Below are 72,089 nucleotides of genomic sequence, written 5' to 3'. Positions count from 1 at the left end.
ACAAAACCACTCCCAGTTTTTCTGAGTGCCTTTCTTTCTAGGTGCTTTTCCTTAAGTGCAGATAAACTTTTACGTTGTAATCAGAGTTTAAATATCTCTTTTGTCTGTTATTTACTTCCCTCTATATCATAAACATGTTTTATATTCTAGTCTGCATATTATTTCTTTAAGGAAATATGCTGTAATTTACCTAACTATTTCTCTATTTGGGGATATTTAATTTTTTCCTGTTTTTTCAGTTTTATAAATAATACTGCAGTGAACAACCTGGGGCGTGCAAGTATTTTAGGTTAATTTTTTAAGCCAGATTCCTGTAAGTGCAACTCCTGGCACAAAGTTCTTGATATATATGCTGCCAAATTATTTTTCTTTGAAAGGGTTCCATCCGTGTATAATGTCCGGAGCAATATATAGAATACCAACCTTGTTTCACTTCGGTTGACATTTTGTTATTATAAAAACTTCTTTTTATTGAAATATAAAGAACATACAGTGTTATATTAGTTTCAGGTGTACAATATAATGATTCAACAATTCTATCTGTACTCAGTGCTCATCACAGTAAGTACACCCTTGATCCCCATCACCTAGCTCATCCATCCCCCACCCCACTCCCCTCTGGCGACCACCAGTTTGTTCCCCATATTCAAGGGTCAGTTTTTGTGTTTGTCTGTTCTTTTTCTTTGTTTCTTAAATTCCACATATGAGTGAAATCACATGGTATTTGTCTTGTTATTATAACTTAAAAAAAACTGATTTATTAATTTATTGGCGAAAAGGTTTTACATCGACATTTACGTCTTTGCTCAGTTGTGAGGGTCTGTATGTTTCCTGTGTGACTTACTGGTTCTAGCTCTGCCTCCTTGAATTATCTATTCATTTAGCTGTATGTTTCCAGATGTCTTTTACTCATCACCTCTCTTCCCATTTCAATGATTAATTTTCAACTGTCATCCACGGACATACCGGCTTATTCCTATTCCTTGAAACATTTTCTTCATTTGGCCTCTCGTGTGCCCCCTTCTCCTGTTTGCTTCTCTCGTTGGCACCTTGTTTTCTCCTTCTTTTTTGGGCACCCCTTCCTCTATTGCACCTCAAATATTCGGGGCTTCTTTGTTCTGCACACTCTTCTCACTTGCCACCCTCTTGCTGGATGATTTCATCCATCCCCATGGCTATAAATACAATTCCTGTATGGATGACTTACGTATTCAGCCCGATAGTTCCTCTGACTCATATTTCTAATGATCTACAGTACGTCTCTAACTACATATCTCAAAGTTAACATATCTGAGGCTGAACTCCTAATTCTCCCCCAAATCTGTTTGTCTCCATCTTCCTCATCTCAGTGATGGCGCCCCACCCACTAGGTTGCTAGGCTGAGCAACTCTGGCGGCCTCCTTCCCTTCTGCTCGGCCGGGCCGCCCCGCACCCCTACCTCTGCATGTTTCCTTACTTCCACCGCCATTGTCACTGGCCTGGACAATTGCAATAATTTTTAACAAGTTTCCTCTCTGCTCCACATTTCATTTGTCACTATGCAGCCAGAAATTGGTTTCAAAAACAAAATTAGATTGTGTCTCCCTTGCTTAATATGCTTCAAAAGCTTTCCATTGTGCTTATAATAAATCCACATTCCTTGGGGCGCCCGGGTGGCTCAGTCGGTTAAGCCGCTGCCTTCGGCTCAGGTTATGATCCCAGGGTCCTGGGATGGAGCCCCGCATCGGGCTCCCTGCTCAGCGGGGAGCCTGCTTCTCCCTCTCCCTCTGCCTGCCTCTCTGCCTACTTGTTCTCTCTCTCTCTCTGTCAAATAAATAAATAAAATCTTAAAAAAAAAAAAAACCCACATTCCTTGATCTGGCCTGTAAGACCAGGCAGGGTTTGCCCTTGCTTACTTCAACAACCTTCTTTCTTGCCTCTTTTCTTCTTGCTGTCCAGCCAGCTTGACCTTCTTGCCCTTCTCTTTATCATTTTATTTTTAAAAAAATTTTGAGAGAGAGAGAGAGAGTGAGTGAGCAGCAGTGGGGCAGGGCAGAGGGAGAAAGAGAGAGAAATCCCAAGCAGGCTCCATGCTTGGCACAGAGCCCTTTGAGGGGCTCCTTCTCAGGACCCTGAGATCATGACCTGAGCCAAAAACAAGAGTTGGATGCTTAACCGACTGAGCCACCCAGGCGCCTCAACCCTCTTGCCCTTTTTTAGGCATGCCAAGCACTGTCCTGAATCAGGGCCTTAGATGCTCCTGGATCATGTGCTCCCCGAATCCTCAGCTGGATCTTAATTCTGCTTTGCCTTAACGCTACCTTTTCCACGCCTCCCTATCCAAAATATTTTCCCCATCCTTTTAATTTCTATAGTAGGATTTGTTTCCTTGGTAACCCTCATGGCAGTTTGAAACCATACCATTCGTCACTTTACTTGCTCTTTCATTGTCTCTCATTCTGACTGTAAGCTCCACAGGACAGGATTATGTCTGTTTATTCCCTTGTGCCCTGGCACCAACACAATACCTGGCCCAGTGCAGAGGCGCCCGGGGGGCTCAGCTGGTTAAGCTTCTGCCTTCGGCTCAGGTCATGATCCCAGGATCCTGGGATCGAGTTCCGCATTGGGCTCCCTGCTCAGTGGGGAGTCAGCTTCTCCCTCTCCCTCTACCCCTCTCCCCCACTCATGCTCTCTCTCTCTCTCAAATAAATAAAATCTTAAAAAAAAAAAAATACCTGGCACAATGCGGCACTCACTGCATTGAGTAGATGTGCACCACCAACATTTTTTTTAAAGATTTTATTTATTTATTTATTTATTTATTTATTTATTTTGGGGGTTGGGGAAGGGCAGAGGAAGAAGGAGAGAGAGAATCCCAAGCAGACTCTGCACTGAGCATGGAGGCCGATGCGGGGCTTGATCCCAGGACCCCAAGCTTATGACCTGAGCCGAAACCATGAGTCAGATGCTCAACCGGCTGAGCCACCCAGGTGCCCCAGGCGTGCGCCAACAACATTTTATGTTATCTTTTGACAGTGAGGACTCACTGAAAGATTTTGATGACTGGGTTGGGGTTTGGGAAGATCATTCGGCAGAAGCCTGGAGAACGGATTACGGAAGTATGAACTTGGAAACCAAGTGACCCAGTTAGGTAGCTCTCGTGGCCTCGCGGCTAGAGATGAGAGCCTACACTGAGGACATACGACATCTCATTTACTAAGTACAGGGCTGAGGGCAGACATTAGAGTCCGTTCAGGTGACAGCCAGCAGGCTGCCTTGCGAGAGCCGATGTGGCCGACTGGTAGGGACAGATTAATTGCTTAAGGTTGCAGACAGAGTTCGAGAGCTGAAGCAGGCAGGGCTCGAGTATTCTGTCGGGGGCTTGGCTGCGAAGGAAAGGGGAGGTAGGGTGGGAAAAAGAAGGGTTGTGGGCCTGAAGGAAAGATCTTAACTGTGAAGGAAGCAGCTTGAGCACGTGCTCTGATTCCACAGGCAGCCCAGAAGGTATAGAGAGGGAGAGGCTGGGTGTACGCAAAAGTCGAGCCCGAGAGCGAGCAAACCCAGCTGGGCTGGATGGTGTGTGGAGTGCAGGTGGGGGTGGGGCCAGGCTCAAGGAGGAGAAGCAGAGTCCTGCTTTTCCTTTGAGTCTGAAGTAAACAAGGCTCCTTGAGGGTGGGACATGATTTTATCTTTCGTTGGCCTCTTCCCAAATGCAGACCCCATTTCTGAGCACAGAGAAACCCATGCATCACAGGTTACTGTATGAAGTGGGGATTTGATCCCGCAAGGCATGTTTCCACCAGTTTATGCTCAACCCTGAAGGCCACTTACAAGCCGCACCCATCACATCTTTTTTTTTTTATGTTAATCACCATACATTACATCATTAGTTTTTGATGTAGTGTTCCGTGATTCATTGTTTGTGTGTAACACCCAGTGCTCCATGCAGTGCACGCCCTCCTTAATACCCATCACCAGGCTAACCCAACCCCCCACCCCCTCCCCTCTAGAACCCTCAGTTTGTTTCTCAGAGTCCATAGTCTCTCATGGTTCGTCTCCCTCCGATTTTCCCCCCTTCATTCTTCCCCTCTTGCTATCTTCTTTTTTTTTTTTAACATATAATGTATTATTTGTTTCAGAGGTACAGGTCTGTGATTCAACAGTCTTGCACAATTCACAGTGCTCACCATAGCACATACCCTCCCCAATGTCTATCACCCAGCCACCCCATCCCTCCCACCCCCCAGCACTCCAGCAACCCTCAGTTTGTTTCCTGAGATTAAGAATTCCTCATATCAGTGAGGTCATATGATACATGTCTTTCTCTGATTGACTTATTTTGCTCAGCATAATACCCTCCAGTTCCATCCACATCGTTGCAAATGGCAAGATTTCATTCCTTTTGATGGCTGCATAATATTCCATTGTGTGTGTGTGTGTGTATGTGTAAATATATGCCACATCTTCTTTATCCATTCATTACCCCAAATATACAAATGTAGGGATCCGAAGGGGTACATGCACCCCGATGTTTATAGCCAAGATGTCCATCCACATCAAATCTTTAACAAAGAGCCAGCTTCCAGATGCGCTTTGTCAGGCTTCTCCTCTGCTGTCGTTCTGGGCATCCCACAGCTGGGCAGCATTATGAGCTTCTCTGTATCAAAACACGTCTACAACCTGTTGCCCCCACTGCTCAGGAGGGACGGGCTCACCCTCCTTTTTTGCTCATTTCCTCAAATAGGAAAAGCAAGGACCTCCAGTGAGGACCGGGGGCTTTATTTCTCTTATACCCTCAGATCTGCTGCCCACTGAGATATTTCTACACTGTTTTGTGGGTCCTTTCAGCTTTGTGGGCACCGAATAACGTGCAGGGGAGCAGGATAGAGCCAAGACACAGCCAAAGCGTCAAAGCTTCCCATGTCCTCACAGCGAGCTGTACAAATGAACCCCAGTTCTGAAAAGGTGGTCAGGCCAGTGGGCAGGATGGCGTGGAAGCATGCTACCTCCGGGCTCTTAATCCTGATGGCTGTTAGCTGCCTCTCATTGTGGCACTTGTTTACGTGGGAGAAACACAAAAAATAGAGTCTCCGTCGAACTCTTACTCTGTGCTTCCTTTGCTCTAGCTTCCTGCTGAAGAGAGGATGATTTTGTTTCCTCTGTGAAAGTCCTTTGATCTAGATCCCATGTACTGAATTGTGTATTGGTGTCTAGTTAATCCTGATGGGGTATTATTACTGACAGGCTCGGGGAGGAAATGGCACTTTAGGAAGAAAGGGTCTTTAAATGATGGATTTCAGCAAAAAAATATGAGAATTCTACATATACATAAATGTATATATATATATATACACACACACACACACACATACATACTATTTCCTTATATCTCTTAAACTCAGAACAATTCTCCTTCTCTTTGCTTGTTTACAGTTGGGCTTTTCTGGAAGTTGACACAGGGGGACACTGAAACACTCAGCGTGCAGAGGTTATGAGTGTCAGCTGATCCCCACACACAGGAGTCTTCTGGAGGGGCAACATGCCTCCGAAGATTTGATGTATCATGAAATCTTAGAATTTACACTTTCACCTACAAATGGAATTAATATGCAGCTTGGGAATGCAGCGTTGATTCACGTATGCTAATTGGCTTACATTTATAACTTGCATAAGGTTAAAAGTTGTTTAATGTGGTCCAATAACAGATTCTGCTTCTAGACTTCGGAAAATACCTGCATAGGTTTGCTTACCCTTTAGCGCTAATGTGACACCAGGAAACAGGTGGCTGCAAGTGGCCCATAATCCTAAAGCACAGCAGGTGAATATTTCACCAAGAGTCTTGGCATGGTGAACACCACCTCTGCATGTCTGCATCCTATGTCAGGTCCTTAGATTTGGGACCAGTACTCCATGGGTCTCAGAATTGCGCAAGATCTCTCAGCGGAATGATGCGATCAGTGTCTGAATGATTTTGTTGCCTTCCCACCCTTGTGGTCACCCATTGTAATTTACAGGGATCACAAGAAACAATGTTAACCTGGGGCGCCTGGGTGGCTCAGTGATTAAGCGTCTGCCTTCAGCTCAGGTCGTGATCCCAGGATCCTGGGATCGAGCCCTGCATCGGGCTCCCTGCTCAGCGGAAAGCCTGCTTCTCCCTCTCTCACTCCCCGTTTGTGTTCCCTGTCTCGCTGTGTCTCTCTGTCAAATAAATAAATGAAATCTTAAAAAAAAAAAAAGAAACAACGTTAACCTGGGGATAACCATGGTGTGTGTTTCACTTAAGGTCTTCTAGTAACTTACTTAGGCACATACAGCTTGGGAAATCTACAGGGTCTAGTTTTATCTCTCCTTTTTTTTTTTCTTCACATAATATCCCACCGTAGGCATGTCTCCTGTACACGAAGAGGGCTTTGAAATGCTTCAGTGCTGTAGTCCACAGTACCAATGTACCAATAACGTATTTATCCACCCTCCTGATGTTTGCCATGAACAATGTTTCCATTGTTGCCACTATAAATAATAATGTTACAGACATGCTGTCATGACTGAATGTGCCCATCTCTTATTTCCTCAAGATAGATTCTGAGAAGTGGAATCAATTTTAGTGTTTTAATCCATATTCATTACCTACTTGTAGGAAGCATGTTATAGACCTAATATGCTTCTTTTGCTAAAAAAGGATATTATCATCACCATTATCATTGTCAAAAATTTTTTAAAAACCTTTTGTTAATTTGATAGGAATGAAATGATGTCCCATTGTTTGAAACCATATATCTCTGCTTACCAGGGATGAGAGTAATCATTTGCCATCATCCACTTGAAATTTTTCTGTGATTCATTTACTGATGCTCATTGTTCTTCTTTATTTTTTTTTAAGTTAAAATGATGATATAAATTTCCCCTTATCTCTCAGTCATCCTAACCTTGGCTGCACATTAGAATCATCTGTGGTGCTTTGATAAATGTACTAATGTCAGGCTCCTCCCCAGTGATTCCACTTTAATTGGCTGGGTTGGGGTACTAGCTTTGGCATTTTTTAAGCTTCCCCGGTGATTCTGTTGCCAGAGTTAAGGTTCGCTGATCCAGACCCTCCGGATATTAACTGGCTCTCTTATTTTTTTGTTTACTTTTTAAAAATTTTTTCTAGATGTTTACATTTTTTTATTTATTTTTTAAACCTTTTATTTATTTATTTGAGAGAGAGAGCACGAGCGGGATGGAGAGGTAGAAGGAGAAGCAAGCTCCCTGCTGAGCAAGGAGCCCAACGCAGGACTCGATCCCAGGACCCTGGGATCATGACCTGAGCCGAAGGCAGACGTGCAACTGACTGAGCCACCCAGGCGCCCTGATGTTTACATTTTTAAATAAAGTCCAGGCATGGGTTCCAGAGAGTCTACAGTATATACTCAAAAGTCAGACGACCTGGGTTGGATCCCGCCTTCGTCCTTCACACGCGATGGCATCTTGAGCAAGTCGTGTCCTCTGCCATGGCCCCCGTTTTCTCTGCTGCAAAGCGGGGTTCATTTAGAGTATATCTCCTACATTTGTTAGAGAGATTAGGTCAGTTGGTATTTGTGAAGCACATGCAACACCTTCTAGTACACCGCAAGCAGCAGAGAAAGTATAAACAGTTTTTTTTTTCTTTTATCGTTTCTTTCATGGTTTTATCCTAAGAAAGTCTTTTCCTACTCTGAGATCAGGTGAATATTAATGTTTATTAAATCCTAAGTGTTTGGGAGTTGACTTTTCTATTTGTCATTGGCTCTTAAAACTAAAACACTGAGTCCTGGGATGAATTTGGTGGAAGAAGAAAGAGACAACTCTATCTGAGCCCTCCGGGGCTGATGTACAATTTCCCCAAATCCCAGTTCCACTAAACCACTTATTTCTGATTTTAGGATACCAGTAAAATTTGTTTTCTGACATTATCTCTCGACTTTCAACACCCACGTAAAATGACCTTAATGTGTACTTTGATGTATTTTGGAAGCATGTCCTCTGCTTGCCGTGGGCCTCATCAGCCCGTGTTCCTCTGTGCACCCCTCTAGAGCTCAAAGACAGACCAACTGTCAAGAGGCTGCAGATTGCTTTCCAAATGCCTAACGATGACAGGTTCCACATACCTCTGCAAAAATCAAAGGGAAATAAAATTATCCCAGGCCCATGAGATGAGTGGATGCAAAACGACCTAGGGCCATTATTGTAAAGTATTTTACTTCTGTGGTATCTGGGAAAGGTGATTAATGATACGAAGATTGGAAATTTGATTACGGGATTTTGAAATGAGCCGTAATAACATTATGAAAAAGCACATCTTGGTAGCTTTTAGCCTCTCACTTATCACCACCTTCTGCACACACGTTCATTCCTTTCTTCAAATCCCCCATATGTTGGATGCCGACCTCATTGTTGCATCATAAATTATATCGCACAATAAGTTCAATGAAAGTTGAATTGTTGCAAAAACAACAGTAAAAGTTTCACGATTTTCACTTTGGGGAAGAGTGTACACACCGTTGTCCTCCACTTATCAACTTGCCATCAGCTCTTTGGGAGCGGCTTGCCACGCCCAAGTTGCTTTCAGGAGTGATAGCATCAGCAAACACGGGAAAAGGGCACCGGGATGTGCTCAGCCGCGGCGCCACCGGGATATGGGGAGCCTCGGGTGGCATGTCTGAGTCAACCCCAGACCTGGTGTCCTGTCTCTATGTCCCAAGACGCTACAGCAGTGAGAGAGGCTATTGAGGCGTATGATCCAGTTGAGCAAGGCTGTGGATATTTGCATTCTTTCTATCTTGTAAAACCTACGCAAGAAAGGCTTCCAGGGTGGGTCCATTTTCCTGCTCTGGATCTTTGAGAGAAAGAAACAGTGCACACTTTTTAACTTCCACGGCTATGCTGGCTTATTTTTTATTTATTATTTTTTTTATTATATATTTACTTATTTATTTATTATATATTTTATTTATTATTATTTTAAGATATGGGTTCTTAAAATCAGAGGTACTCATATTGGCAAAGGCGCTGAGAGATCTGACGGGAGCGTCCCAGCCCACCGCTGAGCTAGAAACCGGGCGGAGAGCACCGTTTGTGGCCGGAAAGTGATTTGCTGTATTAAACGACAGTAAACGCATCCTCTGGGTCATTGACTTGCGTGCCATTGATTTAGTAAGTCTAATATCCCCCATAAACGGAAAATCTTGGACTGCGCTGTCCTCTCTTCTATGCGGAGTCCGTCCCCCCCAGTCATAATGGAACTGCTGCAAGCTGTGTTAACTCGGGGCCACGGGGGGACCCTTTAGTGCGAGGAGGCTGTTGATTAAATTTCCGCTCGCGCAGCGCCTGGACGTCTCTAACCCGCTCCCGGGGCCTGAGCCTGAGCGAAAGCCCGCTCTCGGGATTCTGCTCTTCGCGGCCGGGCGCTCGGGGAAGAGCCGTCCTTCCGCCGCGATCGCCAGCGCCGCCCCCGCCCCCGCCCCCGCCCCCCAGGAAGGCGCGCGGCCCGCGGGTCACGTTCCCCCTGTTTACGCGCCGGGCCCGCGGCGGTGGCGCACGTCTTTTGTTCTCGCGGGTGTAATCTCTGCGGCACATGGAGCTGGGACAATGCCGATGACCCCGTCTCCGACCATCAGAGCGCTCTGTCAAGATATTGTTGTCCCTCACTGGGCCCGAGTCCCATTTTTAGTAGGAGAGAGGAAAAAAAAAAAAAGAAGAAACAATGGAGACAAATTTAGACCCTGATGGGAAAAGAAAAGCAGTGGCCGGTCCGCGGCAGCCCACCAGCCCCTTTCCTGGAACCTTCTCGGGGATTCCTGGCCGCCCAGAGGAGCCCTGGAAGCCGGGGCAGGCACGGATGATTAACTTTCGGCTCCCCCGGTGCACACTCACACGCACACACACACCCCCCCCAAGAAAAGAAAAACCAGCAACCCCTCCCCCTAACTCTGTGTATTCCAAACAGAAGCAAGATTAACCTCTCTGTTCAGATCTGGACTTGATCCTTATCAACTTTCTTTTCCCAGCCATTCATGGCCAGCATTAAACCTTGCGGCGGATGTGCCTCCGGCCTTTGCACGGCCGCTGGCCCGCCTCTTGTGACCGCGGGGCCTCCCTAGGCCCATCCTACGCGCCCTTTTCGGGCTCTGAACAGCCTTCGCTCCTCTATTTTCGTGCTCTCCGCTCCCCCTACCTCTAGACAATGTAAATTTACCCAGCGATGTGGAGAGACATTTATCAGCGTGTAAGATGCATGGCTGATTCGGAAGGTACCCGAACTGAGTGCTATTTGTGCAGGGATGTATGTGTTCGTGCAGCGGCGTAGACGTACCTGCAGGAAGCAATACCTGTGGTCTGCTCTTGGACCGTCTTGTTAACGAGCTGTGAAACGAGGCAGATGCACCCATAAATACGTAATACTAGGTTCCCCGGGAGTGATGTTCGCCCTATGGTCACCTATCCCGTTTTGGGGTGTGGGGGGGTCTCATTGCGGTGGGTCACAGTGTCTTCTACTTTTTAATGTCTTCACAAATTAGATACATACTTTGGTGGGAAATACAGCACATCATCCCCAGTATTACCACAATGATCATAAATATCCAAATTTTCAGGCAGATTAAAAAAATGTCCGAGATTTTATACGTTTGTGCTAGACCGTAGGTATGGGAGCATCTTTCCGTGCCAGTCAGTATAGATTTTACCTAACTGGCAGGCCTGCAGCTTATTGAGGAGAACTCTATAGGCCCACAGGCTTTTCTCCCAGTTTCCCTCCTGAGGTCTCCACTTCTTAAACAGAGAAGAAAGAGGTGAGGGTGGGGAGGAAAGGCATGGCAATCAGAAGCCATGGATGAATGAGGAGATTGTAAGACCAGGGCTGAGAAAAGGACACCCAGTGTTTTCTTGTTTCTCTTTAATCCTGAAGAAGAATACAACCCGCTGATTGTCAGGGAGCACACACTTGGGACATGTGAAGTGGTTTACCACAGGGAAGGTGCAGGGAGGTCAGGAACGTGCAGACGCACACTCTTTTGCATGAATCTTCTATAATTTTGCCCAAAATACAAACTGCTTTCTCATGTCCCCCAAAACTTTATGCCACCAAATCCTAGACATCTTGGTAGCAGAAATGAACACGTTTCACTTGAAAGGTACTGGGAAAACTGTATTAAGGAAGACTAGAAATTGTACCCTTTGACTTTCTCTACTTCTGTCTCCTTCCTTATTCTCCGTGCAGCGTCCAACACTGTCTTTGCTGGCAGTCGCCGGCCCCCCGCCCCTCAAAAGCCCAGCCCACTGACTCCTATCTCCTTTCTAGTCCCTGTGGCTGCATCTTTTCTCCCTGTCTTTCACCTTGTGACTTTTACTCTTCCTGCTGCTGCTCATGGTAACTGCACCATTTGCTGCCAGATTTTTAGGGGACGAATTGGAAATGAAGAGTGTCTGCTGCCTCGTATGAGACAAAGCTATGTCCTGGCGCTAAGGTATGAGAGGCAATGTGGGGAGGGTTCAGAATGGAAAAGGAGGGGCGCCTGGGTGGTTCAGTCGGTTGGGCGGCTGCCTTCGGCTCAGGTCATGATCCCAGGGTCCTGGGATCGAGCCCCACATGGGGCTCCCTGCTCAGCGGGAAGCCTGCTTATCCCTCTCCTTCTGCCTGCCGCTCTGCCTACCTGTGCTCTCTATCTCTGTTACATAAATAAATAAAAATCTTAAAAAAAAAAAAGAATGGAAAAGGAATTGAGACTGGATCTTGTTTATATTCCCTAATATTGCAGCTAGAGGTTTTATAAAGGTAACAGTGATTCTATATGAAACTTTTCATTGTATGTTTCTTCAGTAGGGTGCACCTTCTTATTCATTTAGTACAGTGAATATATGGTCAGTTCAACCGTCCTTCTTCCTCCTGAGGGGGTGTATACAGTGTGGGACAAAAGCTTGTTTTGGTTTGTTGTCTAAATTCTCTGCTCATTTCAGTCCTCCTTCATCACAGGGAAGACAGGGCAGTCTGGGAAAGACTGAAGAGGAGAATTTAGAACAGGGTTTCTAAACTGTGGGCACTACTGATACCCTGGGTTGGCTGATTCTTTGTTTGGGGCTGACCTGTGTTGTAGGGTGATGAGCAGCCTCCCCGGCCTCTACCCACTAGATGCCTGGAACACTCACCTCGCACCGCCGTCTCAGATAGGACAGTCGGAAGCGTCTCCAGGCATCTGGGGACTGGCAGCCCTGCTCCTGTCTGAGACCCACCCACAGGGTTGAGATCGTGTGGGTCATTGCCTTCTCACTCCCTGTGACCCCATAAGCCAGTTCTGCCTTGGAGCATCCGAACTGTAGCTCCCACATCCGGGACCTCTCTTCTCATGACCTTTCCACAGCTCATTTCCTCAAATCTGTCATCTTTCCCTTCTTAACTTGCCTCATTTCATGTCATAGCATGACCCCTACCTGAATTTATCTCACACTTTTATTTGTTCGTTTCTTGTTGGCTTCACCCCCTAGAACAAAAACTCTTAAGGGAACTGAAATTTTAGCTGGTTCACAAATGTATTCCAGGCAATACCTGACATCTCAGAATGCGGTTACATGTCTTTGTTGAATGAATGAATGAATGAATGAATGGGCAACTGAGTGACCAAGCCACCATCCCGGCTCCAAGCAAGTCCAGGAGTGGCGACTTCTGGTTGGAGAGAAGCACGTGAGGGCATTTGTTTTGTTGCTCATGCCCAAGGTTGGCGTCCTCACACATCTTTCCAATTCGATTCATCAGTAATTGGTTAAGATTATGAATTCTTCCCAGCGTGGAGGATTTGTCAGAAAATGAAAGGTTCTCACATTCAAGTTGAATAGGTCTTTGGTACTCAATATATATATATTTTTTTTCCCATGGAAAAGAGCATTGTGAGACTATTGTTGTTTCCCTTTCCTTTTCTAAATTGTTATCAAGATGCTGAAGGAAGTGATGCTAGTGATTCAACCAGTGATTCCCTCCCTAAGTCAAATTTTGGTTCTTTAGAAAACAGATTACACACACACACACACACACAAAACCATGTATATACTTTTTGTTGTTGTTGTTTCTACCCTGGAAGGGAATGAACTATGGACGCAAGCTGGTGTACAAGGTGCTGGAACTCTCCGTGTTTCCTTTGCACCAAGAGCCTCCTTCTCATTCGTGGAAGAACAATGATTTTGCAAACGGTCTCATCTTTTGTGTGGACACTGGGGCACCTGCCCTTCTGGTCTTGAGCCGTGCAGTTGCTAGGGAGGAATGTGCCCTGGCTTGTGAGCAAGTCTATTTCATGGGTCCTGGAAGTGTTTGGTCAGCTCTGTGCTGTCTTTGTGCTCTCTCTAAAGAAAGGCCACTTTATGTCTGTGGACAGACTGCCTGGGCTCAACCAGCCTCTACCAACTGGGTAAAGACACCTCAACTCGAGGCCTCAGTTTCCTCGTCCGTGACTGGAAGTACATAATCGAGTTTACATGTTGGATTATTAAAGGGATCATATACACTGTTGGATCATATACCAACAGGGCCTGGCATTTAGAAAGTTCCTAAAACTGATGACTCTGTTATTTAATGCACTGTAGTCCCACTTCTGGGTTAGAGAAATCCTATAAATGCTGGCAGGAGATATTGTCTGGTTCAGTTGTTTTCAATGCTGGTTTATCCTAGATAGGATGTGGGAGAAAACAATAGGCAGTTTTTTTTTTTTCATTGAGAAACGACATTTATCATATTCTTCACTTATAAAACTACTATTTGGTCATTACAGAAAATCTAAGAAATTTTTAAAATTAGAGGAAAAAAATGAATTGTAAATCCTCAGCATGTATGTGTATTTCTTCCCACGTGTACTCTGTGTGTGTGCGTGTGACAGAGAAATAAAGTTAGCTAACCTATACTTCCTTTTTAACAAATAAACTCATTGTTCTTCTTTCCATTATGAGTTCATTAATAGCCATTTTGCAAACACATAAAATAATAAAAAATAAACCACTCTGTCCCACCCTCTAGGGGTTACCACGCAAAGGTAATGCATTATATTTCTTTTGGGGACTTTTCCCTTACATAAGTTTTTGATTTGTTTTGAAATCTAATTTCTGTATATATATATATATATTTTTTTTTTAATCTGCCCAAACAAGAAAAAGAAATGGTAAAACTCAGAGAATTGCCCTAAAATGACTTTTGAAAGGACCCGTAAATGGAGTCCCCATTTTGTGCCATGAGAAGAGCTTGGGCTCGAGAAGGAGATCCCTGGGATCGAGCAGCCCACCTGTGCCGACAAGCCTAAGTCTCCTGTGAGTCCAACAGAGATAATAATAATCAACTGTGTGGGTTACAGGTTAAGCCGGGGCATAATATAACCTTGGCTTTTATGAATTCATTCACATCTTACCCCATTCAGGGACAGCTGAGGGCGGACCAGGAAGCAAATCCCAATCTTTTTGTACTTTGTCAGCAGAGAGACTTCGACTCCCCTATCCTCCTGCTTTTTGTTTAAGTTGGGAGGGATGCTTAGGAGGACATTTCCAAATATTATGGTTGAAATCCTCAATCTGGCCGTTCCCCAGAAATCCATACTGCCTATCAAAGGTGGGAAGGAGTAGGGAGGTTGGTAATTTCTAATCTCCTGGAAATAACAGTGCCAAGTTGAGCTCACGATTACAGCTACTGATCTGAACCCAAGCCTGAACTTTTCCTTGACCACTGGTGGTTGACCAGCTCCAAGCCTGCCCTTTATCGAATTTTCTGTAGCGGGATCCCTTGTATGAAAAATAAGAATCTTTTGCTAAAAAAGTTCAAAAGCAACAACTGTAAACAATATGACTGTTCGGAAGAATTTCAAAAACTTGAAAGCCTTTCTTACGGGTTCTGTTTAATAATGTTCAGAGATACTGTTTTCTCCTGAGTCTTTAGGTGATATTCCAATATGCCATCTGCCTGGTGTTTTTTTGTAGACTCCATTCGAGTTCACTCACCTTTCTATTTTAATATTGTTTGTGTGTGTTTTTGAGTACATTTCTTTCTTAAATAAGAATGGTTTTAACTATAGCTGGTGCTTTCCAATATGATATGTGGTTTGCTCTTGATTTTCTCCCATTATCTGCTTAGGGAATGCTAACAGACAATATGGGCAAAAATATGAGACAGTGTTTCTGAAAAAGTTATACGGCATGGGGGGAAGTTTATAATTTAGTGATAAATGAAAAGAAGCATGACAGCATCCTATGTAATATCACTCAATTCTCTAAAACGTAATGCCCTCTCATACACATATGTAAATACCCAGTAAATTTGCTATTTGACTGGAAAGAATTCATCACGTCACTGGAGGATGGGACTTCTACTCTTTGACATGTTGTTCCATGAACCACTCCATATTTTCCAAATTTTCTGCAATGTACATGCAGAATTGCTGGAAAAGAATATAATTTTACAGAGATCTTTGCTAACTTTCCAAATGACTAAGTCATTCCTACATTTCTCAGAAACTCTATCTTCTTTATTCATCAGAACATATTTTGTATGCCACATACGTTGTTTTTCATATGTATGCTTAATTTCCTAGCTTGATTAGAAACAGCCTGCGGTCAGGAAGCACATCTTGTATCATTGTTGAATTACCCCTATCTAAGAGACGTTCAAAAATGCTGTTGAGTGACCTGCTCAGTGTGTCAGAATGAGGACAAAGACGTTCAAGTGTTAATAGATCGCTCCTCCTTCTCCCCATCAAATTTATGGTACCTCTTGAAATGGACCTTCTTCTGTTAAACAAAAAAAAAGAAAAAAGAATTATAAAATCCACTCAGGCCAAGCTGTTATTGGATTGTTAGTGGTGAAATTGATGTCATGGAAGTTTTTTGTTTTTTTTTTAAGATTTTATTTATTTATTTGAGAGAGAGAGAGAGAGAGAGAGAGCACGGGGTGGGAGGGAGGGGAGAGGGAGAAGCAGACTCCCCACTGAGCAGGGAGCCCAATGCAGGGCTTGATCCCAGGACCCCGGGATCATGAACTGAGCCGAAGGAAGACACTTAACTTGCTGAACCACCCAGGCACCCTAATGTCACAGAAGTTTTAAGTATGAAAAAAGTGATGGCCTGATTTTTCCATCAGGGTGCCCAAATATGGATAATTCTGGTGTTTCACACACTTGACTCAGGTCATTTTATTTCTGTGCCGTGGTTAGCAAATAATTAAACCAACTTTGACATATGCCTATATGATATAATTAATTAAATGCTAAAGTCCCATTTGCCTCAAAATGTGTTTTTCCCTCTGAGGTTCTGTTTTGATGCCTGAAACTCCTGCCAAATTAAGCCAAGATTTGTGGGATTAAATTCATTGTCTGTAATGTGCTTCTGTTAAAATGCAAATACAACACCTGAGGATCTGCTAGTACATGCTAGGCATTATGGATTCAATATAGATGTGTAGATGGGCTCACGTACTGTCTTGTGAAGAGAGCAGGCTGATTCAAAATCCCATGTGGATACTAGGCGCTTTCTCCTTTGGAATAGTACTGGTCCAAAGTGGAAAGTACTGGGGATAGGATATGTGGTCAGTGCTCTCTTCCAGTGTGAGAAATGGAAAGGGAACCCAGGGTGTCTGAGTCCTCGTACTTCTCTCTGTGCCCAGTATGAGAGCAGGAATGCTCCTGGCTCCTCCCCATACACACACACAAGGAAAATCCTTCCTGGTAGAATGGGAGGTAAGCCAACTTGCTAATACGAGGCTAGCAATACTATTAACAATACTCCCCAGGTAATCAAGCATGATTCCATGCACAGGCTGAAACCTCAGAGGAACTCCCAAGGAAAGACGTTCACATTGTTGAGAGAAGCTGAAAGCTCTTGTGAGAGCAACTTGTCAAGGTGTGAAGTTAGGCGGAGGCTAGGTGGTTCTCCAGGAGATCGAAGCCACACAGCTTTAAACTTCAAGTGACTCTGAGAAACATCAGGGAAAGAAAGAGCATTTCGAATAGAACATAATATTTTAAAACATGCTAACAAAAATGCACAGCCTAGGGACCAGTGAAAGGCATAGCATTCACTCCCAAATGTGACCTCATAGCAAGGATGCACCTGAGAAACCAATGGTGACGTTGGTCATGAACCAGCCAGCGCGCCAACATGCGCACGTCAGGGAGCCACAGACTTTCTGTGGTTCCCACCCCGCGCCCTGTGTTGCTCTTAAATCAGACTCGGTGTTTCGGCTTTTGCTGAGAGGGTGGACATGTTGTCTGGCGAATGAACAGGTCCTTTGCCAAGTAACTAGATCTCACTCTTGCTAAAGGAAGAACATTGTTCACTAAAATAGTTTGCCTTTTGATGCCAAAGGAAATCAAATTGTAATCAAGGGCTGAGAACGTACTGAAGTCATCAAGGCTTCTTGCTTCACATTTGGCAATCTCGCATGTTCCCAGGCTTGTGAAATATAATTTACGTTTACAAAAGGGAGCGGCTTTATTGGACTGGGAATTTGTTTTAATAATGCCTAAGTGAACCGCTGATGGAACAGCCAGCATGGTAACCCATGCTGCCCATGTATCCCAAGGACATAGAGAAAAGCACAGAGAAGGAGGACTTTGGAATCTGTTGAAGCAAGGCAATAAGCAGAGAATGTGTCAAAGTGCACTGTGAAGACTTATTCTAACCGATTTGAAATATCTCATACACACTAACATGATTTTTCTGTTTTTCTGTTTTGGTTTTGGTTTGGGTGGGTGGGGGGTTATAAGAGTAAGGATCTTTATAGGATCTTGGATTTCTTCATACTGCCCTAAGGATCCAGTCCAAATTAAACCAAAATAATGATTATTGCATGTATACTCTCCCAAACTGTTCATTAACTACGTTGTCTCATTTAACCCTTACAGCATGGATTTGAAGTTACATTTGGCTCATTTTAGCAATCTGGAATCGAGGCTCCTATTAGCTAAGTAATGTACTCAGTCTCATAGCTAGTTCAGTTACATGAGACAAGATGCAAGTTTAGATCCCAAAGTGAGACCCCAAAGCTCAAGGTCTTCCTGTGTTGTGCTTGATAGACAAGTCAAGGAAGGGAAAAATGGAGGGAAGATGTTTATATCCACGGCCAAGCTTTCCTTAAGAGATGATGTGTCACTTCTGTGCTTCTAAAACGAAGTGAAGAACTCAGGCAATTTATTCAATGCGCCCAGGAATTTTCCTTGGGCGTCTCTTGAGGAGCATGGGGCATGATCTTGGCCTGGGTCATCTGTATAATTGTCCCCACCCCACCCCACCCCCCTTTTTATTTTTTGCCTTGAAAGACCTGGTCACAAGCAATAGTGGCAAACAATGCTTTGAACAAAGCAACACAGTGTGATTTAGGGCAATTTGTCGTGGCTAAGCAAGGCTTTGGAATATGCAAAGTTAGAGACCTCCCTCCCTTAGAGACTTTGCAGTAAGTCCCCATGCCTGGTGGGACCAGAGGCTGTAAAAAACAGGGGGGAAAGGAATTTGTTTTCACCTTCCATATATAGAGGGGAAAGCATCTTCCAGATTGTAGGGAATAATCCAGTGATATCTGGCTTATTTAAACTACTTATTTTTGTGATCGTCTCATAATATATACACATGTTGAACGATTGTGTTGTACACCTGAACCTAATATGCTATATATCAATTACCCATCAATTCAAAAAAGGCAAAAATAAATAAATAAAAGCACATTGTATGTCAACCATGCTCGAAAAATCTAAAAAATAAATAAAAATAATAAACGATACTGTATTTTTGTAGAAAACCTCTTTTTATCAAAATGCAAAATGATGAAGGAGATTGTTTTCCTTTATAATTTTAGGGTGCTATCCAGTTGGCGTCCAAGTTATTTAAACTAGTGTTTATAGTCATCAAAGTTTACTCATCCTTCACAAATGATGAAAAAGAAGAGGAAGAAAAGTTACCCGATATAATAATTAGATTATACGGAAACCACAGGGTAATCTGTGAGCCTTGTGCTCATCAACTCCATTTTTATTTGTTTGTTTTAATTTGATTTGATTTGATTTCATTTAGCAGCACACCACACTGAGCTGAGCAACCCGCTAAGCTGGCAAGAGACAACAAAAAGCCTAATGCTTTGAGGACTAATGGACCAGGATGCTTCATGGTAAGCTCCTAAAAAGCTTTATATACGGAGCCCATTTTCCTCGTTGGCACAGAGTCACGCATGTTAGAAGCAGCGACTAGAAAACGAGAGCCTTTACATAAGCATCTGATTGCCAAGCTGTCCCCCTCTCTCCACTCAGCGGCTCTGTAGTATTTGGTTAATGGAGCCAATGTACTTTCTTCCGCATAAAGAGAATTATGATTCCACTGGAGGCTCAAAGGGGAAAATTAAAGTCATCAAAAATCTGATTTGAGGAGGCATTTTCTTTGAAAATGTGAAGCATGCTTTGATTCATCCCAATCCTTTGCCGGGGGTGCTCCGGGGAGGGCTAGATTGACTCTCGATTCCAAAGGGATAATTTACATCATCTCATCCCCCTCCCCGAAAAAGAAGGGGCAGAGAGGAAAGGAGGAGGGACGTGTCAAGGAGGGTAACGAATCTCAACAGGAATTCTCTGCAGCGGCTCTAAAATGGAATAAAAAGCCATGCCAAATGCAAGGCGACCGAGGATGCAAAGGTCAGCTGTGTAGGAGCAGAGGGGTGTTGGTCCGAGGCACATTTGTGGAACCAAAGCCGCTCGATTTCCGTCGGAGGGACACCTCTGACCCATCCTGCTGGAGGAGGCGGGACCAGGGCAGTTGGCCTTTGATCACCCGACAACATCCTCTGGGTGTGCACCCTTGTGCCGAAGCTGACAGCCACTTGGGGACATGAAGATGAATAATTTTCCCTAGTGATTGGAATGATCCCTGCATGTCTTCTATGCAAGTTTATGGGTGATGATTGTATTTTATGATAATGAAAACAAAGTGCATCATGGCTAATGTCAGGAGTATTTTCCCCTCTGGCAAAAGAATTTTTTTTTTTTTTTTTTTACATCTTTCCTTGTGTTGCATCCTCAGGAAAGACAATTTGGCATAGATTTCCCCAAAGAAATTCTTTCTTCAGATAAACTTTAATAATAGAAGAGTATACCTGAAAAAAAACAAAACAAAACACAGTGTTTATAGAAGCCCTTTAATAGCTTTAATGTCCAACAAAGAAAGAGCCAGGAATTTCTACCATGAGAAGCAGACATTAGCTCGGACTTTTTCCTGGAGATTATTAAATAAGGAATAGCCCTGTGATCCCGGGTCACGTCCCCAAGGTTAAGCTGGTGGTTGCTTCCCATTATTGGGTGGTGGTGTAATAGTGGTTTTACTGGATAATGCCATGACTTGTATGTTTAAAATCAATGTATGTATGTTTTAGATAAGTCATTATTGTTGGTGTTCACATTACCATCTTGAGGCGTAACTTGCATCTTGTAATGGTTAGAATTCAAACGGTCACAACAGCACTTCCTGGGAATCATGATCTAATGCAAGGAACAATACCGTGCAAATAAATAGATTTCCTCCCCTCTGGCCGCTGGAGTTTTCCCTATTGTGTACGTCTTCCCTGGGCATTGAAAACTAGGAAATGTCTTCACAAAAGATTTCTCTCACTTCCAGGTTAGAAGGCTCTTTCTTTCACCAGTCTTTGTTTCTCAGATAAGTTCATATGCTTTTTCTCCCCATTCAACCAAGACCATGACTAAGTTCAGAGACACTCACCCCCAAAGACTGTACCAATTGTTGGGGTGTTGAATGAAGGTCAGGCAGGACTGGTGGGTACTCCTTGGAAATGTCCGCCTGTTGTATTTATAGAATGGACCTGTTTCATTTTTGCCTCTGGCTGATCAAAAAGATGAAAGTTGAGGACCAAAGTGTGGACTTCATATATGGTTACTGGGCCATTAAGAAATAAGTAGGTAGAGGGGCCCCTGGATGGCTTAGTCAGTTAAGCATCTGCCTTCAGCTCAGGTCGTGATCTCAGGGTCCTGGGATCAAGCCCCATGTCGGGCTCTCTCCTCAGCGGCAAGTCTGCTTCTCCCTCTCCCTCTGTGATCTCTCTCTCTCTCTCTCAAATAAATAAAATCTTTAAAAAAAAAAAAGAAAGAAGAGGGTACAATGTACCCTGTTTTCTGTTTTGCATGCAAGGGAAATTTGTGCCCTCCTTCTCAAGCTTGGAGGAGGGAGAAACTTTCTGGAATCCCTCCCCTAGGATTTCTCCTGTGTTCCGGTGCATGTGGGAGTAGAAAAGAGTATCTTATTTCCCTGCTGAGGGCCACTTCTGACCATCCTGCAGATAGATAGCAGATGCCACCCCAGAGGCTGCCCTTGAACAAACCCAAGGAGAACACTGATTCATTCATTGAATCAATAAACATTTATTGTAGGCAGAGCATTGTGAAAGAGACAGATGTGTTTAAGACGTACTCCCACACAACAGGGGTTACATCACTGCCTAATTTAAACTCACGCCAGGTCTGCATGACTTCATCACAGAAATGCAATTGTCTTGGCTCTCTCCACACTGCACTATTCTTTTCCTGAACATTCCTGAATATTCTCTGCACATTATCTCTGCCTTTGTCGTTTCCCCCAAAGCCTGGACACATTTTGCCAAGAACGAATTGTGTGTTCTTATGATGGCAACTCAACCTTCGTCTTTCAGTGTCTTCATCTCTAAAACGAGAGTATAGGCCATATCAGGTGATGTTGCCATCACTTCCCTCAGTGGGCATCTGGGGGGGTGGGGCCGAGGTGCAAGGTCCACGTGTTTGGCTCATGGAGCCACTTCTCTTTATCTGCTCTATGTATTGCTAATATTGCTTCTAATGCATGGAACTCGATAGTATCATAGACTCCCATGGCTATAAAGTCATATTCATAATTACTATCTAATTCCAGAACGCTTTAATCACCCCCAAAGAAATCCTGGACCCATTAGCAATCACTTCCCATTCTCACCCCCACCCTGTCCCTGGAGAACACTAATCTAATTTCTGTCCCTATGGATTTGCCTGTTCTGGGCATTTCATATAAATGGAATCATACAGTGGGTGATCATTTGTGACTGTACTCTATTATTTATCATGACGTGCACTTTGAGAAGGTTTCATACATGTTGCAGCGTGTACTGATACTTGATTCCTTTTAATTGATGAATAATCATCCATTGTATGGATATACCACATTTTGTTTATTCATTCAACAGATATTTGGATTGTTTTCACTTTTTGGCCATTATGACTAATGCTGCTATGAATACTCATGCATACTTTTTGTGTGTGTGAACGTATATATTCAGTTCTCTTGGATACATACCCAAGGTGAAATTGTTGGGTTATATGGTGTGATGTTTAACTTCTTGAGGAAATGCCAAACCCTTTTCCATGGTTGCTGAGCCATTTTACATTCCCACCAGCAACGTATGAGCTTTCTCCACATCCTCACCAACAGTCTCTATTGTACGTCTTTTCAATTACAGCCATCATAGTGGGTGTGAAGTGACATCTCACTGTGGTTTTTATTTGCATTTCCCTAATGACTAATGATGTTGAGCATCTTTTCATGAATTTGTAAGCCAGTTGCATATCTTCTTTGGAACAATGTCCATTCACATCTTTTTACTATTTTAAAATTGGATGATTTATATTTTTATTGTTGAGTTGTGTTCTTTATGTATTCTGGATACAAGAACCTTTTCAGATATGTGATTTGTTCATATTTTTTACCACTCTGTGGCTTATATTTTCACTTTCTTGATGGAGTCCTTTAAAACATAAAAGCATTTCATTTTGAAGAAGGTCAATTTATCTTTTCTCCTTTCATTACTTATGTTTTGGTGTCACATCTGAGAACTATTGCCTCATTCAAGTTCATGAAGATTTAAGTGTGCATTTTCTTACAAGATTTTTCTTTCTTAATTTAGGTGTTTGTTCTATTTTGAGTTACATTTTGCATATGGTCTAGGTAGAGATGGAACTTCATTATTTGGAATATGGATGTCCAGTTGTCCAGCATCATTTATTGAAAAGATGATTCTTTCCATATTGAATTTTCTTGGCCCCTTGCTGAAAATCAAGTGACCACAAATGTAAGAGTTTATTTCTGGATGCTCAGTTATTTTCTATTGATCTATATGTCTATCCTTAGGCCCATACCTCACTGTCTTGATTACTGCAGTTTTGTAGTAAATTATGAACTCCAGAAGTGTGAGTCCTCCAACTTTTCTCTTCTTTTCCAAGATTGTTTTGGTTGTCAGGTTTCTCTTGCATTTTCATAAGAACTTTAGGATTGGTTTGTCAATTTCTGCAACAACAACAAAAAAGCTAGCTAGAGTTTTGATAGGCACTGTGTTAAATCTGTAAATCAAATTGGGAATATTTGCCATATTAACAATATTAAGTCTTCTGATTCATGAGCATGATTCCATTTACTTTTTCCATTTCATGCTTTTTCCATTTACTTGGATCTCCTTTAATTTCTTTAACAGTGTTTTGTAGTTTTCAGTGTTTGTCTTACACTTATTTTGTTAAGTTTACTTGTAGGTATTTTATTCCTTTTGACACTATTGTTAATGGAATCATTAATTTTATGTTCAAATTGGTTTTTTAGTGTACAGAAATACCATTTATATTTGTATAATTGATTTGTATCTTGTAATCTTACAGATCTTGTTCATTAGTTCTTACAGTATTTTTCCCTGTGTGTGTGTGTTCTTTAGCATTTTCTATATCCAAGGCCATGTCATCTGAGAATAGAAATAGTTTACTTATTTCTTTCTTCTTTGGGTGTCTTTTTATTATTTTTCTTGCCTAATCTTCCTGGCTAGAACTTCCAGCACAATGTTGCCTAAATGTGTCAGGAGTGAGCATCCTGTCTTGTTTCCTATCTAAGGGATAAAGCTTTCATTTGTTCACCATTAAGTATGATATTTTTTGTGGGGTTATTTTGGTAGATTCCTTCCTCAGGTTGTGGAAGTCCCTTTTTATTCATGTTTATTAACTTTTCTTACATGAAAGGATTTTGTATTTTGTCAAATGCTTTTTCCTCAATGGACATGCTCACATGCTTTTTTTGTTTCTTTATTCTATTACTGTAATGTACTACATTGATCGATTGCCATATGGTGAAATAACCTTGCCTTCCTGGAATAGATCTTACTTGGTAATAGTATATAATCCCCATAGGATGTTGCTGGATTGCTTTTGTTAGTGCACTATTGAGAATTTTTATGTCTATTTCGTAATGGGTATTGGATTGTAGTTTTTGTTTCTTGTGATGTCTTTGTTTTTATTATCAGAGTAATATTGGTCTCAGAGAATGAGTTGGGATGTCTTCCTTCCTAGTGTAGGTTTGGAAGACTTTGTGAAGGATTGGTATTAATCTTTAAATGTTTTAGAATTTACCAGTGAAGATATATGAGCCTGAACTTTTATTTGTGGGGAGTTTTCTTTGGTTGTTTTTTTTTTTTAACTTGTTATAGCTTTATTCATACTTTCGAATTTTTTTTTAGTCAGTTTTGGTAGTTTATGTCTTTCTAGGAATTTGTCCATTTCAATGAAGTTGTCTAATCTGTTTGGCATGTACTAGTTCATAGTATTCTATATAATCCCTTTTATTTCTGTGAAGATGGTAGTAATGTTCCTTGTTTCATTTTTTATTTTAATTAGTCTTCTCTCTTTTTCTCTTTGTCAGACCAGTTAAAAGTTGTCAATTTTGTTGATCTTTTCAAAAAACCAATTTTTTATTTTCTATATTGTTTTTTCTATTCTCTATTCCATTTATTTCTGCTCCAATTATTATTATTTCCTTCCTTTGGCTAGCTCTTCTTTTTCCGACATTTTAAGGTGGAAAGTTAGGATAATTATTTGAGATCTTCCTTCTGTTTTCTATAGGCCCTTACAGCCTCAAATTTCTTTCTAAGCTTTGGACGCACCACATACATTTTGGTATGTGATTTTTATTTTCATTCATCTAAAAGTATTTTATAATTTTACTTGTGATTTCTTACTTAACCTATTGATTATATGGAAATGCATAATTTAATTTTAATGTATTTGTGAATTCTCCAACTTTCCTTCTGTTATTGATTACTAATTTCATTATGTTTGGAGAACATACTTTTTATGATTTCAGCCCTTTTTAATTTATGGAGACTTGTTTTATGGCCTAACATATGGTCTATCCTAGAAAATATATTTTTTTAAGATTTATTTATTTATTTTGGCGGGGGAGGGACAGAGAGAGAGAGAGAATCCCAAACAGACTCCCCACTGAGCACAGAGCCTGATGCAGGGCTAGATCCCACAACCCTAAGACCATGACCTGAGCCAAGATCAGGAGTCAGATGCTTAACTGACTGAGCCTCCCAGGTCCCCAATCCTAAAGAATATTTCATGTGTCTTTGTAAATATGTGTATTCTGTCGTTATTGAATGAACTGTTCTATGTAAGTTTTTTAGGTCTTGTTGGTCTATGGTGTTCAAGAATTGTAATTCCTTGTTACCTGCTGTCTAGCTCTTCTCTCCATTATTGAGAATGGAGTGTTGAAGTCTCCAAGTACTATTATTATAATGTTTACTTGTCCCTTGAATTCTGTCAGGCTCTTGTTAGATGCATACATATTTAGAATTTTTCTTTTGATGGATGGATTCTTTTATCATGACAGAATGTTCTTTTTGTCTCCAGCATCATTTTTTTTAAGGCTTTTTCTCTGATACAGCAATTCCACTTCTCTTTTGGTTACTGTTTACATGGTATATATTTTTCCATCCTTTTATTTTCAACATATTTGTGTTTTTTTTTTTTTTTTTAAAGATTTTATTTATTTATTTGAGAGAGAGAGAATGAGAGACAGAGCACATGAGAGGGAGGAGGGTCAGAGGGAGAAGCAGACTCCCTGCCGAGCAGGGAGCCCGATGCGGGACTCGATCCCGGGACTCCAGGATCATGACCTGAGCTGAAGGCAGTCGCTTAACCAACTGAGCCACCCAGGCGCCCCAACATATTTGTGTTTTAATCTAATGTGTGTTACTTGGAGAGAATATATAGTTAGGTCATGCTTGTTATTTTTTGTTTTTTTTTTCTTTTCCCAATTCATTCTGCTTTTTAATGGGAGTGTTTAATCCATTTGCATTTAGTGTATTTACTAATAAGGTAGAAGTAATGTCTACTTGTATTAGTTCTCTAGGGCAGCTGTAACAAAGAACCACAGACTACGTGGCCTAAATAATAAAAAATAATTTCCTTAGTTCTCAGAAGCTAGAAGGCCAAGATTAAGGGTTAGCAGGTTGGATGTCTTCTGAGGCTTCTCTTTTTGGCTTGCAGATGGCTGCTTTCGCATTGTGTCCTCATATGGTCTTTTTCTGTGTATGTACATCCCTCCTGTTTCTTTTGCATGTCCAAATTTCCTTTTTTATAGACACCAGTCAGATTGGATTAAGTCCCATCCCAATGGACTAATTTAAATTAATCAGCTCTTTTAAGAACATATCTTCTAATACAGTCACATTCTGAGATACTAGAGGTTACGACTTGCACACATGAATTTGGGGGAGGACAGAATTCAGCCCAAGACATTATCATTTTGCTATGTTTTTTTAAATGTCTGATGTCAATTTTCTTCAACTGTTCCTCCATTACTGCATTTTTTTGTGTGTGTTAAATAGATGTTTCTTTGTATACTATTTTAATTCCCTTTTTGTTTCTTTTATTATATTTTTTGAGTTATTTTCTTAGTGACTTCCTGAGGATTAGAATTAACATCCTAGTTAATAGCAATCAAGTTCATATTAGTAACAATTTAAATTCAATAGTATACAAAAATGTTGCCTCTACATAGCTCCATTGCATCTTCCATCCTTTGTGTTATTGTTGTCATACAAATGACATCTTTACACATTATAAACCCATGGAAACAACTTTATAATTATTATTTTATTCAATTATCTTTTAAATCAGAAGAGAAAAGAGCTATAAACCAAAAATGTACATTTATATTGCCTTTTATATTTAGCGATGAGTTACCTTCACTGATGCTCTTTCTTCTTCATGTGGTTTTGAGTACTGTATAATGTCCTTTCATTTCAGTCCAGTAGACTCCCTTTAGTATTCCTTATAGGACAGTTATGTTAGTGAGCGACTCTTTCAGCTTGTTTTTCTGGAAATGTCTTAGTTTCTCCTTCATTTTTGAAGAAGAGTTTTTCTGGATACAGAATTCTTGGTTGACAATCTTTTTCTCTCAGCACTTTAAATATGGCATCCCACTGTATCTGGCTTCCATGGTTTCTGATGAAACACCAACTGTTAATCTTTTTTTTTTTTTTTCTCCAACTGTTGATCTTACTGAGGATTCTGTACATGCAAGGAGTCACACTTCTCCCATGTTGCTTTTAAGATTCTCTTTTTGTCTTTGGCTTTCCACAGTTTGATTATTTAAATGAAGTGTCTAGGTATGGATGTTTTTGAACTTATTCTACTTGGAGTTTGTTGAGCTTCTTGGATGTGTATATTAATGTTTTTCATCAAATATTGGAAGTTTTCAGCCATTATTTATTCAAATATTCTTTCTTTCCCTTTCTCTCTCTCCTTCCAGCATTCACATTATGCCTCTGTTGATAGGTTGGATTGTGTTGCACAGGTCTCCAAGGATCTGTTCATGTTTTATTGTTATTATTTCTCTCTCCTCTTCAGACTGGATAATTTCAATTGACCTATCTCAAAATTACTGGTTCTTTCTTCTGCCAGTTCAAATCTGCTGTTGAGACCTCTAGTGAATTTTTCATTTTAGTTATTGTATATTTCAGCTCCAGAATTTCTCCTTGGTTCCTTTTTATAATTTGTATCTTTTTATTCACAATCTTTATTTTGTGAAACACCATTTTCATACTTTTCTTTAGTTCTTTAGATGTGTTTTCATTTAGTACTTTGGTTATATGTATAAGAGCTGATTTGAAGTATTGTCTAGTAAGTCCAGTATCTAGGCTTCTTCAGGGAAGGTTTCTACGGACTGTTTTTTACAAGATGTGTATTGGCCATCCTTTCCTTTTATAGAGTTGTTGTTGTTTAATGATTTTATTGAACTATTTCTGTAAAGTCTCTGTTCTTTGTTTATGACCACAGAGGTCTCTGCTCAGTTAGCTTAGTGGCCAGCTAATGATTACACCAAGATTTCCTGAAATGCCTTGAATGAATAACTATCCCAGCCCTGTCAACAGGCTCTGAGCCTCCTGGAGGGTCTAGCTTCAACACTCCAGGAGACAGGTTACTACTCTTTGATAGCTTTTACTTTCTGTTTGTGCAGAAGCTCAAGGTCCACCAGAGGGGAGATATTAAGGCTTACTCTATTCTTTCCTAAACGTGTCCACAGTACTGCCTATGCAGGTGGACCTCTTGATTTTCAGGAATATGTCAGAGTTCTTCAAAGATTCTACATACATCTCAGGGCGCCTGGGTGGCTCAGTCAGTAGGCGGCTGCCTTCGGCTCAGGTCATTGTCCCAGGGTCCTGGGATCGAGCCCCACATCAGGCTCCCTGCTCGGCAGGAAGCCTGCTTCTCCCTTTCCCACTCCCCCTGCTTGTGTTCCCTCTCTCACTGTGTCCTTCTCTGTCAAATAAATAAAATCTTAAAAAAAAAAAAAGATTCTACGTACATCTCATTCCCTAGATTTTCCCATAAGTTTCTTGATCAGCTTCTCATTTGCCTCAACTGTATCACTTCCTCAGGCAGCCACAATGTTAAGCAATTGTGAGTAATTGTTTTTGAAAAATGTTCTGGGAAGAGATTGTTTTTGGTGAGTTTATTTTGACTGTCAAATGAAGAGAAGCTTTACAATTTAGGGTTCCCATGGAACTTCTAGACAGGTCAAACAATGATAATTTTCTGTGAAGGGGGATTTTGGGGTAATTCCAAATTCTTTCTGCACCCACCAGTGGCGTCCAGGCTACTGGTTTTCATGGCTATCATGATTGCAAGGCTGTTGGTTTTCAAGGTTCCTGCAGAGATAAAGAGTAAAGGACGGAAATAGAGCAAGTTAAAATGCCCAAAGCTCACTGTTCTTACCGAGATTCAGCTGTTTTTATTGAACAAACATTCTTCATATTGTTGCAAATCTTTGGATAATTTCCACAGTTCTGACAAAATTGATTTTGATAATTTTGCCAATGTTGTCATTGCTTTTATGGAGAGGCAGATTTTCAGAGGCTCTTGCCATTCCAGAAGTGACTCTCTGACATTGTATTCTAATGTGTAAATATTATCTTGTTTCCACTAATTCATTCTACACATTAGTCCAGTGCTTCTTTAAATCTTTTCAGTTGTTGTTGTTAATGTCAAGGTAACTATAAAATCCAATGGATCTTGTATGTTTTGAGTTCAGGAGTATTGGGATTTTGCATTAAGAGCTCATTGGTAGAGTGTCTTTGGCAAAGAGTTACATTGCAATGAAGGCATATTTTGGCATTGGCTTCCAGCCCTGGGACTCACATTTTTGGTATCTGATCAATTATTAACTTTTTGAGCAGAAGCATTGGTGGATGACATGGTAGAGAGACCATATTTTTCTTGACACAGCTGTGAGCTCTATTTATTTTTCAGGTACTGTTTCATCAGACTCCAGCAGGTTCTTAGTAAAACTATGTCAGCATACACAGGGGAGAATGGAGCTCATTTCTTCTTAAATTATAATATTGCTGTTATAATAATTAAATTAAAAGACAAATGAAAGCAAAAGCTATTTAGTAATGATTTTAAGATTGTAAAAGAAATTTTCAAAGAATACTGCTCTATTATTTTACATTTTAGCAAATAATATGCAAACACATATAACATTATGAGTGGGAATTCAATCTAATTAAACCACAAATAGTAATCCTCATACCATGAATTATGTCAGCCATAAGTGACAGTCAGGGATGCCAGGGAAATCATTCTCTATCCCTTTTGCACAAGTTAAAGCATATAATGAGGGAAAACAAAGGGTCGAACTGGGTGTCTATTTCCAAATTGCTTTACTAATGTATGATTTTATCAAGGAGTTGAGTACTATCCCTTTATATCTTGAAGAATGGCCACAGTGGGAGAAATTAACTCTTTGTGTGTATGTGTGAGGAAAACGTTCTGTGTGCTTCTAAAGATATGCCAATTTTAACTCAAATTATTGGGGTAAAAATATTAAGAACTAAGTTATATTTATTGCCATTTATGGATTTGATAACTCCTGGTCTGTGGTTCTTTAAAAAACTGGAAAGTTTCCTAAAGAAATTTAGGTGACTTTCTACTTGAAGGTGAATTGTCATATTAAAAAGAACAACAACTTGGTACGTTCAGGTGCTAAATGTAGACTCTTCTCGGGAACACATACACTTTCTATTTTATACATACCCGTGTGAGCACCTGCTCCGTGTGTGCCATTGTGCTATGCCAAGGACTGAGGGTGTAATAGCAAACCAGGTTGTTCTTTTCCCCATGGAATTCTCACATGCTGGGAGAAACAACAGAGCAAGCAAATGCATTGCGACCAGCTGCTTTTGGTGGAAGGCTAAGCAGGGCACAAAGGACTGAAGATAAGTACAGTTGGGTTTTCTATGGGGAAAAACCTAGACAGGTTGCATGGAACATGGGACATTAGCTAGAGGTGAGGCAGGTGTATTACATGGGATCATCTATTTTGGAGTTCTAGACCTGCACTATCCAATAAAAATATAACGTAAGCTGCATCTGAGCTACGGCAGCCACATTAAAAAATGTGAAATAGAAACCAGTGAGATAATTTTTAAAATATGTTTTAATTAAGCCAGCATATCCAAGATATTACCACTTAAACATATAATCAATATAAAAATTATTAATGGGTATTTTGTACTCCTATTTTTACTAGCTTTCAAAATGTGTGCTCTTTATAACACTCCCCAACTTGGGCATGGAATTTTCATTGGGAATAATCAATCTGCATTAAGATTTCATAAAATTAACAGCTAAAAATTAAATTTAACTGCGCAAGTTGTTCCAAACATACTTAAAGTTTTCTCATGACCAAATAAAATATCTGCTTTTCAATTTAAATTTAAATTAATGAAAATTAAAATGTGAAATTCAGTTTCTCAGTCTCACCAGCCACATTTCAAGTGTTTATTTTTGTTTTTTGTTCTTTGGTTTTTCTTAGAGAGCTGGCTCCCTCTTGAGCAGGGGGAGGGGCAGAGGAAGAGGGAGAGGGAGAATCTTAAGCAGGCTCCACACCCAGCATGGAGCCGACAGGAGGCTCGATCTCATGACCCCGAAATCATGACCCCAGCCCAAATCAAGAATTGGACACTTAACTGCCACCCAGGTGCCCCCAACCCCCGCAACTGTTTAATAGCCACACTATTGAGCATGTGAAAGGTTCAGCTCAGGTAACTGGCATAGGTCCTCTCCTTGAACTGGCAAGGTGCTTAGTTGATAGTGGATACTGGGTAAGTATTTGTTGAAAATGAAGCAGTTGGGACCCAATCAAGTTAAATGACATGCTCAGCATTCCCCAGATAATAAAAGATGGTGAGGATGAACTAGCACCCAAGCCTCTTGCTAACTAGTAAAATCCTAGAATCCTATCAGTGTTTAGGTTTCAGAAAACGAATCCCTGAAATAGTTGCCAAATCCACTCAGTTCTTGAGTTTGGAGAGAGAACTTCAACAGGAAGAGTTCAGTTAGCAAGTACCTGCATTTACACTATTAAAAGCTAGGAAATGCAGTAATAATAGAACAAAGGAGCAATGCACTTCACTTAGCCTCTTTTACCTACAAAGCATTACTATGGCTCTGGGGAGAATCTAATATGAGTCTGAATTGCATCTTCCTCTTTAACAATGAAAGTCAGCAGAAGTGTGCAAAAATGTGTGAAAGGGGTTTAGATTCAAGGTTGGAGCAGAAGCAAATGATCTGGGAGAGGGGGCGGGGTATTGGCTTGTGCAACTGCCTTCAAGAGAGGTGGTTACAGTTCAGCTTGTTGGCTTCCTGGAGGAGCGAGTAGGAACCAATCGCTTAGCCATACTTAGTTATGGAACTTTAAGAGCTGGAGAAAGCCGCCGTCAGTCTGTCCAGGCTGCTGTGACAGAAAAACCATACACTGGTGGCTTATAAACAACGTAAATTTATTTCTCACAGTTCCAGAGGCTGGGAAGTACAAGATCAAGGCCCTGGCAGATTGGGAGTCTGCTGAAGATCCACTTCCTGGATGGCTGGTCTTTTTGCCGTGTCTTCCTTCACAGGATGGAAGGAGCTGCGGAGCTCTCTGGGGTCTTTTTAATCAAAGCACTAATCCCATTCAATAGGGCTCCACCTCATGACCTAATCACCTTCCAAAGGCCTCACCTCCTAATACCATCACCTTGGGGGTTAGAATTTCTACATATGAATTTATGGGGGACATAAGCATTCAGTCCATTTGACATAAGCCTGCAGCTTACATTTGGATTGAGAGTTTTTCCTGGGAGAAATATATGATATGATGAATGGAAGAACTAAGTCAGGAGGCTTCCTTTATTTGTCGTTCCTACATTGAAAAATTGATTCCACTCAACTTATCAAGAACTCTTCCTTTTAATTTTTCATTTAGAGGGAGGACAGTTACGCAAGTACAATATCATTAGCTAGAAATAATTTTTTTTGGTTTATCAAACTTTATTTGGTATGATTAGAATATTAGTTTTCATCAGAATTGGGACGAAAACAGTCAATAACAAGACATTGCATTTAAACAAATAGGGCCTTTTTCAAATGAACTACCTTATAGAAAGCCTGTCGAAATGTTTAAAAAGGACTGCAGGGTTTTTGCACCACGCATATTTATTTATTCAGCTTTTGGAATGTTTGTAATTAGAGAGAAAACATTACCACTCCATAGATGGATACATCTCTAACAAACACACCCAAGACAAATGACCACTACCATTTGGGGTCATATAGTCTCCTGCTCTCCTCTGGGGCATCCATGACTCCATATGAATGATCCCCTTATGGTTGTCCCTGTTGATGTCATCGAGAGGGACCCATCTGTGTCAACTCATATTCTTTCCAAACTTTACTTACTTCTCTACAATGTCACGCTTAATTTCAGCTTTGTAATGAATTATTTTGACAAAGAGATGGCAATGAGCTTTTTTTTTTTTTTAAAGATTTTTATTTATTTTTTGACAGAGAGAGAGACAGCGAGAGAGGGAACACAAGGAGGGGGAGCCGGAGAGGAAGAAGCAGGCTTCCTGCCGAGCAGGGAGCCTGACGCGGGGCTTGATCCCAGGACCCTGGGATCATGACCTGAGCCGAAGGCAGTCGCTTAACGACTGAGCCACCCAGGCACCCCTGGCAATGAGCTTTTAAGAGATTAATGGGGGGCGCCTGAGTGGTGCAGTCAGTTGAGCAACCGACTCTTGGTTTCAAGTCAGGTTACAATCTCATGATCGTGAAATTGAGCCCGGCATCTGGGTCCACACTCAGTGCGGAGTCTGCTTGAGATTCTCTCTCCCTCTCCCCCTGCCCCTCCCACTCATGCTCTCTCTCCCTCTCTCTCCCATAAATAAATCTTAAAAAAAAGAGAGAGAGAGAGAGAGAGAGACTAATGGAGGCTAAACCATGGTACTATTATTTTCAGCATTATGACGGCTTCAGCTAGTTGACATTGAGTTTTTTGCCTGGGAGCAGAATGGTATACCCCCCGAATGTCTAAATCATCCTGACCTCTGATGTGTTAAAAATCCACTGTATTGGTCATTAAACAACTGTCTACAAGAATGGGAGCGATGTTTAATGGAAACTTGAGGCATATTTGGATGCTGACATGAGTACGTTTTGCGAGTAGCCAAAGTCTTGAAAGTTTCCTGAGCTTGCTCATTTAACTTCTCCCAATTTAACAAGCATGGGTTTCTTCAACTTTTCAAGTGCATATTTTGATATCTACCATGAACTAAAAATAACTCTGAATGGCATGCACTTAAAATAAATGGTTGTCTCCTTAGTATAATTAAGGAGATCAGTGTCATCCAAAATCCTCATTTATTTCAGGGAAACCTAGACAAAATCATCTACTTAAGTAAGGTATAGTCTATAAATTAGATTAATTTGCTAATATGCATTTAGAGTGATAAAAATTCTGAAATTTAAAATTGACATGGAAATCAGTCTTGATAATGCTTACTGAAGTAAAACTATTCTACGGAGGAACTTTTTGAAGTTATGAATGCTTGGATTTTGAGTAGAAATCTGCTATAATTGCAATTATGGCATGTGTATTGATGGAAGTCTGCAGTTTGCTGTGTAGAATTTTCTTCCCTTATACTTGAACTGTGTGTGGAGGGGGTTTGACGAATGTTCTATCCTGACCTGAAGTGACTCCCCAGATGATGCCAGGAGCCTGAGTATAAGAAGTGCTGGGCTTGCATTTGGCCCATGTGGACATGTTCAGGAGAGCCAGCCCGTCGAGTTGGTGAGAAAAGCACTGGGCTTTGTGAGCCAGAATGCAACTTGAAAATATATGGACATCAAATACTGCTATCACTGGTATTAAACACGAATTTTTAAAAATCTTTGCTTTCATGAGGTACAGGGAATAAATAAGAAAACCTGCCAAGAGAAAAAAAAGTCTAAAGTTAGACCCTGCATTTCTTATCATTTTAAGCGTGTAACCTCTCACTATCTCCTTTTTATTTAGAAGCAGACAGATTTACTTGATTATGGGTAGAGAGAATCTCTCCATAGCTTAGAAAATTTGGGAACTTTCAACTCTATTTTGAAGCAAATATCTTATTTTTGTGATACAACAGGAATATTATACCTCAGCAGACATTGATATAGTAACATCTTCTTTAACTAACATCTTTAAGGAATCAAGTCTTCCACATACACGAATTTTCCTGATAACGAAAGCTTCTCTCTTTGAAATAAAATGAACTTCGAAATTTCTTCATTTTTTGTCAGACATCAATTTACGAGGGCATTTGCCCTTCTCAGCTAACTACACAGAACTAGTAAACATTGTTTAACTTTTCCTTGACGGCTTAGGGACATTTATAGAGAATTATAACTATAATAATATTTTCAGTCCAGTGTGCCTTTAAGTTTAGTGCACATTAAGAACAAACTTGGAGCCTGTCAGAAATATATATTCTCAGGACCCTTTACAGAATTTCTTATTCAGTAGTGTGGAATCTTCATCTGTGATAAGCTTTCCTCCTGGTTCCTCCTGATTCTGGCCCAAGCAGTCAGGAGACTCACACGGGGAGAAACCTTCGCTTCGAGAGCATCATTCAGAAAACGGCAATAATCGGGGTGCCTCGGTGGCTCAGTCGTTAAGCGTCTGCCTTTGGCTCAAGTTATGATCCTGGGGTCCTGGGATCGAGCCCCACATTGGGTTCCCTGCTCCGCGGGGAGCCTGCTTCTCCCTCTCCCACTCCCCCTGCTTGTGTTCCCTCTCTCGCTGTGTCTCTCTCTGTCAAATAAATAAATAAAACCTTAAAAAAGAAAAAAAGAAAACGGCAATAATCATAACAACCAAACCTCATTGTCAAGTGCTGTTCTATATTCTTCCACGAATTAGCTCATTCAGTGCTCATAGCAACACTATGGAGTAGGCATTATGTTCGTCCCATTTTTCTGATCTGCAACCGAGCACCAGAAGGTGGAAATGTCTTACTAGATCTCCTCACCACCAAGGCAAAATTGAGGTTCCAAGCCAGCCCTCCTGACTCTGGGGCTTGACCATTGTGTCACATGCTCAATTCAGATATGCAGAGATAAGTCTTTTTCAACATTTTATGGAGGTATTGGCTTCCATGCTCCATTTCTGGTTCTTGGAGGGTCTGCTAAAGGATCAGACTTAGCAGCCGGAAGACCTGATGTCCGCCAGGTGAGAGGGACCCCCGCTGGGTGGGGCTTGCTGAGAAGCATTGCTGCAATTAGCTTACCGCCCTCCCCTTTTTCATGGACAGATCTTAATCACGGACACAGCAGGAAACCACATGGCCATCTGCAAAGGAAGTGGGCCCATAACATACAGGAACTAGGCTCTGAGCGGCATTTTAAATTAATTATATTTAATGAGTCATTTTTCTAAGTATATTGTATAATACTGATTATATAATAATAATATGGACTCACTGTGGAAACTGAAAAAAAAAAAACAGAAAAGGATCATGGAAAATGTAACATGCAAACTAGTCAGAGATGATACTCCTACCTTTGGAGTCTCTTTAAGGTGGTTTCCATACATATTTACTCATAAACCTGCAAATACATTTTGTGTGTTTATATGTAAATATGCAGGCATTATTTACACATATAACGCTGTCATCTGTATTATACCATTTACACGATTGAGATAAAGCTGCACATAATATTTTGCATTATTCATTCTTCATTTTAACATTGTTCTATGAGCATTTTCCCAGGATGTTAATAATTTTTTAGAACTTTTTCTTTTCCATTAAAATTGCAGGCATAATTTTCAATCATGGCTGTAGTTTAATTTGCATAAATCTGAACCTATTTTTGAATTTATCTTGTTTCCATTTTTAGCTATTATAAATAGGGCTGGAAGAATCATCTTTGTACACCAGTTTTGTCTGCAGCTTGAATTGCTTCTTTAAAATGGCATGTTAGAAGGGGAGTTACCTTGTTACAGAGGATAACTCTTCTTAAGGAACTTAACAAATATTTCCCACATTACTTTTCAGAATGTCTCTACGGCTTTATGTGTCCATACCCAGGACGGGAGAGACAGACTTCACCTTGCCCCGAACTACTGCATGCGCTCAATACAATCATTACAAATAAATATTCCCTTGTTTAACAATTAAAATAATATGTCTTCTATTTCAATTTGCAGTTCTTTGATTACTCCTGAAATTGAAACTTTTTCCCACATATTTCTTAGCAACTTGTTTTTCTTCTTGTGTGGCTACTCTATAGTTGTTTCCTCGTGTCTTTTTCATTTATCTATAGTCGCATCTTACATATAAATTGTGGCCATGTTTTCTATAAATATTGTAAGGGAACTCTTTTAGGATTGAGAGGGAGCTTAAGGCCCCTGATTTCATGATAGCGTTTTTGGGTGGCTAGAAGTGTTCTGATTTATTTCTGAGCTCTTGGCTCTGTTAGAAACAGTTGACGCTAGTAGCCTAATAAAAGAATAACTTAATGTAAAGCATGATATATATATATATATTTTTTTTTTTTTTTTTTGAGAGAGAGAGAGAGAGAGAGCACGACCACAAGCAGGGGGAGGCAGAGGGAGAAGCAGACTCTCCACTGAGCAAGGAGGCCAATGTGGGGCTCGATCCCAGGACCCGGGGATCATGACCTGAGCCAAAGGCAGATGCTTAACCGACTGAGCCACCCAGGCACCCCTAGCATGTTATATTTTGTACTGAATGACAATTGAAGGTCAGATTGATTTTTACTAAAACCATTGCTTTTCCAGGAAGTTTTGCAGAGATATAAGATAAATCAAGTTTTTAACTTTCTCTTTTATTTCAGCTGCATGGTTTCAGTCTCTACTTATTTTGTACCCCAAACCCCATCTCTGTTTACAATACAGAATATCAAACTCAGAGAAGATCAATGGCTTGGCCAGGGTATCATCAAGTATCCATCTTCAAAGTTTTTACTTTTGCTATTTCATCAATTTCTTTAATATTACAAATAAGATCCCATAGTATGTGCTTCGGCATTTTCTGACAATTTAAATATATGTTTTAATAGTATGACTCAATCTTTTATAGAAACATTTTACAGAATTACTTTTAAATAACCATAGAAGAAATAAATAGTCCCAGGCTTACAGTTGCTGTGGAGTAAGTAAGAACAGTGGTTGGTTCAGACTGACTTCCAGAGAATTAAAATCATACACCATGAAACCCCACACTTAACTCTGTAATTAAAAATTCATTTCTTACTTCGGTAAAATAAAATAAAATAAAATATTTTATTTCAAAAGGAGAAAAGGAAGAAGAAGAAGAAGTAGAGGAAGCTATAGCAGCGAATTAACTAACTTCCATAAAAGATAGTAAAATTCTCACTGGTTCCAGTTTTACAAATTTATCTCAAAGTCTTATATGACTAGTTTTTCTACTTAAGGCGAAAAAAAAGAAAGAAAGAAAACACAAACTAAAGGAAACTACAAAAAAAATAGTGGGGGAGAGACATCAAGGTCTTAGTAAAGACCCTAATGGCTTAAACAATTCCTAAATTAGGGATAGGAAAAAATAGGAAAATTAAACAGCTTTTTCTGAAGAGAGTACATTCTTAAAAACTCCACACCCAAAAGAATGGGTTGTATGCAGAGATTTTTTAATAGATCTTATTAAGGTGAACGCTACCCTGTATCTATAAACCTAGTGACCGAGGTAAATAGCCAGGGCTGCGGGTTAGCTCAGATGGCCAGAGAGCACATGACCGTCCGCAGTGATGGAGCTGTTCCCCGCCTAAGTTCATTACTCACACTCTGCTGGGGCCCCGGAGAATGTGGACCGGCCAGGCCGCATCTTGTCGATCTCACAAAAAAACATCTTGTGATGGTTTCAACATGTTTCATTGGGTGATTCAGCCCAGGTCAGGCCATTCCCCACTCCCCAAGCCCACCCTTTCCCGGGGCACCAGGCTTAGCACCACCAGCTGCCTCTTTGCCAAAGAAGAGGTGCTTTGGAAGGAGAGGGTGCAGGAAGATTTGAGTGAGCAGTTACTGTTATTCTTTCCCCTCTGAAAGCTGGGCCCCCTTCTCCCCAGTGGGTACAGAACTCAGGGACTCCACCACCCCGTGGGTCTCTCACTGTCTTTCCCGGACGCCTGGTGGCCTGTGTCCAGCCAATGCGTCCCCTCCAGGGAGAAGAGACACCCCTCTGTTTCTTACCTGGTGGCGCTCTCCTCCCCTCCGCACCCCCACCTCGGGCGAGTTCCCTTTTCTTATCTATTCAGAGGACCAGAAAGTGCTCTCGAGAAGATACCAGGGCTCTTGCTCTTCACTCTCACATCACAGTACTTGTTGGAAGGATTCTTTTTGAAAAGGTGCTTCTTATCTTGTTTTACTTTGAAACTCCTTCAAAGGAGAGTTCGGACCCAGGCGGCAGCCAGGCAGATGTGAGATAAGTTCTGCGTTGGGAACCGAGTTCTGAGCTGCGGGAGGCGAGCGGGAGGGGGCGGTGTGCGGAGGACACGGTTTCCCACTGACAGGAGGAAGGACAGGACGGCCACCTCCGTGTCACCTTTGCGAGACCCTTCTGGATTTTTGAGGAGGAATTGCTGGTCAGAAGCTTTTGACAATTTTTCTTTTTCTTCCTCAAATCAGGCTCTTTTACTAAGATTCACGTCTCTTTTTAATTCTTTAGGAACTTTGGTTTATCTAAAAGTCTCTGTGGTGTCCTTGCACAAAGTTTTATAAATTAAGGTTTTTTTCTTTTTTATTTTTTTTTATAATTATGTGCCAGTGTGAGTAAATAGGGTATTACCCTGGCAATGATGTTTTCCTAAAGATTAAAGTATATATGAAGTGAATATATTTTAATAAGATCCTGATAATTGTCAGCATCGACACACAGCTATACCATAGCGTGGCTAAGGGACAGTGAGAAAAATTAGTTTTATCAGCCCTCAGTAAGATATGATCCTTTTAGCTTATATTGCAAGTTATCAGAGCTCTGCTAGATCTTGGAAATGCAATTCGTCCAGGAAATAGTTACACAATGTTATTTCAAGGTCGAATCTATTAGTTTGGGGTTTTTACATTTTTTTCCCCTCAAACAATAATGAGGGATTTTCTTTTCAATTCTTACCACAGAAAAGACTTCTGCAAGAAATGAGTTCTAAAAAATGGCCAACTTACTTCATTCCTATTAGTGGTTAAAGTTAAAAAAAAAAAAAAAGCCAGTGTGACTAAATCTTGTTACTTGTTAACTGAAAGTAGACACATTTGAGTAGGAAAGGAAAATTTGCCAAAGGGACGCATTTTGGTGCGCTGACTCGCTTGCTTGACCCACCGAACCTTAGGTTAGTGTGTTGGATTCTGTCTTTGCTTTGAATTTAAGCATCTGCGGGGAGATGTGTGCTGATGATCTCCAGTTGGGAAGAGCTCTTTGCCAAGTACCGGGATGACACTGCTCACTCACAGTGTGGCCCGTGGGGGTTGCCGAGGGTTGACAGAGGAAAGTTGCTTGTGCCATGAGCTCAGCCTTCTCTGGAGTCATAGCAAGGAGTCCAGCCAGGACCCAGATATGATTGCTTACACTTCCCCTCTCATGGCCAAAAAAAAAAAAAAAAAAAAATGAGAACCCCAGGATCTTGTGGGGGCATTAAGATGAGTAAAGCAACAAAGTCTAATTCTCACTGCGATTTTAAGTTGTTTTGCACGGTTTAGAAATTTTGGCAGCACATTCCTAAATGGGACTAAATACGAGAGAGGCAATGCTAAATTGGTCCTCACAGAACATCCCAGCAATCTTTCCCCAGAAAGTCCCTTGTTTAAGTAGAATTTGGAAGCACCGTTTTTGCTGTTTCTGCAATATTAAAATAATGTGAGACAAGCAGGCTGGGGGAATTTTGGAGTTCGGGGTCAGGGGTGCTACCATTGTACGTGTAGCTTAAAATCCATCACGGTAAAAGTGTGGATTGAACAGGAATTAATTCAGAAAGGAATTAGAAAGCCTGGCATGTTTTTACAAGGTGTTTCAAATTGATTGGTTAATCCTCATAACATCTGGAGTGAGGAATCACAGAGAGTAGCCCATGGAAGCTGCAGCAAAAACTGGGATGAGAACCTAGCCAGTAATTAGCCCATTACACCCAAGAAAGTGGTGAGGGGGTTTCTTACACTGTACTTGGTTGATAGACTGTGAGTGATACTTCATTTTGGGGGAAAATGAACTTGAAATATGTTCGGCACAATTAAGGGAGATCTTAAAGCCTTTGCATTCTGAGCAAGATAAGCAGAATGACTTCTGAGACTGTTTCATCATACTCTTTACATGGAAACATTTTCCACTTCTCTTTATTTACCCAACTTCTCTCATCCTTGAAAGATGTCCTCAAATTGTCTCCTCCATGAAGTCCTTTCAGCTTATAGAAATAGCTATGATTTGCTGTGAAATGCTTTATTTCTCCTTTTCATGAAAACTTCGTGAACATGTGGAAAATAAAAAGAGTTGGGATTTAGAGCATTTCTTTACTAATGAAAGTCAGAGTCAGAATTCAACCTCATGAGTGCTCTGAGCTAATGCAGGTGTCTTCAGAAAAGACGATGCCCGCCCCCCTCCCCCGCCATAGTGTATAATTAATCTACCATTTCATTCCACTTTATTCATCATTATTTAAATATTTTAATATTAATCTTACAACTTATCAATATTTCAATTTTTCAAAAGGAGAAACGATGGTTATATTTCTTTTTTTTTTTTAAAGATTTTATTTATTTATTTGACAGACAGAGAGAGATGGTGAAAGAGGGAACACAAGCAGGGGGAGTGGGAGAGAGAGAAGCAGGCTTCCCGCTGAACAGGGAGCCCGATGTGGGGCTCGATCCCAGGACCCTGGGACCATGACCTGAGCCGAAGGCAGACGCTTAACGACTGAGCCACCCAGGCGCCCCTATGGTTATATTTCTAATGAAAACTCGCTAGTGGTTGGCACAGGTTAACCAAATATATATATGTAAATACTGGTAATTTGACTTTACTATTTAAAAAAATGGAGGAAAATGTCATAAGTGCTGGGCCAATGTCATCCTTTCCTCAACCGGAATGACCCATGTGTGGTGTGGAATGGAGAAACTCTCTCTGTGCCTGGTCCCGTTCTGAACCTTCTCAGTGTTCATGGAATCTTCACTCCGGGTCAGCGAATAGTCCTTGAGGGGCTGCCTGACCTTGTAGAGAGCCGGGTGCGGAAAGAGATAACTTTATTGAGTAAATACATGTTTGAATGCAGAGACAACCCTTACACGAGGCTACTATAACAGAGAGAAATCTTTTCTCTCTGTAACCAATCAGCATGCATCATTAGAGCGAAATTTCATCTCCTTGTAGAGAAATTTCCGGAAAACTCAGCTTTAATAGGGGCCAGTGTATGACTTCGCTCTTCTGAGATTTCTATTTTGCTCATGAATGTGTTGATGGTCATTTTCACTTCTTCCTTATTTTTAAATGGAATTTACCATGTTTACCTCCAAGTGAATTTTCTTTCTCTGGCGAGATGCTATTTTGGTTGGTAGCGGTCATCTTTCCCTATAGAAATTCAAAATCTGCTTTAGTAAGAAAACATCACGAAGGGCTTCATCTTGAGAACTATAGATGATCTCGAAGAATGTGGTTAATAATACAACCAAAGTCACACAAAGTAGCCTCTCCCAGAGCCCAGGTAAAGGCTGTTGTGAGTCCCTCGGCACCGGTGTGTGGGGGCCAGGGGGGGATTGCTGTGTTAGGGTGCCGGCCGCTTCAAGGGGAGAGGAGAGGACCCTGTATCTGCCTGGACAGCAGAGAGAGCTCATCTGCTTCACTAAGTTCTAAAAAAGGCAGTGAAGGGAGAAATATGCCAAAATAATACCATGACTCGGGGCACCTGCCTGGCTCCGTCGGTGGAGATGTGACTCTTGATCTCGGTTTGGGGTTGTGAATTCAAGCCCCACGTTGAGTGTAGAGATTACCTAAAAAATAAGGTGTTAAGAAAATATAATACCATGACTCTACTACTCTGTACATCTGATACCACACGAGCAAAGGGACCCAGGAGATGGCTCAGCACTTAAATGCCTAAAAATCAGAAATCGCTAGAGCTCGAAAAGATTGTCGAAATCTTTTAGGTTGGCTCATGTTTGTTTGCGATTGTCTCTTCCTGCATCCTGCATGAGAACCCTGTAAGGTCTTATGATTTTGATATGATTCTGACATAAGGAGAACTAAACAGCCTTGATTCAGAGTACTGGCTTTGTTCTCTCCTCGGTCCATTCATCCAGCAAACAGGCATTAAAGGACCACTGTCTGTCAGTCTCTGTACCACTACTTTCCAGGGGCGGAAGGGTGAATAAGTCAAGGGCTTTGCTAGCGTTGGAATTCCACATGTAAACATTTAATTTGGATACCACAGAATATTTGTTAAAAGATGGGTGTTTATAAAATGCTATGGAAATGCAGAGGAGGGGATCTTTTCTCCTGCTTGACATAGTTGGGGAAAGCCAGAAGAGGTGGCACTGGAATTAAGAAAGCTTAGAAGATGAGTAGGTGTTCATTAGTTGGAGAAAGGAAGCAAAGGGGAATGGTATTTCATACAAAAGGAAGAGGTGAATTACACAGTGAGTTCACAGGATAATCTGGTGTTGTTTGAAGGTACATGGGAAAGTAGAAATGAGATTTCTCATTAACCTAAGACATTACTGATCATCCCTGTTGCTATGATTTTAGTGTATCAGAATACTACATGGCCCATTTCTTCTTTTCGGTTTTGAGCAGGAAGCAGTACTCATTCCCAGAATCAGAGGTGTGTTATGTAAACAGCCCTGGGTAGCCTTCACAATAACCTTGTTTTCCCTGACTTCGGTAAACAGGAACCAAACCCTGACACATTGTCAAAAGCAAAGACAGCGGGTAATCATCACACTCTGCAAATACAGAGCATTTTTATCCTTTTATCTTTGTAAAAGAATAAAGAATAAAAATTGACACATTTCCTAAATAGTTACTCTTGACACTGGAATCTGTTACATGTCTCATCTCCTCTTTCTAACCTTTTGGAAACCACATCTTTAGTTAATGTTTGAATTTCGATTTTTACACATCCTATAGAAAGGGTTCTACCGTTCCATTTGACATTGAACCTCAAAGTTTAAGTTGATGGTAAAGTCATCAGAATTTCTGAGAAAACGCATTTAGCGAAATGGAGACAGCCCCTCATAGAGCTGAAGAAGTTTCAAGAGCTCGACCTTAAGAGAGTTGTGAAAAACATGATGGCTTTTAAGGACAAGTAGCAAATTTAAAAACATGAATAAAGTCCCAGAACATTTCTGTAAGACATACTAGTACACTTGAGAACCATTTGCATCTTATTTTTGTGTTTGCATTTTCTCTTTGGAAATACACTTGGCAAAGTGCCGGCAGAATGGTACGTAGGAAGAATAATTAAAACCATTGTCTGCCAGACTTTCCTTCACTTAACTGAGCCATTCATTCCAAGTAGACTCAGTCCTCTTGCTGTGGGACTTTTGCAAAGGTCAGGGTTCTGCCCGACAATACTTTTTATTTAAATAGAGCCGCAAGTTTATTTCTTTATCTTCCTTCCAACTTTCAAAAGCCCCAAGGATTTCCAACTTCCTCTAGGGCTCAATCTTTTGGTTCCTCCACTGGCACAAAAACTTTACATTTGTAAGGCAATCATCGGTCTTCACCCAAAATTGGACGTGCCAGCTTGTTATTCCTTCTTTTAAATGCTATTTTCAAGGAGCGCTATAGAAGTGGCAAGAGAAATAGGGTAGCTGGGAGATTTTCAACAGAAACAAAAAATTAAGAGGTGTGTAGGCACCACACTACCCACAGAAGCCCATGGCTGGAATGATTCCCACCCAACCACAGTCCTTACGTAGGAAGAAATCTGGGATTACCTCAGTTCTCCAGTCTGCTTTCTTCACATAGGGCCTTCTATTTGTCCTGTCTCTTGTTAGTTGTGGTCTCTTCCTCAATCCCTCTTTTTTATTTTCTTGTGGAAACAACTGTACGTAATTTCACATCTGTCCCTCAGTTGGGTCCACCATTGCTCCCCAGACCATGGTCGGCCAGTCTTACACTACAGGGTGGGGGAATGCACTCAGCCGTCTTCAGTGCCGTGCTCAAACATGTTAGCTTGCTAGAAAAGGAACCTCTGGTGTTTGTATCCATTTTCCCTCCTCCCGTGTTCTCATAAAAATGGAGGCTTTCTCTCTGTCCATTTGTTTATATCATAAGGTTCTTGGGGGCTGTTATCCTCTTGGTTAATTTTCTATAGCAGCTAACTACTTAGGCACTTCCAGGATATCAACTATTTTATTTTAATTTTACTGGTGAGCAAGACTCACTGTGCTTAATCGAAGCTTAACATTTTTCTTGGGTCACTCTAAGTGAATTTTAAGACCTGCATTTATTAGCTCCTTGCAGTAAGCTGGAAAACATCCTTTGCGTAAAATCACCTTTACCTCGCTTACACATCTTTGTTTGCCCTTCGGATTTTCACAGAAATACAACAGTTTTCAATTCCAGCAGTTGGCGCTTTTTGATCCAATTCGTACTTGATTTGAAAACAGCGAATGACAAAGGAGGATTTGCCAAACCAGGATCGTTAGTGCCTCCCATTAGAAATCTCATTTAGGTAAGGTTTCAAATATTTAAAAGATGCTGTCATAATGGAAAAGATCTGACAGCAAAGTATGCATTTAAACAAAAGAGGTTAGAAAGTTTTAAAAGTGAGAAAGTCTGAGAAACAGGCATAAGAAGTATCATTCTGGGAAGAGTATCTCACAAGAGACCATCAATGAGCATCTATTGACATTTCTTTGATATTCAATTCCATTCCTAGAAAAGGAACTCTTACACCGGTGTGTGATGGGCTGGCTACCATTTTGTTTATTATTACCATTTTGTCACCAACAATTTGTTCTTCACTGTCACCTCAATTTTTTTTTTTTGTCACCACAGCTGAGTTTATTTTCCTTATTGACTTCTTAGATTATTCTTTTCCAAAAGTATTATTTTTCATTCATCTGGGATATATTTCATTTTCGTAGATTGACTTGATAAGACACCTTGCCCTGGAGGCCAACATGAGGCACTCTGAACTGTCTGAGGTGAGCTGCATTATTCTCTCCTCATGTGCAACTCTTCTCCATGTTCCCTAACTTTATTATTTTTGCCTTAATGCCCTTGAGGTCCATTTTTTTTTTCTTAGTTGATCCATGGGTGAACAACTCTACTGCTCTCCTAGGAAAAGCTTTGCCTAGAGCTCTTAGGTCATTTCTCAAAGGTCACCTACCAATGACACGATGCTAGACAGTGTGATTAAGCTAGAGTCACACTAATGAACTTTGTGTAGCCAGGAAGGAAGATAGCTCGACTTTCCTGACACAAGAGAAACACAAATCCTCCAGAGAGAAACTCAAGAGGAGAAAGCTTTTGGGCAGTACACACCTCATTGCAGAGAAGTTGAAAATGAAGAGATGTTTGTCTGGGGGCAGATTTACTGAAGTTTTTCAAGCACCAGAGCTGTACCTTGATTGGAAGACTTTGGAAACTTCCTTCTACTTGATTTAAGTCACCGTGGATTTAGACATAAAGACTGATGGTTAGTCTTTGGTGTTCCAATGTTGGCTGGAAGGGCATCCCAGTGACCATTTTTACGTCCTCTAAAATATATAACTAATTATCAAGTACAGCTACGTTTGGAAGCAAAAGTGACATTTGAGGGGGGGAAAGGCAGATGACCTAGAAGAAAGAGGTAAATGTAGATAATGCAGAAATGTCTCATTTCTCTGAGGACTTACTGTAGTTGGTTGGGGTGCACTTAAACTGGAAATGTGAATGTCTGTATGGTCCTGCGGCAACTCAGCTCCCAGGCCGCATTCCATGTAGCTGGTTTCTTTGCTTTAAAAAGCTGAACTAAGGTAGGACCAATGAAGGCATTGCTTCTTCTTCATTACTTTCAATCTGAATATAATTTGGGTCAGTTCATCTTTCTAATCTTTACTAAGCAAATGGACAATAATTATTTTACTCTGTAGTTGTAAGTTTTCATGACAAAGATAAAGGTATGTACAATATAAAATAATGGCACAAAAAAGACTATTTGAGTAAGTTAGCAACGTGACTAGGTATATTATTGTGACCAATTCATTTTCAAGATAGTCCCCATTTATATCCAATACAAAAGGGAGTTAGAACGATGACCATCTGCTTTGTGACACAATGAAGACTGGTTGGAATAGAAAAAAATTTGCTTAACTAAAATGTTTCCATTATGCTTCTGTGTAAATATCCAACTCACACCTGAATCTTTCATTGACACAGTATCTTCCATGCTCCCCGAGATTAACTGGAACACATTCTCACTGCTCCAAATCAATGACCAAAATATAATTTTAAGAAGGGAGAAGGAGAACATAAGGAATGAGATGGGTTGCAGCTGCCTGAACTTTCCTGATCTTATTGATGTTGTATAGACATACATTTAATTTTTTAATTAAAAAATCATTGTCATTTTGCAGATTTGGATATTGAGGCTTTGGAATAGAGTATCCACCAAGTACAACAAATATTTTTAAGTATTTTTGTTATGTAAGGGGGAAAGGATTTTTTTTTTTCTTTAATTGGCATATCTCACAAAGTCAGCAGAAGATCTTTCTGTAAGGACAATCAGAACTTCTAAGGCTAAAGGATAAAAATAAAAAATAAACCATTGGGAAACAAATCAAAAGGGTCACTAACTGTATTATATAAAAGATTCCTTTAGTAAAGGGGCTAGATAGTGAAGCAGGCAGGCACAAAAGCTCATGTGACCAATGTAACGCTCAAACAACACGTGTAATTGTCTGGTAGGAAGAACCTCCTCGGAGGACATTTCTCAAAGCATGAGCGGTGTAAGGTGTGCGTGCGTGCGCCCCCGATGTTGGCTCTTGGTCAGGCTTCTCCGTATGGAAGATGTGGATGTTGATGCTACTTTGTCAGCGGCGGGAGTACCAGCGGCAGAATTGGGCTTCCCTTCTCTCTCACCGCCCAAATCTGGGAGGGCAAGGTGTCACTAAGCAGTTGGTTGTGATCAGATTGCGTGAATCTAGCGTAAGGTGGAATGTTGAATAAATGGCGAGGCATTTTAATTCCACGTTCCATGCCTTGTGGTAGAAAGTTGAAAAGTGAAAGACTGTTGTGAATTTTTACTTTTTCTCCTGAAGGGTATTTAAGACCTTTGTTCTCAACAATTCCAGGATATTTACTGCCTTGAGGTTTGTTGCAAATTCACCCATTAATGCTCCTTTGAAATCTTCTCAAGAATCCAGAGGAACTTTCAGCTCTTAGTTTAGGTTCAACCAGGGATGCAGTAAAAAAAAAAAAAAAAAAAAAAAATGTAAAAGCCGGCAACAAATGTGGTGAGAATTAAAAATAAGCAATTTATTAATCATTTCTCTTTACTTATACTTAACAATTTACAAAAAACAAGTTTGAGGCATATTAAATGTTAAAGCATATCTAAAACAGAGCGATTAAAATATAAGGAGAACAAAGCTAAAGTGACAAAGAGAAATGATATACCTTAATACTGTTGAACAGCAAACTTAGATTCTATGAGGATCTAGAAAGTAAGTTTTAAGGACAAGATTAAATTAGATTAGATTAGAGTTGGTCTTTGTCAGATGAAAGGCAAAAAAAAAAAAAAAAAATTACTGCAAAAAACACACACAACCAAGTAGTGAAACATATTTTTTGAAACATATTTTAATTGATCTAATTTTACAAAGAATGTTTCATATATGAATCTTAACAAAAACAGATAGTTTTATATTTTGCAGGATTATTTTTGACTATGGTTTTGTAGGAGAATTTCCTGCCTAGGTCAAACCCTATCATAATCCACTCTTAAAGCATCATGTTTCTCTCCTTCAAAGTACTTAGCAGAGTGGTAATTTGTACGCGAGCATTTTCTGTATCTTGCAGTCATTGAATGTAAGTTTGATGAGAATAGAGGCCAAATAAACTTTTGTTCAGCATTGTATTTCAGACACAGGGCTGGTATAAAGCATAAACTCAGTAAAGGTTTGTTTAATGAGTGAATTTTTCTGATGAAAGCCTTCTAGACTATCCCTTCAAACCTCAGGACATTATATTAAATTTCAACTTGTGTTAAGAACTTTCTCTAAGAGAGAGAAGATAATATAATCTAGTTGTTCGGGTTTTGATGATATCGTTTTTCAGGAATATGGCTTAGACAATCCAGAGGAACGGGTAAATCACATGCCCCTTAGATTGTCCCTTGAATTACCGGGTATCTCTGGTAAGTTTTGGCAGATACTGGCCTATAGGAATTTATAGTTACATTTTCTGAAAACAAAATGCTTGAACTGTAACTCATTAAAGAAAAATCAATACCAACATTAAAATGGAAGAGTGCACTTTTTTTTTCTGTAAGAACTCAGAGATCTGAACTGCCTGCTTGCTTCGATGGAGAGCTGTATCCCTTCCCTATGAGACAATGCGGTGCCCTGAATGGGGACGGGACCTCAGAGCCAGTCAACGGTGAGTTCAAGTTCCATTCTGCCATTTAATCTGTGAGACGTTGAGCAGAATTTCCTAAGACACAGGTTCATTAATTGTAAGTGGGACAGCGATGCCTGAAACTCCTGAGAATTGTTGTAGAGATACGTGACAATGAATGAAAAGTGTCCAGCACATAGTAGGTTAATAAATAGAATTTTTTTTATGAATTTTTTTTGGAGGTCATCTAGGTAATCAAGCTGACTAATGACATTCAGCTTCACCAAAGGTACAACTAATGCATCAGGAACCAAGAAGACTTCTGGGGTCAATAATATGTTAATGACAGTTTCCAGAAGTTTCCAGAATACTGTCACATACTAGAGCTCAATCAATAGTTGCTAAATTAAGAGTGAATGAATAAATCAATAAATTTGGATCTGAAATCTCTTGATTTTCTTTTACCCTGGCTGGAATAAAACTCTGGGGCCAACAAATGGAATTCAGTTTAGCTTTTACATTATTTTTCTCCATCTATGGGCTGAAATTTTGAAATGGGGTTTTGAATAGCCTTGAAGATTAGTGAATTTATAAGTATTTTAAGAGCCAAATGTGTCTCGTCTCCTTTTTGCTGTTGTAGAGCACGTCTTAAAACAGTCTTCCTATGTGACTAGGCTGCACTAACATAAGGTTTATTTGCCCCAAAATTAAGTATTTAATGGAAAGAAAAATATTATTTATTTTCTCAATTCCTATATCTTCAAGCAATTATCCTCATAATCTATAAGCAACTCAAACAAATGAATTAATCCAAGCTTAAGATATTAAAGTCTTTGTGTAAAAACATATTTGGGGGAAAAAAGAGCATCTGCACCATGATTTCCAAATCTTTGAAAAGAAACACAAATTGATGAAAATAGTTTTGAGTTTTAGATACTGACTCTAGAGTCCACGAGAAAAATAGTAGACCATGAGTAGGCTTTTCTTAAAGTCGATGGCTTTGTAGCTTTCAGAAAACCAGACTGGAGTCATCCCAGGAACATCAGGTGTTTTGAAATTCTCCTCAGAACTTGGGAGTGGAGGAAACCAGCCGGCTGCAGGTGTTATCATGTGTTTACTAATGCGGATAAAATATGAGCTGCATTGTTGCTATTTTTTTAAAAATCTACTTCGTGTAAATCTTGCACAAGACTGTGAACACCATGGCAGAGACAAAGAAAGTTTGAACAGCTCCTTCATAAATGACCACAGTGGCTCTTGGGTGGAGGCAACAATTTCCCTGTCAGTCTTGAAAGTGCAAAATTTGCTATTATAAGGATGATCACCTCGAGGCATTCGATACCTTTTTATTTTTAAGTCCAATTTCTGCAACTTAAAGGCTCAGGATAAGACGGTGGAATCTGGTCATTCAACCCTGGCATTGCTCTTGAAAGTGCACCTGCGCCCAGCCCTGGGTAGGGTAGGATGCCTCTGGGTAGGATGGCATTCCCCACCCCAGACGCAGACTGCGGGAAGGTGAGATTAGAGTGTGAACAGAGTAGTCGCCCCGATTTGTACACATGCCTCATGGACCTTTCTTGCCAACAATGTGTTTTCTGACTCCCTTTCAAATGAGAGCTAGAGCCCCAGATCAAAAGGCGGGCCAGTGCGATGGTCAACCGCTCAGTCCTATCGTTGGTCTGGATTTCAGTTGGAGCTCTGTCTCTTTGGGCCCAAGCGGCCTCATCCAACAGTGTGTGCCTCATGGGGTTTGGGCGTATTGAAGGACTGAGTGTGTGAAGAGCTGCTGGGACGTGCCAGGTGTGCGGGATGAGCGTTGCCCTTGGGTCTGGCATGGCCCTCCTGCATCCAGAGGAGACTCACAGAAGGGGATACTGAGGCCCAGAGAAGGGAAGTGATTTGTTGCTGGCATGTTGGTCTGGTCAAGGTGGGGGTGCAGGGCTCCCAGGTGCTGTCCTGACTTCTCTCTACTCTCACCACTTTTCTTTCGTTTTAAAGTTTTAACCTTCCTTACTATTAACACAGAGAACAGAAACGAATTTTCAAGGGGATTTTTTTTTTTTAAAGATTTATTTATTTATTTATTTGAGAGAGAGAGAGAATGAGAGAGAGAGCATGAGAGGGAGGAGGGTCAGAGGGAGAAGCAGACTCCCCGCTGAGCAGGAAGCCCGATGCGGGACTCGATCCAGGGACTCCAGGATCATGACCTGAGCCGAAGGCAGTCGCCCAACCAACTGAGCCACCCAGGTGCCCTCAAGGGGATTTTTTTAAATGTCAGGGCACATCCACATGAGCAAGATTTTCTTTATTTTGAAAGATAAAGGTTAGCAGATAAGCCACTTTCTGTATTTTATTTTCTAGCTACAGGTTTTTATTGGCATTAAAGTCATTATCAAAACTTTTTATACTCAGATCTAGAACCTGTGTGAACCATTAACTGCTACACGATCCCATGAGCACTAGAGCTGAGCCATCCTGGTAGAGATGTTGCAGGAGAAAGCTTATTTGTGCCCATAGACCTAAATGTTGACATCTCCTCATAGGCTTTTAAGAAGCATTAATCCTACCATATGATTTGAAGAGGTGGGATGACAAGGATCTTAAAGGAATAGTGACTTAAAAGAAGACACCTGCATTTCTTAGATCTTGGCATCGAATACTTTCATTTGTTGTCCCAATAGTAAGAAAAGGGTTTCAACCAAATAGAAATAACATACACTACTTATAAATAAAATATCTCAGTAAAGTGAGTTGGCGCCTAAGAAGTCAAACATAAAGGATTCACACTGAATCTGATCTTGCAATGACAACAAACTGTTTAAGGACCATTTTCAGTTACAAGTTGTACTATGTTCACTCCAATATTTGTGTGATGTTTTGTTTTTATTAGTAAATACAGGATCTTATTTTATATTTTCCTGTTGAGTCAAAATGAGTAAAATATTCTTAGGTTAATCTCATGAATGATTAGTTCATATCATCAGATTTTCTTTTAGATACATTTACTGCAGTTTTCTACAGAATGATAAAAATGTAGACTTCAGCCAGGCAGCTGCAAGTTAGCATGGAAAAATGTTCGTATGCATTTGCTATGGACAAGTATATCTTCCCTCCCACACCCAGCCAGGATAGAAAAAAAGAAATTACAATAAATCCACCCATTTCTAATAACTTCCTTTCTACAGTCCCTCTGCTGCATTATAGTATTTCTTTCCACCAAGGAGAAAAGCCAGCTGAAAAAAGTCAAAGTGGGTCTCCTAACACGAGCGAGCAATTCCCACAGGGGAGTGTGTGTTCGACTTTGTACACAGAGCCCAGACTGGTGGGAAATTGGAAATTAGATTTATGAGAAACTGATGTTGATTCTTAACTGTTCTCCATTTACAGTCCATTGTTTTCAGGGGAGTATCTGTTTCTCACAGGCGGAGGAGAGAATCCAAAGTGAGATGCTGCAGAGAGGTGGGAAGTCGTAGATTGGCATGATGTCAAGATGCCCGCTACAGCCTGGGGTACGTAAGCACAGGGCTGAGGTTGAACCATTTCCTTGGTGGCACAGAGGGACGTTGTGAGACCTTTAAAAAGCTAAGGGGGTAGCGACTGGGCAAATGTGTCAGGACCCTAGAGCTACAAGAAAAACTAACAGCTGGGCCTGAATAAAACGGTCCTCCCCGCCCTTCTGGTGGTTTCTAGGTACCAGAGGGAAGGCCCATAACAGAGTTATTGTGTTTCTCTAACCCAGGGAGGGAAATCCAACACTCTGCGGCATTCACCCTCTGAACAGGCTTCATTTTATTCCCGGGGAAACAAACTGAAATTTCAGCATAGGCAAGATGACTGTTTCTGATGCAGAAACCCCGAGAATATCCCTAACAGAGTGTAATTCTTAATCAGTGTTGTTTATCCACACTGGGAGCCTCGGCAGGTCATGCTGCTCGCCTGGTGCCGTTGGGTCTGCTCTGACGCCTTTCTGGACAGGAAGTCCTTAAGATTAAAGATTGTATTTTTATGGGCTCATGCTTGCCTACTCCAAGCTATTAGCTGAAAAGAAATGCAACTAGAAGCCAAATTCTAGAAAGCATATTAACAATCATTTGTGGGCATGTCAGGATGAAAAATAGGAGGAAATCAAGGTGGAGAAACAGAGGGAAGAAGCACTAAATAGAAACCAGCAAAGTAATTGGAATATTGGGAATAAAAGTATTTTCTCGCTTGGGATCGGTGTTGCATCGAGAATGAAAACAAACTTGATGAAGAACTTAGGATGGATATCATGACACTAACAGGCTGAGAGATTTCATCTTACTCTCTGCGGCTGCCTGTCACAAAGGACCTTTTATTTTCTTATTTTCCCCCAAAACAATATCTTGGCAAGTGGAAACAAAATAAATATTTGAAGAAAATACAACTTCACATGAGTGCCAGGAGTGAGAGGCTGTTTGTTCTCGTCCAGTCACCTTGACGTCGTGGCTCATTCTACAAGTGTTTAAATGGAACACGTTTTGAAAATCGAGTTGCTTCCTACAGATCTGGTGGGTGACTTGTAGTTCTGTACGTGATGCGCACACCACGTGGGTTCCATATTTCCACACCCGCTAGTCAAGGTAAATCTGTAAGAGTGTAGGAGGTGCCACGTCTGATTAAATGATACTTGAAGAAATGCCTTAGCTTTTCGGAAGAAATAGTTCATGCAATAGGAAACTCATATTTATTGCCCATGCCTGTTGTTTTATTATAATGGTTTTAAAACTCATAGCTTTGCATATACATTTTTAGAAATGACTGAAATTTTTGGCATTTTGGATGCACGTGCGTACACGTGGACGTGTTCACTTCAACATAAAGGTGACACTGAATCAACATGGAACATGAAGAAAGTTCCGAAACATGTGATTTCCTTCTAATCTTCTGTTAAACTTCGATGAAACCAATACCCACTTAATACCTTTTCTTCAGGTCGAGTCACAAAAAATAGTAAAACAATCCTTAAAGTGGAAAATAAGTTACTCAGCCAATTTCTTTATTATCAATAAAGCGACTGTTTATTAATACAGGACAGCCATCATGTGCATGAATTTAATGTTCCTTTGAAAACGAGGAGATGAAAAGTTTGGTGTTGATAAAAGAAATTATTTCTAAGAGGAATAGCAACAGCAGCTCTGTGTGCTGGGAGGACAAAAGAACCCCTAGAAATTTAAAAAATAATAGCCGGTATATATTCAATATAGAAAAATGTTTTTAAAAATGCAGAGAAAAATGGAAAGAAAACAGCACTTGGCTGTAATCTCCTCATCTGCTGGTTTGCCTGATTTCAACCCTTTTTCTGTGCACCTGTCTGTCTTGAGGTAGCTCTATTGATCTACCAATGCCAGTAGTCTTCCAGAGGGATCCTTTGTGTCATTTGCTTTTCTACACTATAACAAGAATATTTTCTGATGCCATTGCTTTTTTCAAAACTGACATTACGCTTTATTTAACCAACCCTGTGTTGCTGGGCATAGGGTTGGGATTTTTCCCAGCGGGTACTTGCGATGGGAAGTGGCCATAATGCTAACACTCTGGGCTCCTCCCAGCGTGGCCATGGCCGTGGCCGTGGCCGTGGGCAGGAAGGCAGGGAGACAGGGGGCACTGAGGGCAATGCTTTTTTGAGCCTTTCCTCTGAGGAAACTCCTTCATGCTCCCCACCTGGTATTTCTGCCTGGAGCTCTTCTTTATAGACCCCTCTTCCTCTGCTCTCCTATTAGCTGGAATCACACCGCTCAAGTTATTTGGGACTGTACACTATTGTTAAAAAAAAAAATCTAAACAGTTGTCTTGGAGGTTCCCGTTGGATCGTGTGTGTTTTTCAGACACAGGAGATGATTTGTATCCATTTTAGGTGCACTGCTTCGATGCTGGAATACGAAAATAGATTGTCCTTGTGCAGATTTCCTCGGACACCCTGAAAGCAGCTTCCTTCCAGCTTATAAAAGCCAATTTTGCACTTATCTGACAAGGCTAAGAATGCTTGCTTTCCTGTTATTTTCCTCCTTTTTGTCTTTATATAGATAATATTTTGTAAACAAAAGGTGGACATTTGAGGCCGGGGTCTGAGAAATCCAGTTGGCTAGGAACAGGAGACTTGATCCGGTGAAGGGATGGTGGGACAGGGCCCTTGCTCCCTGGAAACATGCTCTTCAGGTGAATGCTGTCTCTGGGCTCAGCTGGACCCCTTGCTGGATGCACCTTTGTCTCCGTACGTTCAAGGAAAGGGAAGGTTCTCACAGTTCACGCACATAACTAAGGAAATGTGAACAGGGTCCACGGTGAGCTACAAATCCTGGAGATTTTTGGGCCTCATCCATAAATGTTCTTCCTATTGTTCTCTGTGTCAACTGAGGAAGTGGAACACGGAAGCAATGTTGAAGGAATCATTCTCCTGATGTATACTTCCTAGTCTTTACATCATGTTTTTTTCCCCTTTGAGAAGGAGAGAACGAGTGATCACTGATTACTTAGTTGCTTCCCCAGGATTCCTCTTCAAAGCCACACTCATGACTGGACTGGTGACGGATACTGGGAGAAAGCAAAGTGCCCGGCAGGCGAGGCTCTGATGACCACTCCTTCTGCGGAATCTGTCCCCACACCAGTTGAGTTCTCACAGGTATCGGTAAGTGCCCGTGCACCGTGCGAGAAACCCGCGAACAAGAATCTACACCCAGGATCTGAGGCTGTTGCCAGGGCCACACACACACACACACACACACACACACACAAGCAAAGGAAAGAAAAAAGACAAAGAAAAAAAAGAAAGCCCAGTGATAAAAGCATGTGGAATTTTGTTCACCTAAATGTAGTACATTAAAATGAACTAGAGTGAGCACAGAGTGAAAACCAAAAAACAACAACAACAACAAAAAACCCAAACTACGCAAATTAATTAAACTTGTAACACTCCCCCAGCTGCTTTGATTGACACTTAATAGCTAAGCTAGTCCATTTGCTCGCAAGGCCGAAGTTCCCACCAGAGGAGAATTGCACAATAGGCCTGGCGTGGCAGCTTTTGTGGACAAGTGCAGGGAGCACGGCAAGCCCGAGGAGTCTATTGACGAAGCAGGGGTTTGCGCCCCCACTTCTGACCGGCCGGGCATGCAGGCCGGCTCTGCTCAAAGCCCCCCTCCTGCCCCCACTCCCCTCGATGCTGCTCTCTGTGCACCGAACAGAAGCCAGGTGTGCACTGGTTTCGGCGGCTTCCAGAAGCCGATGCTGCAGGTGCCTTCCGAAGCAGGAGTGAGATGGACGTTGAGCGGTGCCGGCTTTCAGGATGTGTCCACGCAGGGGTGACCTTCCCCGCTGCTCAGCCTTCTACGTCTTCACCACCATTGGTCCTCTTGACTTCCCTCCACTGTCAACACAGGCCCTGGGCTCGGAATGCAGAAGAAGACAAATCCTGCTTGCATTCCTACGTTTATATCTACGTGGAGAGATTCAAATACGATCGCAAAAAAGATCATCATATTTTATCTGCGCATTGTTAAAACTAACCAGGACACCTACACTGACTCAGAGAGAGACTAATGGTAAAGATTTTATATGTGTAAAATACAGAGATGTGGATGAGTAGGATATCCATACATACCTATATATGTGAATAGCGTATCCATGAAAGAGAAGATTTAAAACTTAGACTTGTTTTTGTAACAAATTGCTACTCTTTTTTTTTAAGATTTAATTTATTTATTTGAAGGAGAGAGACCATGAGTGGGGGGAGGGACAGAGGGATAAGGAGAAGCAGACTCCCTGCAGAGCAGGGAGCCCCACGCTGGAGTTCAATCCCAGGATCCCGAGATCATGACCTGAGCTGAAGGGAGCCACTTAACCGACTGAGCCACCCAGGCACCCCTTGCTAACTTCTCTATATGGCAGTTACATTGTCAATAGGAAGAGTTTGAAATCATTTTCTTATTTTAAAAAATGAAAAGTGTGCTTGGTTGTGAGTTCTCACAGAATGTTAGAGCAACAGGATTCACAGGACAGGTTTGTGGGGGACGTGGATGCCCTCAGACATGCTGACCCTGCACGGGTCCCCGTGTGCTCACTTTGGGGAGCTTGCCTGAGGTCGGCTGCCGGACCATGACTGCATTTGGAGGAGCCCAGCCACAGAAGTCCACGAGCCACTCCCTGTGGGCTCCTTCCTCGCTCCAGCCTTGGAGGTTCATGCCCAGACCTGCTACTCACACCTCCTGTCCTGTCTTCCAGATTGTTCCCTCCTCACCCAGTCTGCTCCTTCCCAGGACTCAATCAAAGATCACTCTTGCCTCGAGCTGCCCCTCAGGCTACATTCCTCCTTCGGTTGTGGATGAGACAGTGTCAGGATGTCCCCAAAAAGCTCTTGGAGGCTTTTCAACGTGTCTTACTGGTCTACCATTCTGTGCACCAGCTGTGGGCAGTTACTGCTGCCTTCATAGCAGGTCTGCCCACAGCCCGACACTGTCCTAGCACTGTTGGCACCCCATCCAGGGGTGCGGTGTGAAAGGTAGATACTGGTGGGGGGCTCACAGAGACAGGAAGGACAGAAAGAAGGAAGCCAGCAGCGGTGGTGTGGTGGGTGCTGAGGTACACTCCTCGGGTCCTTCCTTTTGAAACCAAGGTACTGCCCGCCCCCCCCCCCCCCCCCCCCCCGCTGGCCGTCAGCCTGCTGAGGGCTCCACTCGATGCTTCCCAACCTCTCCCTTTCCCGGGGCGGCCATCACCTATCATGGTGACAAGCATTTATGACAGAAACATAAACAACTGAAGTGCATCCCTCATGGTGCTGGAGGGCGGAAGTCCGGGATCCGGTGTCCGGCAGAGCCGTGCTCCCCCCCTGAATGCCCTGGGGCAGACGCCTTCTTTGTCTCGTCCAGCTTCTGGTGGCCCTGGGAGCTCCTTGGCTTGTGGCCACACTGCTCCAATCTCTCTTCATCTTCCCATGGCCTTCTCCTCTTTCCATATCTTCCTCTGAGTGTCTCTGGTAAGGATGCTTATTATTGGATTTAGGGCACACATAATCCAGAAGGATCTCATCTCTAGATCCATCACTTGTTCGCATCTGCAGACTCTTTTTCCAAATAAGGGCATGGTTTTCAGGGCTTAGGACATGGGCATATCTATAGGGCGTGCACACAAGTCTGTGGTAATTTGCTAAGGCAACTCTAGGCAACTGCACCAGGGATGCCCCTCACACAGGGAAGCTGCCTTGGCTGAGGCTGTGCCCCTACCCCAGGGAGACCCCACCTAGGGACTGGTCGAGGGTGGGGTATAGAAAGGCCAGTTTCCTTGTGTCAGTTGGTGACAAGTCTGAAGGATCCTCTTAGCTCCAGAGGCTCTCCCGGGACAGGTTGGGGTCTCCACTGCCACCCCACATGTCCCATTCCCCCACTAACTCCTCCCTTCAGCACTTGCTGACTTGGTCTTTTGTAGCTTTCCTAGGCTTTGACCTTTTCTCTGTAACACGAAGGTAATGACTGCTGAGACAGGGTAGTCTTGAGATTTAAAGGCAACCCTTTAGCTGGGTGCTGGCATGCAAAAAGTGCTAATACAGAGCGGCTATGGTCACTCCTCTGGCCTGCCCTCCTCCCCCTCCCCGGGTGCTTTTAATGCTGACCTGTTGAGGGTAATCCTCACTGAGGTTCCTGAGGAGGAAAGGAATTGGCTCCAAATCCCAGTTTAGTTCACATACAGGGTGGGTTGTAGAAGGCAATGAACTTGCTGTTTTCTCCTTTAGTCCCTGGGGATCATTAGCTCTGGTCTTTGGCCTAAGAAAAGAGTCTCATCTGTGTGCTGTTGGGGACACACAGGTGAAGCTCCCTGTGAACTGCCCATGTCCCTCGATTTTCATGTCGAAGCCGTCTAGTTGGAAGGAAGATGGCCTGGCCCCCAGGTCCCTCTTCTGAGGCTGGGTGTGTGGCTGCTCAGAAAGCATGTGGCCGAGTCCACAGGCCTGAGGTGACGATGCTCGTGTGGGATACCAGGGATACTTCTGAGGCTGGGTGTGTGGCTGCTGGTTAACCTGCCCCCATGGGCAGAGGGTGTATCTCCGACATCAAGCTTCAGGGTACCATGTTTGATCTACAATGGGTCGGTCTTCCAAATCTTATCTCTTTTCTGCTCAAGTTTGGCTGTCTATGTTAATTCAAACAAATAATTGCCAAATCTCCTCTTTACTATGTATAAATGTGGTAAAGTGTAAGCTCCTGATCTAAAACTAACCCATATTCAGTAGAATGAGAACTATGAACACGTGCATTCATTACAAAATACTGTATGCTCTGTACAATTTTCTCAGATACTTCGTTGACTTTTTAAGCTCTCTTTTTGAAAGATAACATGATAAAGTAAAGGGTACAAGTTTTAAGTGTACAGCATGATGAAGTTTTATAAATATCTACATTCATTTAACTAACACACAGATGAAGACATACCAGGATAATCGAAGCTGGCTTAGGAGCCTCCATCTTGCCTTTCCCGTTCAACACTTCTCCACTGGGGCATCCACAACCCTGACCTCTACATCCTTCCCATCTTTAATGCTGATCCTCGAAGGCTAATTACATGTTACCACTGAACTCTTCAATATACATTATCATTACAATTCATTATAATTTATTATTTTATTTATTCTATAATAAATATATAATAGTTTATTTATTTATAAATATTATAACATTATTATTTATAATAATTTATTATTATAATTCTTCTTAAAGATTTATTTATTTGTTTTAGATAGAGACTGCGAGCCTACACAAGCAGGGGGAGGGGCAGAAAGAGGGAGAGAGAGGATCTCCAGCAGACTCCACGCTGAGTGCAGAGCCCAACTCGGAACTCGATCTCAGACCCTCAGATCATGACCTGAGCCGAATCAAGAGTCCGATGCTTAACCGACTGAGCCACCCAGGTGCCCCTACAATTAATTATAGTTTGAAAAGAAAAACTGTAAGAAGTGGTCAAGAGAAAGAGCACATAAGGCCCATCTTCAATTGCAGGTTTGCTACTTGCTCTGTGAACTGGGGCCAGTAACTGATATTAAACAAAAAAGCTAATAGAAGGTGAAAGCTAGACAGCAAACTCATTGAAGGTGGTCAGGAGGATTATTTGCTAGATGTAATCTTCCTTGTATATATGAGGCCTTGACGACCAAGGTGAGTTAGAAGGTGTTTTGTGGGTCTGTAATAATATTATGATTGCGGTACCTCACCCAGCTCTATGCCAGGTGTTACCACACCTGTGTTCCCTTCCTGACTCAACACAACATGGCTTCCAGAGGGAAGGGCCCACATCCTCACTATCTTACAGGGGATGAGGCAGAAAAACAGAATCATTACGTAATTTGTCCGAGATTGCAGAGCTGGTACCTGAGGCATCCTGGACTTTAACCCACAGCTTGTACTCCCGAGTACTGCACTGTTTTGTTTTGTTTTTTTCTTTTCCATTTCATTTCAAAATGGATAAGCATATCATATGATTAAAGAAAAGCAATTAAAGATATTTAATGAAAGTTGAAGTACCAATTCTTTAGCCTAAATTACTTTGATTTCATCCTATCATTGACATCTAGATTTGAAGAAGCTATTTATTAGCTGATTCATAAGCGTACCTTTTAGCCTTCCTGATAAACATCAAACAGGTAAGAGTCCTAGAAATATAATATGATCAAGGCTACAGTTACCATCATGCAGGCCCACAGAACTTAGGGAATCTTTGTGGGGTGTATTCCCAAGAGACCACCCCAGAAGCCTGGGAAGCAGCTGATGTACAGATGATTGGACAAGGGGTACAGACGGAGGCTCATGAAAGACAGTGTTTCCCAGTGCTTTGGGTAACGCCAAGATGTAGTGCTAAGTCAACTCCATCACTTTCCCTTACGACATGGTCTAACCATTGTCACCCACATCCTTTTGACTTATGACCCTGCCTTTGTTTGCCACGGAACTGGATCTCTCCCTGAACCTGGATATCTTACCATCTAAACCCAAACACCATGGCTACTGAATCGCCATTCATGTGTCTTCTCAATTTTCATGACCAGATACGAACGTTTCACAAGTGTAGGCCTTGCCTCTCAAATGATTTTCCTCAAATGAAACATCTCTCAACACAAATGATTTATGTGTGTTGGGGGTGAGGACGAGGCCCCCCATCCTTCCCCAAGTATGTCAAAGCAAATCAGAAATAGTAGGAAGCTAAATCTGTGCAGAGTTATCCATTTATACGCAATACCCATTTCAACTAAAGCTTCTAAAATCGGGCTCGCCACTTCCTGAGGATCAATTACCCAACTTGCTGTGTGTTAATGACTCGTGTAGCTCTGATTTGTGCAGTGAAGATTCGGATCTAAAGGAGAGCACACCAGAGTCAGAGCAATAAACACAGCTCCAGCTGCTGCTTTATTTTTATTTTTCTAATCAATGGAATATCTATTCTCTCTCCTCACAGACACCCACATACACACCCACACGGACATACACACGCAGTGTATTCAGTACCCCCAGAAAGAACACTTGAACTGCTTCAGACTGAGCGTGTCCCCCTCCCCCAAGTTCATATGCTGAAGTTCTCATCCCCCAAAGGTGATGGTGTTAGTACAGGAGATCTTTGAGACATGCTTAGGTCATGAGGGGAGAGCTTCCTGAAGAATATCAGTGACTTTTAAAGACCTCACAGAGCTCCCCAGGCCTTTCCCTCCCACCATGTGAGGACACAGTGAGAAGTCTGCATGTGACCCAGAAGAGAGCGGTCACCCTCTGTGCTGACCCTGATCCTCGACTTACAGCCTTCAGAACTGTGAGAAGTAAATTTCTGTTGTTTATGAGCTACCCAATCTGTGGTATTTTGTTGTAGCAGCCCTGACTAAGGCACGAATCATACTTAGGTAGTGATAAAGCATAGTATGTGCATTAAAGGCATATAATACCAGAATTCCAAGAGGGTCAAGATCAAGGACAATGCAGAATTTGAGTTTGTCTTTGAGGAATGAGCAGGCTCTGTGTGAACAATGAAAGAAGCAGTAAGCTATTTTGGTGTGAAGCCACATGAACACAGGTGGGAACATGGTTTTTGTTGGGAAGAATGAGACTAACTCAAAAAATAAAAAGAGAGAGAGAGAGGGAGAAAGCTTTACTATGGGGATTTACTTTGGATAAAGTTGGATTTGTAATTTGGGGGCAAATTATAAAAGGACTGAAATTTTTAATGTCAGATACATACAGAAATGTTGAAGTTCAGGATGAAGGAATGGCTTTATGAAAGAGACCTTGCAGTATATTTGTGTGGATCAGCCCCATGGTGGAGACTTCAGGCAGAGGCCACTTTGAAAACTGAAATACCAAGGAATAGTAAATGTTAAGGAAGGGATCAAACAGAAGGATGAATCTAATGGATCCCAAGATACTAAGTCTCTAGATTGGGAATGTTACTGACAAAAGAAAGAAATAAGGGACAGGAAGCTGGATGGCTTGAAAGGTGGTGAATTTAGTCTTATATATTTTAATCTTGACATGCATGTTGTCACCTGCTGTCTGCATGTCCTCTGGGATGGGAAATATTGGTAGCAAATTTCAGATGTCATGGCATTTTGAAGAGGGCAGTTAGCTGGGACTATGTGGTGTAGGCTCCAAACTCCTGCGCGAAACAAAGAAAGACCTCCCTTAATTCAACGAAATTTCATTACGTTCCAATTATGCACGAATCACAATGTGAGGACCACAGATTCCTTCTCTTGTATTGATCATGAGGGGAAATGACACCCATTGTCAGAGTTGGAATGAAGTGGTGAGCACTTTCACAGCCAGCTCTGGAGGGAGAAGAGAGAAGGGGGGCCTGGCAGCACCTGGGTGAATGCTAGCAAAGGAGACCCACTGGAGGGACAGGCTCTCAGGGGAGGCAACCCATGAGTTGGGTTGTAGTGGTTCTAGGACACATTTTAAGAGGACAGGATGACAGATGCAAAGACTTAAAGCAAAGGAACAGCTTCTTGATTTTCCCAATAATCGCCAAATCACCTGTAGCATTTGACAAATTCATTCACAAAAATTAGTGGTCAGGTCATGGGGATCTGAAGCTAAAGAATTGGCAGGGGTTTGTATGCTGTACAAAGAATTTTAGATTTCAGTCTGTAGGTGATGAGGAAACACGGAACAATCTTTTAGCCTGGGGAGCAATTTGGTCATTGTTAGGTTCTAGAACGATCAGCGTGGTCTTGCTGTAGATGACGCATTGGATGAGGCATGACCACAAGACTGTCAGGACTCTCATGTAGGTAACTCCCAGAGAGAAATGAGATGATTTGAACTACAAATGTTGAGGAAGGACAGGAGGGGTGGAATGGAGTAGACGAGAGATTTGATGTCTGCTTGATATGAGAGTTCAGAGAGAGAGAGCGCCATCTAGCATCACTCAGCTCTTGGGTCACTGGGTTCTGCACTGTGGTGAGACAGGCCACAGAGAAGCAGCAAGTTGAAGGGATTAGGGTCAACATGGGGACTTCATGAGTTCAGTGGGGGGCATGTTGAATTTGAGGTGGGGTGTAGGCAATGATCATGTTCCTCCCAAATTCGTATGTTGAAATCTAATGTGATTGTATGTGGAGTTGGGGTCTCTGGTCGGCGATCAGGTCATGAAGGTGGGGCCTCTCCCAAATGGGATTAGTGCCCTGGTAAAACAGACCCCAGAGAGCTCCCTCCACCCTTCTGCCTTGTGAGCCGGGAAAGGGGCTCTCACCCGATACAGAATCCATAGCTTCCGAACGGAGGGCAATAGATGTCTGTTGTCTGTAAGCTCCTCAGCCCACGGTCGCCAGCGACAGATGCCCAGAGGGACTAACATGAGGTGTCGAGCTGGAGATGTCTGGAAGGCAAGTTTTTATGTTGGTCTGGAGCTTAGAGGACACGTCTGCCTGGAGATGAGATTTTCAAGGTCATCAGCACATAGGCGATTGCGACAGGAGCTGCGTGAATGCCCTTAGGTGCCATGTAGCCTGAGAGGCTGGGGGGCGGGGGGGCCGAGTGCAGACTCACGGTGGGGGGAACAGGAGTCTTGTTGCTGGCGCTAGACTCCTATTCCTTGATTGTCTCCCCTAGCCCCGGGTGCCCTAAAGTGACACATTCACTTTAAATGTATATATTATTTCCTGCTGGCTTTTTTTGTTTGTTTCTAATAAAAGGCCAATTTATGTAATGGGAACCAGAGTAACGTCTGGAAGAATTTATCCTCATAATGCCCATCTCAGCTTTTTAACTGCATTCGCTTTGGGCATGGGCCAGTCTCACAGATTTGGTGAAAGCTGGTCTCACCCCTTCCAGCAGGCTGATGGTGTCACCAGGTGGGAGTTTTTGCTGAGCGGGGAAGGGAGTGCCCTCTGGGAGGGAGAAAGAGGGGAGCTCCTATTTAAGTGCTCATTGTGCCAGGTACAGCACATTCTTCATCACCTAGCACCTAGGGCTCCACGTGAAGTGGGTGTTGTTCTCCCAGTTTTCCGATGAGAAAACCCGGCTCACTGTGTTGTTGGGGATCACACAGTTCATAAGGACTGTGGATCGTGTTCCAGAATTGCCTCTCGCCCTTTCAGACTATGTTTCCTATCTTCTGCCTTTCTTCAAACCTTTGCCCCGTGAGTCTTAACCAAGCGAGGCTGTGTCCCATAACCCTCTTCCAGGTCAGATAAAGTTTGGGCACATCCAGGATGGGGTTTAGGGACGTTAGGGCATAGGATGGGACCTGGGGTCCTCTGGGAAGACTGCTGGGTCTCCTTCCAGATACTGGCTACATTGCAAAGGGCAGCCCTGGTCCTCGAGTCTTTCCTTCCTGACATGTGGGTTCCTGTTCAAGACACAGAATCAGAATCTTTGAGATCTGGAAGAAATCACCTGCTTTTAAAAGATGTATTTACTTGGGACATCTGGGTGTCAGTCAGTTAAGCATCCAGCTCTCGATTTCACTCAGGTCATGATCTCAGGGTAGTGAGATTGAGCCCTGTGTCAGGCCACATGCGGTGTCTGCTTGGGATTCTCTCTCTCTCCCTCCCCCTTTGCTCCTCCCCCTCCCCAGCTTGCCTGCACATTTTATCTCTCTCTCTAAAGAAAAAAAAAAAAAAAAGGAAAGGAAAGAAAGTATTTGTTCTATTAAAAAAGATAGTACACACCTACATACCCATGGAGCGACATCTAAATGTACAAAAGGAAATATGGTGAGAAGTAACTGTTGCCTTTGTCCCTAATTTAGCTGTCCATGTTTTCCAGGGTGATAAATCAGTTTGGACTTCTTTCTTCCTTTTCTAACTCTGTGAGTTAGACCCTTACCGCATTTATGTTTACTCTTTATTGTGGTAAATATAAACACTTAACATGGTACCTTTTCTCTGGCTTTAGGCATTACAATATTTCAGCTATATAATATTAAATTTTATTAAATTATGTAAAATGTTAAATACAGCATTTTCTATTTATATTATAACATAGACTATTAAGTATTAAGATATCTTAGCTCTATGGTATTTTCTAGAGCCTATGGTTTTTTACCTCTTCTGTTATCAATAGTTGTTTGAGGTTGCAAAACTTTAAAATCTTAAGTGGATAACTTTTTATATTTTGTTTTTTTAAAAATACTTTATATTATATTATGATTAGAAAATGCTGGTTTATGTCAGTGACCCTGCTGGCAAGGCCCCTTGGAATTCCAGATACTTGGACACCACAGGATTAGTAATTGGCAATGGGCTCCAGCCCTGCACTCAGTCCCAGCTTCCAGTTGGGGTGGGCTGGTGCTTTTCTCGCCCATGGAGCAAGGGGTTAAGAAGTAACTACTTAATGATGCTTAAGACTTGCTTAATTCAGGCGATGACAAATTTTGTAACATTTTAAGTTTACTCTCTTTGTAACAGGCCAAAAGATAAATATTGTTTTTCACTGACCTTACAGTAATAATATGTCACCCACATTCTGTGTTCTCAAATTTGTCATTCAGGCTTTCAGTCTCCTTCCTTTACTGATTTTTGAAGTCCAGTAACTGTCCCTGAGGTATGTCCTATTGTTGACAGTTGCCTTTTGTTTCTGTTATTGTTTCTTTCTAAGACGTATGCCATTTCAGTAAGTCTTTTTGAATTATGGAAAGTTTACGGAGCCTCCTTTCTTTGGAGTTGGGGATTCTCTCTCTTTCTAATTATTCATATGTTGGATTTCCTTTGTCTTGCATTACCTATGATTAATTACCATTTTCTCTCTAATTCTTTTGGTACTTAGTTCATTTGCATTTCATTTTCCTTAAGTTATACCTTCCATGGCCTTCATTAGGTTCCTATAAGATGTCTGTTTTCTATTTTGCTACCTCCAATATGGCCTTCATCTCTGAGATTGTATTTTGCTAATTTCCCACTTATTTCCTGATCTCTGCTAGCTCAAGTCTCAATTCTTGTTTTCCTGGCAGATCTTCCCTGAATTTTTATATTACTTTGTGGAACTTTTGTTTTATAGAAGCAATTTCCTGGTCTGGTTTTACTTGATGGATTCATATTTTTGAATGTGTGTGTGGCTATATATCGGGTCATACTTTCATATCTGCTTGTCTTCTGATGAGCGTTCCTTCGTTTTGTTCTTCTCTCGTATAGTTGTATGCTTCTGTACCATCTCCCCCTACGCCCCCTCCTCCTTCCTTCCCTTCTTAGCTGTTTTTGCCTTTGGATGCGATGACTTCCAGGCTAGCAAGAATTCTCCTTATAAAATAGGACTGTATGAGGGATCAAGTTCCTTCACCAGAGGCAGGGGCCGAAGGGCTACCTACAATGCAGAGACTCTTCCTTCCACTCTGCCTCAGCTGCACAGGGCTTCCTGGAAACATGGTGTGTGTGCTGCCCCCCCGCGGCCGGCTCAACCACATACCTGCACACCAGTAACTCTGACTACCAGCCCTTCCCCTGGCTCTACATCGGGCTGTGGATGTGACAGTTTCTTGGAAAACAAGCGTTTTCCTGACTGAGTCTGGTCTGAGGTCTGCAACCACGGACATTGTCTCTGTGTGTCTCCCCCGCCCCCCACCGCCACCCCCATTTGACCTTCACTGGGTTGAACAGCTTTATCTCACATTTTACTGACTTTTCAGGTGTTACTATTTCCTATAAAAATGGAATGTGCATTATTTTTGTAATCTTCCTAGTTGCTTTGGGTGGTTATGATGGGAGAAGAGGACAATGTTGTCCTGTTGTTTGTCCTGCAAATTGGAAGTGAAAATGGGCCTTAAATCAATTAGTTAATAAGGCATATGTTACATATTAAGAGATAAGAAGGATGAATTGGACATTCTCTTCTTAAGAATCACACAATGTATTAATGTGGCCAAGAAATAACAAATATGAATGGAAGACTAACCCAGTAACAGGCAACAGAAGATGGCTTTCTAAAGAGACAATAAGATTTGGGGAATTTGGACAAAGGGAAAATCGTGGGGGTGTAGTGGTTGCGCCTAGAAATTTCCCCTGCTTTCTGCTTCTCCTCTCCAGAAAGGCTGCCAGCAACCAGGCTCTGACCAGGCTCTTCCCTCCTCTGCTCCCTGCTCTCCCTCCCTGGCTTCCCCTGCAGATGGTGAAAGAGAATGCCCCTTTGAGAGAAAAGGGTGGAGAAACATGGCATCATGAAATGTTTCCCAAACAGTGCCTGCCCCTAAGAATCACCTGGGAAGGTCATTACAGCAGACTCAGGATCTGCAAAGACCAGGACCTGTGTTTTTCACCAGGGCCCTTCAGAATATGAGCAAGCAGGCAATTTTGGAAATCCCTGGAACGATGCACACAGTGCTCTGCCGGATGGTGAAGGGGCTGTGCTTTACTTCTGCAGGGCTGCTAACTAGGTGTAGGGTTTGGATGCGTTTCAATGTATCCGAACCTCAAATTTCTTGTCTATAAAAGGAGGGAACTGGGCTTGATGGCTAAAAGCTCTTCCAACTTTAATATTCCACGATTCTCTAAAATACACAGAGCTGGTATAAAACACTGTAAGTCCCTTATAAAATGGCTAGAGAAAGAGGAGAAGTGGGAGCAGGGGACTAAGGAAGGAAATAAGAGGGCGTTCCCCTTGCACACAAAGGGATTGGAATGAAGCCTTATTCTCCTGCTATGTTTGAAACACGAACTTGCAGGAGCAGAGCTTAAATTGGGCCAAAGTTCAGTAAGATTCCAGTTCTAAGTGATGGCGTTGGACCAGGAGCAGAAGATGCACCCATGATTTGTCTGATTTGTATTTAACTATTCCTTTTTAGAACATAAATTTTCTCAAAAGAAACCCTCAAAAGCACCAACAAGGTATTTTCTCTTTTCCCGGAGCGTGTGAAAACATGGGTCTCCACCTAAGTGAGATCCCGAGTTTCCCCTGGGTTGCCTTTTGGTAAGAATGGCCATTTTCTTACTTTAGGAGTTTGATTGACAGGTCCCTACTAAGGAGGGAAAATGAATCGCAAAGACAGACTTAAGAAACACTGTTCTTCCTGCTCTCTCTGGACTTTTGTTGCTCCAGGTGTTACAGGAAAAACAAATTTCTCCACTGCTCTAGTCCCTAATAATGGCATTATTAAGAACCCCAAGCACATCTGATATTGCTCCTCTCGAGCCTTGGGAGTGCCTTGCATTTATTGATGCGGTAGACACAAAGAGACCACATCTTGCTTTGTCTGAAGGACCTGAGTGCCCCTAATATTTTTATTTGTAGACACGGGGTATACTTGAAAGCAGGGGGGCGGGCAGGGAGCCGCGGAGAAGAAAACAGCCCAGGATCTGGCTGCCGATTGCCTTTTTTTATTCGCTTGGAAAGCCTGTGGGCTGCTCGATTGGTGATTTGGGTACTGCTTCTCCCTCCTCTCCGCAGCCTGGGCCTGCAGTGTTCAGTAGCACACGCAGAAGGTGGTGATTAGGCTGTGGATGCTAATTGGTTTGTCCCATCACATTTTCCTTGGAAGTGTAGCCGACTTGGAATTTTCAAGGGCCATGGGGGACTGGAACAGCATGAATAAAACTTCCTGCTTTTCTGAATTGTTTCCAAAGTTCCCCTGGATCAAAAGTGGGCTAATCCTGAAAGCAGGGGCCGGCGGGAGGTGGATGAGATTTCAGTGGACGCAGGGGAGGAACGGGAAGGCTGGTGGGACATGAGCTTGTTGTGGCAAGAGCTCAGCAGGAGGCTGGAGAGAGCCCCCAGCGGTTCAGCTCAGTGGTGTGATGGTGGGTATTTGAACAACTCCGATCAGGACAGACTCCAAGAGGCCCTACTTGCAAGGAAATTTCACTGCCGGAAAACTCCGTCTTCTGCAAGAGCTATGAGCCTTCCCCAGATGAGTCCAAGGAGCCTAAAAACCCTAATCCCCAAACCAGTTGCTCCTTATCACGCATGGAGAGAAGTCTGCAACCTGCACCGCGGCTTTCGAAGTGATGGATAGCAAGCTGTGAGGGCAAACTCCAGACTCGCAGCGGGGAGAAAAGACAGGTGCCCGAGAAGCCCATTCTGAGCCTGACACTGGTTACAGTAGCAGAGAGAGAGCCGTGAGCTGGAAAATCAGCGGGGGAAGACAGTACCCCAGCACAGAGAGGTCACTGGGAATGCACAGCACAAGAGAAATGACTTCTGTGTTGTCCAGGTTGACTCGGTCACCTTCATGGTTGCTCTCCCAGACCAGTGGGGAGCCTGGAGTCCCAGACCAGGGGGGCCTGGCTCTGGAGCAGGACCTTTGGCATGCGTGAGGTTCTGCCTCTTGTTTGTGCGGGCGCCCCGAGGCTGGCTGGCTTCCCCCACTCCTGCTTCCCCTCCTCAGCATCCAGGAGAGTTTCGACTTCACCCCAGCCCCTGCGATGGCTTCTTTGATGCTGTTTACCCTGTCTCCATGGCTGCTAGCTCTTCCCTCTGTCTTCCCTTCCTCCCCGCCCATCCCCACCGGCAGCCCTGACCTCGGCCCCTCGGGGCCTCTGCGCACCAGGAAGTTTGAACAAGCAGCCCCTGTATGAGCAGGTGGGAAAATGTGGAAGGATGGATATCAATGACACTGCTTTTCACAGAAGGCACAAACTCAGAGCTTCAGCTGAGAGTGCAAAAGCAGAGTAGATCTCCCTTTTCCCGCCCTGCCCCGGGGCGCGGGGCCCTCAGTGGCCTCTGCAGGGTTACCAGAGGGTGCATGCGAGAGTGGGAAAGATTCAGAATGGGTAGGTGGACCGGAGTTCGAGCCCCAGCTCTGCCCCTGAGCCGTGGTCTGTTCTGGCAAACCCTATCACCTCTCTGAGAAGGGCGGGATGTAGCATGTTAATAACAACACCATTTGGGGCGTTTGTTACGGGGGAGGGTTGTGCTTGGCCCATTGTAGGCTCTTGAAAACATAATTCTTCGTTAATCCAGTCCTCACATATCTGAGCACCTCCCTCGTGCCGGGAGCTGCTCTAGTCACCGTGCGAGAATGAACAAAAAGAGTTCCTTTCTAGCACCTTCCTCTTTTCCCGAGCACCTGCCCCTTCTGCTGTAGTCACGTGGAAGCAGAGGGGGTAAGGCTGTCCTCTCTCTAAGAATCCCTTCTGCCCTTATGTGGAGGCTGTTCCCGCTATAGGAAGCTGGGGGCTGAAGGAAGCCCTCGCTCAGGGCCCTTCCGCCTGTCTATTCCAGGATTACAGGATGCTGTCCCCTCACCTCTCAGTCTGTCTCTCTCTGCACACCTGTCTCTTGCTCTAATTCTCTCTTTCTTACACACACATGCACACACACGCGCACCACAACGACTGGGTCAAACCCGTGCTCCCCAGTGGAGTTTAACCCCTTCCGTGGCCTCTCGTGAGGTCCCTCCATGCATTCCCTCCAACAGCTGGTAAACACATTTCCCATGGCCAAGCCCCAGTCTGGACTTTTTTCCACTCAGCAGATGACCCTACTTTTTGGGTTTCTAATAAAAATTTCTCACCGAATTCTCCAGGGTCTCAATTTAATCAGGATCCTGTATAGATCCTGTGCTGCTAAAAATCTATGATTAAATGCATTCCATTTGTTGTAAAGTTCCCAAAGTCCTTTGCTGCGCGTATCTCTAACCTCAAGATTTCTCGGCATCTCCAACCATTTCCTCCTCCTTGGTGCCTGGAGAGAGACAGGGCTCCGTGTAGCTTTTTGAGGGGAACCCTCCTCCCCGAGCTCCCCAGTGCTGTCCCCTGGTCCCTCGGAGCTGGTGCACATTCATTACTTTCCCATACCCCCTGTTCCATCAATCTCTCGCTCCTAGTTTGTCTACATTTTCCAGTCTTTGTTGACATAATCAAACATTATCGTAAGCTTACCTTTATTTTCACCCTGCTTCACGAACATATCCCCATTCTAATTTTCCCCTTTAACGACATACGCAAACTTTGTGAAAAGTCTTTTCAAGCAAATATATTTCACCAATGAATATGTAATTAATATACATATTTGTATATATACATATTTGTAAATATACATATTTGTATACATATGTATATATTAATATAGAGGATAACGAATGTTTTATTAAGCCAATAACAAAATATTTTACCAATATCCATTTTCTTAGCATTTTCTTTTTTTTTTTTTTTTAAAGATTTTATTTATTTATTTGACAGAGAAAGACACAGCGAGAGAGGGAACACAAGCAGGGGGAGTGAGAGAGGGAGAAGCAGGCTTCCCGCTGAGCAGGGAGCCCGATGCGGGGCTCGATCCCAGGACCCTGGGATCATGACCTGAGCCGAAGGCAGCCGCTTAACCGACTGAGCCACCCAGGCGCCCATTAGGATTTTCTTTTTAATACCTGTTATCTACTTTCACCATTTTAATAAAATATTTTTATGCCAGACTATAAGCTCTAAACTATAAAATCCAATGGCATTTTCTAGGATTTTTTTGTAGGTTTTCCTCCCACCGACCTTCTC

The 72,089-nt window shown here is 42.1% G+C and overlaps 1 long non-coding RNA gene across 1 annotated transcript; it reads left to right on the top strand.

Annotated features, from left to right (window-relative positions):
• Positions 1–48,878: 48,878 nt before the first annotated feature.
• Positions 48,879–59,965, top strand: LOC116631486. The gene is made up of 3 exons (XR_004299189.1): positions 48,879–49,231; positions 52,612–52,698; positions 59,933–59,965. It is a non-coding gene; the product is annotated as an uncharacterized LOC116631486 (long non-coding RNA).
• Positions 59,966–72,089: the final 12,124 nt, after the last annotated feature.

This window comes from Phoca vitulina, unplaced genomic scaffold (genome assembly GCF_004348235.1).
Source record: "Phoca vitulina isolate PV1807 unplaced genomic scaffold, GSC_HSeal_1.0 scaffold5, whole genome shotgun sequence".
In the NCBI taxonomy this organism is placed as follows: domain Eukaryota; kingdom Metazoa; phylum Chordata; class Mammalia; order Carnivora; family Phocidae; genus Phoca; species Phoca vitulina.
The sequence above is the reverse complement of the archived record's forward strand: the minus strand, read 5'-3'. Positions and strand labels throughout refer to the sequence as shown.